This window comes from Calypte anna, chromosome 4, assembly GCF_003957555.1.
Source record: "Calypte anna isolate BGI_N300 chromosome 4, bCalAnn1_v1.p, whole genome shotgun sequence".
Lineage (NCBI taxonomy): Eukaryota > Metazoa > Chordata > Aves > Apodiformes > Trochilidae > Calypte > Calypte anna.
This window is the reverse complement of record NC_044247.1, coordinates 10043651-10115739: the sequence shown is the minus strand read 5'-3', so window position 1 is coordinate 10115739 and position 72089 is coordinate 10043651. Positions and strand designations below refer to the sequence as shown.

At 37.6% G+C, this 72089-nt stretch overlaps 1 protein-coding gene across 1 annotated transcript; it reads left to right on the top strand.

Annotated features, from left to right (window-relative positions):
* Nucleotides 1–25863: 25863 nt before the first annotated feature.
* On the top strand, nucleotides 25864–61650 carry KLHL4 (kelch like family member 4). Its single transcript, XM_008493660.2, has 11 exons — nucleotides 25864–26285; nucleotides 43201–43374; nucleotides 43827–43963; nucleotides 46789–46985; nucleotides 49734–49946; nucleotides 50648–50834; nucleotides 53765–53989; nucleotides 55865–56027; nucleotides 58955–59167; nucleotides 60688–60859; nucleotides 61476–61650. The coding sequence occupies exons 1-11, from the start codon at nucleotides 25864–25866 to the stop codon at nucleotides 61533–61535; spliced, it is 2163 nt and encodes a 720-aa protein (XP_008491882.1). The 3' UTR covers nucleotides 61536–61650.
* Nucleotides 61651–72089: the final 10439 nt, after the last annotated feature.

Here is a 72089-nt window from a genome sequence, read left to right as displayed (position 1 = left end):
TGACATCTGCCTTAAGTTTCTCTTCTCACTCCATACATTGCAGTCTGAAACTACAGAAATATAAGACTTTCTCACTTCTGTTCTTCCACTATTTTTGGTTTGTCTTCTACCAGCCTGCTCTAGAGTTCATGTTTTATTCAAGTCTCTCTTCAACCTAGTGAGCAACGCGATAGCAGGATTTGTGAGAAGATGAGGATGGACGCTGGGGGTGAGGCCAAAGGTTTCTTCTCACAGACACCAGAAAAAGCAGCAACAGAGGAAGCACAGAGCTGGATGCTCCCACAGCTAGATGTGGTTCCTTGCATTTACTAATCCCAACAATTCTCTCTCAGTAAATTTACCTGATCTTTCTTTAAGCTTGTGTTAACTTTTAGCATCCCTAATACCCTTTGGTAGGAGCACTGCAGCCTAATTCCTCCTGACATAAATAACTCACTTCCCTGTTCCTGAATCAGAGCAGCATAAAACATTTAAGAGGGCCAAAAGACTGATCAGAGGGATGGAACACCTCTTCTATGTAGAAATCCCAAGAGTTGGGGTTGTTCAGCCAGGAGATGGCTCCAGGGAAACCTGAATGTGGCATCTCAATACTTACATACAGTTTTTCAGAAAGTTGGGGACAAACCCATGAGGGCACCTGTTGCAGCTGGACAGAGGGTAATGGCTTTAAACTAAAACAGGGTGGATTTAGACTAGTACAGGAAGAATGTTTTTAAAATGAGGGTGGTGACACACTGGAACTGGTTACCCAAAGAGGTAGTAGAAGCCCCACCCCAGGAAATATTTATTCTAAGAAGAAAGTGAATTATGAATTCACTCATTGGCATAATGTTTCCTTCTCTATTTCTTCTCAAATTATGCCTAATTATGTAGAAATTTATAGTCTTATTAAATGTGTTTTTTTTTTAAAGAAATCAAAATAGAAATTTTTACATTGTATCAAATACATAAAGAGGAGCTGTATTCTCAGTTTTTCCTTTGACATTCATGGCAACAGGAATTCAGTTCTAATAGCTGAATTTTAAATAAAAACCTGATAGTCAGAGCTCCTAGCTATACTAAGATAAAACTATTCCAGAGTTTTACTATTCCAATACAAAACCTGCTTCTTCTAGCTCTAGCCAGTATTTGATTGTAGTACCTTTAAGCCAGTTCTCACCCTATTGTGGGTGCAAATGAAACCCAGCTTGCACATGTAATTGAATTAACATGAAATTCTCAAATAAATTATTTTTAGTCTTCAGAAGAGAGCCCTTGCTAGAAATGCAAAGACAGCAAGTTGATTACTTTGAAGTGCACAAAGTTCTCACTCAAAGTGCTTTTTTCTCACCTCTCTGAAACTCAGGATTCTCTATCACACAGAAAGAAGTCTGACACATATCTGCCCAAACCCTACTATAGCACGACAAACCCCATTTATAATCTTTTCATTTTAATTTAAACCTTGTTCCTGAAGAAAAAACTCCCTTTTATCATGCTAGTTTTGCTAAGACTCTGGTGTTTTTTCATAATTTAGTATTGAAACTGAATAGCCTACAGATGCATCATAATGAACAGTAGCTATATCCAAACTATCTCCAGGCTGTCCAACAAGGTGACACTGAAAGACTTTAATTTTAAGTTGCATAAAATTGTCTCTTACTGAGCTCTAAGGTATGAAACAGTTCATGTTTTGACAGCTTATTTAACAAGCTTTGCTAACTTCACAACCAGTTTTATCTTTGGGCATAAAGCAATGTAACTGAAGAAGAAATGGAATGCAACTTCCAGAAGGAAGAAAATGTCAAAAAAATGCACACACTATAAAAAGAAAAAAAAAAAGCAAACTTATTTTGTAAAATAAATCATTTCAAGTTTATGCTTCACTTTTCCTTCTGCAAGAGATCCAACATTCAATGCAAATTGCTGAACACTTGTTATTCTAAGGCACAAACCATGACTGTGTCACAATTTTCCTGTCTAATTAAATAGAAACAGCTTTCTGAGTCATATCCAAAGAGGCACTGCAGACTTGCTAATCCATTCTCACATGCACATGTTGGAAAGGCTTTCACTCTGAAACAGTCTTTCATTTATCCTCACGTGGCTGAACATCTCACAGTTCTGTCTGCTTTTCTCTCTTTTGAGAGAACCCATGTAACCCTTAGTCTGATATTTCATAAAGCCTTGAAGAGTAGCATTAAACTTTCTTTTATGGAAAGTTTCTCATTCTGCATATGACATAAACAGGAGAGTTCAGATTTTGAAAGAAAGACAAAGAAAAAAAAGAAAGAAAAAAACCAAACCCAAAACTAGACCAGACCAAAAACCCCTCATCTACGTATCGGCTAATCCAGAAAGTCCATTCCATTTTGCAAGAGGCAGTATTAGAGAGAATGTTTCTTGAAAGAAGTAGCTGTCGCAATCAGATCAACAGTATGTGAAAGAATAGCAGTAAGATATACAATACTAAGCCACAAAATATTAGACTTAACTATCCAGTCTGGTAATAACTCTTCATGATTAAAAAGCTTTGCTCCAAACTCTTAAAATCTAATTATTCATTTAGCCTGTGTACTGTTTAAAGATTGAAGTTGCCGACAAATTTTAAATACTGCTTTGCACACAATGTCAGGATTTGGGAACAGCTGAGTTGCTTTCTTCATACATTAGAGAGACCAGGACTTTCAAACTGGGTGCACTTTCAGTCAGGCATTCAGTAAGGAAGGCTGGGACTCAAAATATTCCAAACATAACACTTATGTTTGTAGGGACAGTGCTCAGAAACATTTCACTAAAAACCAGACCAGACCAGGGCAAGGTACCTGCTTTTCACACAAAACTAAGTGGTTACAGCACTTCCCCCAAGCTGGGATGCCCCTTTCAGTGCTGTACTGAGTCTGATGTAAAGCTGAGAGAAGGGCAGGACACAATCATCTGTTCTTATCATCCTCTTCAGACTACAAACTGCTCTGGGCTGTGGTAAACATCAGAAAGCTCCCTGAGGAGTGAGGGATGCACATTCCCAGACATCAAACAGACAAAGGAAGAATCCAGGCTTACAGCAGTGATGGTGCTTATCTTGAAGAACAGACAAACCTTTTCTGCACTTCTCTTGTGATTATTTAATAAAATACACATCCTTGGGAAGTGGATAGGAACCTACCTAGCCCTGGAGCCCTATCCACCAAACCAGAGAACTGCATTTCTCAGTCTCTGGCTCAGCATTGATTATTTTCAAGCAGAGAAACTGTCTGAAAGGTATCCGAGACCAAATCTCAGCATGGGGACACAGTGCTTTGTAGGAGAGGAGAAATGAAGAATTCAAACTGATTATCAACTCAAGGCTGTGACTAATCACTTGGAGTCTTACATGATGTATCCAAGAATCTAGCCTAACATGTTAAGCAGCACGAGGAAAGAGGTCATCTGGTAAAACTCTGACATAGCCCTTCATCTTTAGAAAAAGCAATTTTTTTTGCAGCCCAATAATATTTAACAGGAATAGACTTTATCTGAAATCAGGTTGATAACAGTTTCCAAGGAACTACTTCCTTCATAGAAAAATGAGAACAGCAAGAAACAGTCACCTTTCTTCTAAATAACAAAGTGGGATAGAATAGCAGTTAGGTGTTGTGGTTTTTTCTGGTATAATGATGTTTTCATATTGTATAGCTTCAGAAAATTAACTGATAAATATAACTGATCAATCTGCAAAAAACACATGGACCTTTCTCAGCTAATCAATTCCTTCTCCAAAATACAAATAGATTTTCTATTAAACTTAGAATCTATGTATCACACAAAAGGACACAAAAACATCGTAGATTCATGCAAATATCACAGAAATCCCAGAGCAGATTCTGAAGTTTAACTTCAATTTGCATCTATTGTGCACTTTCCCCATGAAAAGCTCAGTTTCACTGATTATAGTAAGAATTACTCACTAAGTACCTTCAGGTATGAGAAACTTGGGAAATAAGTGAGACTATTAAGAAAAACTACAAAGAAATAATGCAGAATCTTTCATATTACTGAGCATCAGTGTTCAAATCCCTCTGCAGCCATTGTCATACATTATGCAAGTGTTATAATGAACTTGTAAACAAATGTTAATTAGGAATTTATTGGAAGCTGTAAGAAGAGGAATTTTTCAGTGAGCTCTGCTCGTGTCCTTTTCCTAGCATAACTCAAAAATAGAAGTCAGATATCTACCAGATCCAAAGTTTTGTCTACAGTTGATTAAGCCTGAGATGTGAAATGCTGCTCTACTGGCTACGTGTTCTCAGCAGTCTGTGTCCACGAATGCTCACTGTCCCCACTATTACCTCTATACCACCATCATGTGAAAGGAAAAAGCATTAGACAGAACTAAAAGAGGCTTTTATTTCCCAGGCTTCTTTGTCTATAGTTTGCTTAAATTAATTAAATAAATAAATTGCAAAAAACCCCAACCAAAACTAATAGCATAGACTACAAATCCCAACAGTCACCATATACATTTCTCTCTCTTGACCACTAAAGTGTAGACTATAAAACACTGAGCTGCAGGATCTGTCACTGATTTGCAGCACACACCAGTCACTCTTTTCTTACTTAGGAAAAGTGGTGTTTCCCTGCTGTGTAACCTGGACAATAGTACTAAGAAAAAAAGCTTTGCTGATAACACTTGCTTATATTTGGGAAAAAAATTCCTAAAAATCTCCCCAAACCAAAGAATAATAACAATAATAACCAAAACCAATGGGCTTCTCCAGAGTGCACAGAGAGCACAAAAAAAAGGCAGATTTCATTATTATTTGTGATTTTAAACCACAGCTGCATATTCCTGAAAATCTTTAAAATACTTCCGTATTTTTTGCTCCTCTGTTTACTTAATGTATATATTCCTGCATGGACACACTTAATTGACTTGAACAGTTCTACTTGGCTTCAGTGATTTTATAATTTGTCAAAAGCACTTCACTAGCTGTTGAGGAGACAGACTTCTTCCTCATACTGCCAAAACAATCCTATGAAATATGGTTTGGTTTAATTGAAGTATAATTAATGCCTTGAATTCTAATTACTTCTGCTGTGATCTGGAGATGAAAATATCCTTCTGCCAGAATAATACGTTTAATATGGAATGGACATACTTAGTATTAATACTCACTCTTTAGCAACTTCAGTAATGAGTTTCTTTGATTGAACAGGCAGCACTTTGGAAAAAAACCCCACAAACCTAAAGCTTTTCTGCCTGTCAGAATATAAATGAAACTTATTCATTTTATATGGCTTGCAAAAATAAAACTGAAATCTGTTTTTTGAATGCTAAAGGCTATCTATTAGATTTTCCTTTTTATCTACTGATGGGAATTGAAAAAAAAATGTCTCACAGTTAACAGGCAAGGAATGTTGAGTGACATGTTGACATAAAAATGTTTTTGTTAAATGTACATGTTTTAACTTTTAATTCCGTTCTGCAAGGATATGAGAAGGGAAAATTCCCAGCTGAATTAAATACAGAGCACTTTCTCTTTAGAGTAGTGATTCCATGACAAGTTATTTGGAAAATATGGTGGAAATATTTATTACATAAATTGCTAAAACTACTCATAAGTTGGCTGTAAGACAACCTCATTGTCAAATACTGTTAACATAAGGTTTACTGCTCCTGACCAGAGTTTAACAGCTTACAAAATACTGGGGCTAGGGGAAAAAATCTTCCAGTTCATTCAGTGTTCACCAGTTTACCATTAGGAAACCATGTCGAAGAAATGGATGATTCTGGAAAGAAACCCCACAAAAAATCTAACGAAAAGGAAAAAATTTCAGTTTGTTTTTGAAGATTCATGGAGTTTGAGAGATGCTCAATCCTTTAATAAAAGATATAATTTTAGCTGGAATACCTTCTTCTATTGTCTAAATTTCATGTCTCAAAATTAATTTTATAAGTGTGAAAATATGGTATTTCTATCACTTAAAATGAGCACAGAGAATATAACACAGTCATCTCTGCACTACATCAATGACATTAAAAAAACCCAACGTGTGCTGCTGTTGCCATCTCCTTCCCTTCTCTCTTCTCATGTCTTTGTTTCTATTTATGCTTCTTGGGACTCTTTCACTTACTCCCAGAGGAGAAAGCTTAAAAATCAGAGCTAAAAAGAATTCAAGCAGCCCCTATAAACATTAATTCCTCCTGGGTTCCAAATGAAATACCAATATATGCAAAAAAATCCTACACATTAAGAAAAACAGAAATACAAACATATGCAGTAACATATGCCTTAAAATGAACAGTAGAGTTATTTTAAATATTGCAGTGTTTTTAATTTTTGAAGACAGGAAAACACCTTAACTAGTATCATTAAAAATCTAGCAAACTAAGTTATCCAGTGTTAAATATTAAGATTTATTACAAGTGCAGCAAGTAGAGATTCTTAGTTTTAAACTCAGATTGTCTTGTGTTTAGTGGTAAATTTTCTTATAGGTACCGAATGAACGCGAGGATTGCAAAAAAATGGAAATATTCCTGGGCATTTGGTTTAAAAGATGAAGTTATTCAAACAATGAAATGCAAATGTTACACCAAGACACTTTCCATCTGCCACAGGGGAAAGTCTTTCTCGGCCTCTCTCTCCTCCTAAACTGCTACTAGACCTGAAAATCTTCCCTGTGTCAGAGGTAGGTTAAACCCCCAGCAATGAAACAGCAAAATTCAGATTTGTTTCTCCAGAGGAGAAAGGAGGAGCAAGGGGATGTATAGTATATAGTGAGGGATGGGAAGAGGCTGAGTTTGAAGCCAAAAGTGGGATGGAGATGGTCCCAGTGCACAGAGATAAGGAATTTACTGCCTTGCACAAGCTCTTGGAGTCACCTAGAAAGCAGCCTGCAGAGCCAATGTCTACAGCAGCCCTTGGTTGCCAGAGCTCTCCTGGACCATCTCTCACACATTTTTGCTGTCCCCAAGCACCCTCAGCCTCTGTGCAGCTGATGGCTTTTCCTGTCCCTAAATCTGCCCATAGAACACCAGAACTCAGGGCTGCTTTCCTGATTACAAGGCAATGAGGAGTGAGCCTGTGGAGGACACCCTTGACACAGGGGGCTTGGTTTGGAAGTTGTTTTGCTCACCCCCAAAGCACAGATCTTGGCTCTTAGTCCATTATTGAGATGTCCTTCAGACTGGACATCTATGGATCTCCCAGATAAACCAGCACATGCTGTGCACTGGGTATAGCTCCAGAGCTACTGAAAAGCCTACAGGATCTTAAACATTAAATACAGAAGGATAAAAGCAGCTGATGTGTTTTATATTACACTTTACAATACATGACTGAATTTATTATGAAAGCTGCTGAACTTGGCAAGCTTGCATTGAGTCCCATGGGACAATAAGTCCATTTATATTTCCATGTATAATTCTAAATGGTAATCCTCACTCCTACACAGGACCTCAGCATTAAGAGGAGACAAGCTGGCTAAGGATTGTTGCTTTAGATCCCCAGTTGCAGGATGGAACAATGAAGATCCATACATCCAGTATCCTAACAAGCACAAAAAAAAACTATGATAGGGCAGCTTGCAGTGAGTGGGCATCTATGTAGTAAACAGCCAATTTTTAAATTCCTTTAAAAAAAAAAAAAAAGTAAAAAAACTTGGAAGATAGGCAGATCAAAGCAATGTGATTTATAACATGCCAGCCCTTGGCTTCTCTTTTGGATGGGTTTAGTGTAAGAAGCCTTACTGGGTCAGCTGGAGATTCCCTTGATAGCTGAATAGAAGCTCTGAATTCCAGCAGGAATGTTGCAGTGTTCCTTGAACCACTGGGACCCTGGATGGGTTGCCAAAGGCAGAGCAGCTTTCAGGCTGTTGGAGCTTTCAGCAGGCTCAAAATCCTGCAGTGACAAAGGTGACTTAATTCCTCTGCTTAACACTGTTTAAGTAGAGCCAAGGTGCAGCTCTGTGCATTAGAAGTACAAAAAATTCCACTTTCATGATCTCTTCAAGACCAAAATTTCAGTAAAAAAAACAAATTAAAGTGCTGCTTTCCCCCTTCCCCCTCCCGATTTTGTGTTTCCTGCAGAATGAAGGATTTAAAATTAAGATGACATTAAACACATCTGCTCTTCAATTCCTCAGAGAAAAGAGTCCAATTTTAATGAGTGCTCACCAGTAGGGTTTTTAGCTTCCAAGTAGAAGTAAATTGAGAATAAAATTCAGGTGGAATTCATTTTTCTAACATGTAAAATATAAAACTGTTTAAAAGGGGGAAATCCAGTGAAATTTCCTATTCCTCCTACCACTGAGGTAACTTGGCATCACAAGTCAATGTTTTGTTTCAATTTATGGTAAACAGCATCTGTAATCAACCAGAAACCCTTCAAGAAATCCACAGGTTTGGTATCTGCTCTGTTTCAAACACACAACATAGCACTTTCCCTGCCTTAAGCAGTAATCTCCTCCTAGATTTGAAAGATAAATTCCCAAAACTACTCCTCCACACGCAGATCACCCACAAAGTTACCTCAAAATATTGAAATTTATATACATAAACCTCTATAATAAAAAGTGCACGTTGTGCAATACAGATAATATATTAATGTATATATAAATTTTAAATATATGTTACTCATATATAAATATTTCAGCTTGCTAAAGCATGAAAGTCAAACTATTTAAAAAAAAGGTAGAATCGTACTAGTAACCTATGTGACTCCTCTTTTAATCTTGTGTCATAGATGAACCATAAAAACCTTAATGTCATAAGAGGGGTGGCATTTTATTAAACCGTGCCATTATTAACTAGATCGAGAGATAAATAACAGAATTTGTGTAATTATGAACAGAAGCTTCTTCATTTTATACCACTGAGTGAAAAAAACCCAAAAACTAACATCCAATTAAAAAAAAAAAAAAAAAAAAAAAAAAAAGTTGCTTTTCATGCTGCCAGCAAGAAAAGAGTATTGAAATCTTTGATGCTCGTGGCAAATTATATGTCATCATTAATTTGAACAAAACTGCCAGTTTTGCATTATTTGACACGGATTTCTGGTTAGGGCTTATTTTCTGTGCACATCTTGACAAGTGTATCACAGTACAAGTATTTCAAAACAAAGAAACAGCTTAGGAAGCAATCACAGAGAGGTGCAGAGCAGTAAGGTATTTGGACTAGCAGCTACACCAAGCACAAGTTTGGAAAGTGGAATGCTAAAAGAGATACAAATATTCCCACAGCAATAACAAACACAAATATAGAAAGTAGTCCTTGAGATTCAGAAACCTGAGGATATGAGCAAAAGTAAAATAATTCTATATTTTGTAGGGTTTTTTTTTTTTTTTTGGTGACCAGCACTGTGAAAAAAAAGTAACAAACAGATTGTATTGAGGGTTGTAGATGATAAAAATTGCCTGGACTGAGGGTGCTTCCCTGAAACCAGCCGGCCAGGTTTAAGGAGTGAATAACTCCCAGTCATCTCCCATCTCACCCCAGCACCCAAAGAGATGGGTGCAGCTCTGAGCCTGCTCTGCTGGGCAAGCTGCAGCTCCTGGAGCCTCAAGAGACCCAGGCAGCAGAGGCTGCTGGAGCCAGAACAGCCCTGGGATCTGGGCTGGTTCTGCTCTCCAGTGGGACTGACTACTTCTGCTCTTATTTCTCAATGCTGAGCAAATCAACCTCTCTGCTTGAGTAATAAGATGGTGCTGGCTTCAGCCATCAAAGGATTTGGGAAGCCAGGCTGTAGTTCAGCTTGTTTGCTCTGAATCCAACCTAAAGGTTTCCTTTTGCTCAGAACTGAAGGTGCTTGGTGTAAGGATGAGTGTGCTGTAAACGGACTCCAGTCTTAACTGCACTTCCTTAAGGACACTTCCCAGCCTCCCCCAGACCACTGCTTCCAAAGGAAGATGTCAATACAGCATCCTAAGCTATTCTAGAATGAAAGTCATCATCATCCATCTAACTTAAGATGACTGTGAACCACCTCCACTCACTAAAAACACCCACAAGTTTAACCAAGATGATGAAAATTCACTATCAAGATAAAAAAATAGTATGTGAGTACACTTTATTATTATTTTTTTTCCCAAATAGCTGTTCATATACTCAAGTCAGTCTATTTTGGGGCCTGCTGAACCGTTCCAAGAAAGACATAATACCCTCTAAGGTTGCCTTCAGCATTCAACTGTGGATGAACTGGCAGGAGGTTCAGTAATACAGTGTTAGAGAATGGGTTGCCATGGCAACACTTCTGCCTTCTGCCAAATTTTGGAGCTCAGGTTTAAAAGCTGATCTCCAACCAAGGTCTCTTCCAAAAATCTCCAAGCTCTTATTAAAAAAATCAAACACAGAACTATATTCCTCTCAAAAAAAAACAACAAACCAAACAAACAAACAACAACAAAAAAACAACAACAAAGAAACCATCCCACATAAAAAAAGACAGTCCCTTGTCTCAGATTATTTAACACTATATTGCCAGAATGAAGTTCCCTGACGTATCAGTATATGAATATTGCAGGCTGATTTTATTGAAGTTTGCTGAAGACATGCATGGCATTTCTTAGGCAAGCTGCAGAGTCCACAAGGCAGTTCTTTAATGATGGCTTTTTCAAGCACCTTTATTCACTGCCCTGTGCAGTCACCTGCAAACTTGAGCACAACTCAAAATAGAAAGTTCCAAATAACTAATTTTTCAGTTTCCTGGAAGTTCTGAAAAAACAGGAGATTTGTATGGAATTTAAAAGTGTGTTAAAATATTCTAGAGCTATCAGCTAGGTTTTATGAAAAGAATGTGAGACAACCTAAACAAAGGTAAAACATTAATGATCTAAATTTACAAGAAAGCATGAATGTTATTCACAAACTGCAGCAGGGGCACAATTCTAGGATTATATTCCAACTATTGAAGCATTTGACTTTGGGTTTCCACCTCCCTGCGTGAAGTTCTCAAACACATGATACATATTTAAACTGCATCATAATGAGAAAAACCCAACCCAACAAACTTCACCTCAAATACCCTAAACAGAGAAAGAATGACAGAAGATAGAGTACATAAGGGGCTTTTTGTGAAGAATGTCAATCTCTTTCCATTTGGTCTTCAGAAAGGGCCCACACTTGGGATCAGCTAAAAATAAAGAGATTCAGTTTAGCAATCACTGGCACTTCAGATAAGAAAGATCTTCAGCATCTTCCAAATCCCTCTCAGTGATGGATATGCCTATGGATTTTTCTCAGACTGTTCACTGTCAGGCAAATGCAATAATCCCTACATCAACTGGCAAGGCATCAGCAGACCAGAATTTGAATACACAAGGTCTGCCTTCCACATCTCTCTTTTTCCTGCTACAAATAAAATGCCTGTGTAGCACCTTTCCACTGTTCAGCAGCCCAGACCAGTCATGTCTTGGTTGCAATAAGTAAAGGAGACAGGTTGTGCTCTGCAAAAAGAGGAGCACAAATCAAAATGAATATGATGACAAGTGTTCAAAAAGTGTGCTCTGCTTCATTCAGAAGGCTTCTCAAAAGCACAAATATAAAGCTTCTGAATCCAGCATTTACTCTTGCCTCTTTTTCAGAACATGATGGTTCTGTATCACGTGTGTTTCTCTGCAGGTAACATCACTGTACCAAAGTTAGGAAAAGGACTACAGATAAGTTCAATTTAGTCACAACACGAATAGTGAAAGCCTACAAAGTGTAAGAAAATTGCTTTTAACAATTTCATGTTGAGGTATATAGAGCTGTCTCCACAAGTTTTAGATCACTGTTTGCTGCAAGAGCAATATAATGGGGACAAAAATCATCAAGCACATCAGGCCCGACTGATTCAGCATAAAAGAGAAATCAAATTGCCTTACAAAATATTTTTAAAGAAGTATCTTGTTGAAATATCTTATTCTAGGTGGTCTACTATAAAACCAGGACTGACTAACAGAATAATTGCTTGGTCTAATCTTTCTGCTCTAAGTGCACACAGTGTTATTGTATGTACTTTCCAAAAGCAAACTAAATCTCCTTCATAAGCTACACTTTTAAACTACTTAAATCCTAAACCTCTCTGCTTCTCTGTTGTGCTCTGCTTTACACAGGGGTCTTATTTGGACTTCTGATAATTCTGTCTGCACATCTGCAAGTGTGTTTGCTGTTAACAGATTATGGCAACACATCTGAGCCTTTAGAGGTAAATTCAAGGATAATGTTACACACATACACACAAAAAGAACTTTTAAAAACTTGTATTATTTCTCCTGCAACGATTTTAAGGAATGATCCTGTCTCTAACACCCTAGTGAAAAGATCATATATACTCATAAATTCCAATGATATGGTGCTTTCCCCAGGTTTCACTGCTTCCTGCAAGTTTTTAAGCACATAGAGATTCAGATCAGAGAAAAAAACACTTATAATATCAAAAAACATATCGTGGAGTTCAGGCAAAAAGGTCCTTACAATGTCATTTAAAAAACCCAAAGTATTTCCAGAAGAGGTATCAGTAGAAATTTTAGCAGTTTTATTCACAGCTTTTCCATCCTATCCTGTAACAGAACTAAAACTGTGGCATTTTAGAAAATACTCACAAGTACTGATGCTATCAGCTGCCAAATTGTCACTGACCTAAAATATAAACTTTCTTTTTTTCAAAATAAATGTACACATAAATTATATACAGTATATTTGTACTGCCTGTTCCCAAAGGGAAACAAATATCTTCTGTGAAGATGCTCTGTTACAACTTTAACAAGCAAGCAGAGTTCTTCAAAAATATGAGCAGAAGATAATAGTTACTTTACTTTCATGGTCTTGATCATAAGACAGTGGAAATAAATCTCAGAATCACCACTTTTATCCTTAAAGTACTTATTTACCAGAATCATTTCCATAGTTGATGAAAACACACAACACTTTTCAGCTCCTGCTCTTTTAGTGAAGAGTGACTTTAAATGAGGGTGTTTTTACAGAAGCAATTCAGGAGACTGTATCAAACTCAAAATGGAATTATTTATATTTGCCAGGCTACTAATGGAACTGTGGGGATTATGTAACATAGTCCAGAAATTCCCCCCTGGATGTGTTCATATTCCTCTGCTAAATTGAGGAGGTGGGAAATGTGCATTCAGCCTAGGGGTAAATAATGTAGGGGGGAAAAAAATCACAACTGGCTTTGAGGAAAATCAGAAAGATAAAGTAAAGAAAAAAAAACTTCCATAAGGTTAAAAAAAAAGATAAAGGAAAGGCTACAGTCATGCGATAGAATGGATTCTTTATGGGAATGACAGGAAAACTTGGCACAAAGAAATAAAAGGATAGTTTCCAGTTAAAGAAAGCTATCCTGTTGATAGGAAATGTAACTTCAGTCTCTTTATAGGAAAAAGGATGCATTATTTCGATTACTTTAAAGCTTGTTAAAGAGAACATAATGTAAGGAGAATTTTGCACTGACCTGGATGAGGTACCTGAGATCTTCCCATTTCAGATTCTCTCATTAAAAATTGAGAATGCTGCTCTGATCCATTCTACACCATTTGATATGGCTTACAGAGTATTTTAAACAGGCTTCAATAAAGAGTCTGATACTTCTTTTTCATTCTTTTTTTTTTCCAAGCAGAAAAATAATTTCTCTGGGCAGAAAAATCATTTCAAATCTGTGTGTAGCAGCCCCCAGGAGGGCCCGTACAGCCTTCCTCCTGTGCCTCCCTCCCACCCACCTGCATGTTCATGGTATCAGGTAGACACAAATGGTCTCCAATGGTTTAAAAAGTCTGAATTCTATCCTCCAAACCCACATCCCTCTTTCTGAGAGACTCAGCTGTAATAAAAGCTCTCCATGGGTGTTATGTGCTAATTCAAAAAACCTGGGCTGAGCTATCAGCTGCAGCTGATGAACATTAATTAAAATCTGTTAAGACCAGACCAGAACTATTGGGTTTGCCTCATTCTCTCTATAATTTTATATTTTGCTGCCATATATCGGTGTCACATGGGAATATTTTCAAGCAGTGCTGCAAACAGTTATAAAAAATGGCACAAAGTAAAGCCTGCCTTAAAATAGCATCAAGTAAAACTCTTAGATCCTACATGCTGAGAATCCAACTTCTGCACTTGTACTAAATATATACTTTTTGTCCTGCTCAAACACAGCCAGGCAATGAGCTTGCAGTTGGGTTTTTTGGGGATTTTACCTCCAGTGACAAAGCCTCCATGGAGCTTCTACTAACATGTTCTGTACTTTGGATTAATTTCCTCTGCAGTTTAGCTCTTAGCCTGGCAAAAAATGCTTTGTTCCTGGAGCTGAACGAGTTCATTGCAGAATGTTTGGTATGAGTGGTTTTGGGAGCCTGGAGAAACATTTTTTCCTTGTGGTGGGGGGAAGGCTGTTGCACACCTACTGCAAAGGGCAAAATCCTCACAGGGCTGCTGCCTTTCTATCACGTTTGGGCTCCTGAGAGTGAATGCTCTTGATGGTTGAGAGCCTGAAACCCTTTCTGAATAATTCTCCTCACAGGAGGCCATGCTGAAAAGTCACAGCTTCTCTTCAGGGTTGCTGCCCAGCTGGGCCTTCCCTGCTGCCCTGCTTTGTGTGCTGAATATTGCAGTTATTTCAGGAAAAGAAAAAAAATATCAAAGTTGTCCTTTCCTCTCTCCCCTCCAGCTTTCTCTCTCAGTCTCCTGTCCCAGGCTCCTCAGTGATCTCCCCTTTCCCTGGCTCCATGTTGGCTCCGTAGGGCCCTTCCCGCCGCCATGTCGGGATTCAGGCTGGGCCGCAGGGCTGCCCTGGGCCCAGCCAGGGTTCTGGAGCTGCTTCCACTCTCTCAAACTGACTGAAACCATGCAAAAAAAACATGCAAAAACCCAAGCATGGCCTCTGCCAGGCTGTGGTCCCCAGCCCTGTTGCCTCTGTCCCATCTGGAGGGGTCTGGGAAGACCCTGAGGGTGAGGAGGGGACAGGAGAAGCAGCTCCTGACCAACAGGGATGTGGGAATAAAGCTGAAAGGGCAAAACTTGGGAGTCCTCTGAAAGAGTCAGCCTGACAAGCAACCTCTGGGCTGAACAAGTTGGATCCAGTGTAAATAATTTTAGCAAGGGGGAACCAGAAAGTATCAGGAAGCTGGAATTTTTCCTGAAGGATATGAGCCTGAAGGTGAGGTGTTTTCATAGAATCATAGAATCATAGAATAGGCTGGGTTGGAAGGGACCTCAGAGGTCATCGAGTCCAACCCTTGATCAACTACCGCCACAGTCACTAGACAATGGCACTGAGTTTTGACTTGATGGTGCCTGTACTGAAGGAGAAGGAAAAAACTGTCCAGATAGTTAAAATGTTGTTAATTCAGAATGTGTGCCATGTACACAAAGCCATCAAATGAACTAATTCAATTGCTTAGAGAGTCATAGAATAAACTTGGTTTGAAAAGACCCTTAATCTCATCAAGTCAACCATAATCCAAAGATCTGTGCCAAAAGGAAATTATTATAATTTTAAATACCTAAAATAGGACTAGATAAGAAAATGTGTGATTGCCATCTATACAAAGTACTTTAATATATTTAAGTCTGGAATCTTTGTGCAGTTGTAAAGAACATCAGAGAATCTACCATCACACAACATGGGAGAAGTAAATGGCAAGAAGCATCATTTATTTAAATAGCCAACTGTCTGAAATAAACTACTTAGCAAGATATTTGGGGGAAAACCTCATTGCTTTCTCAAGCAAGGAATGTTAAGTAAAAGAATTCTACTCTTCAGAGATAGGCAAAAAAGAAAACTAATTTTGCAGGTTAGTGCAGAAAGAAAATAATTCATGTCATGGTATTAGAAAATAGGCAGATTAATCACCAACTTTTCATTAAATCTTCTGGTACTCTACCAGCTGTGAAAAGAATGTGATTTAAGATCCTAATATATAAACAATGTGAATCACACAACAGATTTTTAGAGTTTCTGTAGTTGGGTTTTTTTGTGCTGCTTTGCAAGAGGACTTTGTGTCCTAGTGATACAGCAGTGCCTTTTCTGTGGCATGTACTTGTTATTATGTGAGAGGTCTGCAAGCCAGAATGATTAGACTGTGACAGGCAGAAGAACAATGAGCTGTGTTCCAGCATACAGAAAGCAATTTCAGATGGGAAAAAAAATCCCTAAATGGATCAGCAAGGAGTTATTAGGTAAGGACAGGCTTTTACCACTGGTTTCTCCCATAACTTTTCATTATCATAAAAGATAAAATTATGAATAAAGCATTAAAAAAATAACCAACCACTAACAATGAATGAGAGGCAAATCACACATCAAAGCCTTTTCTGTATGTTTCAATGGTTAACTGAATCTTGTATTTTACAGCAGTGGAACTTGGCATGTATATTTTTTCCTATGAAAATATAGGAAAATAATTGATTCCACATTAATGCCACCAAAATTAAAGACTTTGTTCTTTAAAGTCAAGGTTATTTTACATTAAAATGTTGATAAATGTTGACAGCATCTAGTATTCCTAAATACTGTTCACTCTTTCAACAGAGTGTAAAACCATCAGCTACTCACTAACAAGAGGTATTAGTTTAATTTAGGGAACTCAGTAAGTCAAAAAAGGCAAAAACAGTCACTCCAGCTGTATCAAGCACCTTAAAAGATGTTGAAAAGCAAACTGAAAATACCTCATGAAGCCTGATGGTAAAGTTGAGACCTCAAAAGAATTTGATGTAAACAGCCTTTTAATTTGACATAATCAAGCAAGAGCACCTCACTTGTTTGTAGCATATGCTAAACCATATTAGTTTGATATTAGCAATTTATTTCATCAAAAGAATGCTTGCTAGGCTTAATTCCTTCTCGAACAGCTCTCAGGTAGTGTATTTGCAATACGATTTAATTGATCACAATATTGCTGTCTTTGCTATCTCAACTATTTCCACAGTTAATGTATTCTGCAAGTATTTTTTTTTTTTTAATGAAAGAGAAAAGGGCTATTTTCCATTGCCATATCACACCAGTACACATTTACCCATCAGCAATGGGTACTTCTGTTCTGTACTTATTTCTAGTTTGTCACTGGACCTTTCAGGACATGATGCTACCTGACATTATCACAGAAATACCAGAAAGTCCTGCTGACCAGTAGAGAACTGTAGAGCTCCTTGTCATCCAGACATGCAGGACAGAACTGAGCTGGAAACTTAAAATGCAATTTTTGTCTTAAGGGCTGTTTGTCTACAGCTTTTAACATAGGAACTCTGGTTTCAAACAAGCCCCACCATAATTTGAGTTCAAGATTAAGACTAGATAGAATAAGACTACTGATGACATTTTGAAGAAAAAATGAAACAAGAGATGCTTTTCTCCACACACCCACATCCTAGTTTCTATCTGGATTTTTCAAGCACTTTATGCGAAATAATCAGATTTAATATGTTGAGTTCTGTTCTTCTGTTTCTTTTTCAGCAGGCTGCATTTCTGACTTCCTTTGGGAATCTGTCATTAATAGGCTTTGCCTCAGAATATTGTGTTATATTCTGTAATCTCTGCTTTCTGGAGGTTTCATGTTATTCCTCTCTCCCTGAAATTCACTGTCACTTGCAAATCTGCTCAATATGTTGTTTAGTACCTTTGTATTATTAACAAACATATGCATTGATAAAACCTACTATATTTTACTATTAGTTCTCCCATTTTCATCACACGATGCAGTACTTACAAGCAGTACATTTATAATTTTCCCACAGAAAACACAAAAATATTTACTAAAAATTTCTAACACACCAAAATGCAGCTGCTGAGCATGTCTACTCCAAAAATTGCAAACATAACAGAACCAAAGTTTTTGCATGAGAAGGATAAAGGATAAAATACATTTTTATGGTTTTATATTCTGTGCTAGCATCAGAGTAAAAAGTGCAGCCTCAAGGCATTTTTGCAGCTGACAACAGCTAGAGCCTGAATTGTCTGAATGACAATAATATTGTGATGGGGATCCGTGTGGCTTTTTGTCAAAGTTAAAATTGACTGACTGTGTGGTTTTACTGGTGACATGACCAAAAGGGTGGTGTTAGGATGATGGGAGATAGTTTGCTGACAAGAATATTGGTCTGCAGCACTTTTTCAGCTCAGCTTTGACTCTCATGTTTATAATTATATGATTTCAGAAGCATTCTGTCCTTTGCATTCTTATGGCATCACAAGAAAGAGCTTGAACAACTGGAAAAATTGGTAGGAAAACTGGTGACAACTGGGAGGGAAAGCGAAGGTGGAAAAAATATTATTGTGCTATAGAAACCCAACAGTAACAGCTTCAGACTTACTTGCCTTACTTATAAAAAAAAAAATCATGCTTTCTTGTTTTAATCTAATAGTTAACCAGCTGGTATCCCAGAATACCAGTTTCCACACTTGTAAATACAACAGGCAAGCCTGTGTGAACTTGGCTGCATCTCTGTGGTGGAATCAATATGTGTACTGGAAGTTAGATGGATCAATAAGGAGAAAAGCTTGAAGGAACTGCCTCAAACCTCTCAACCACCTCGTCCAGGGCAGGTCATTTTTTCATGAATAATCAAAATAGTCTGTAACCTCTGATGTCAATAATTCAGAGGTGATACATGACCACATGCTCTAACGATTTCTTATTGACATATATAGAGCTTTTCACGGGCCTCAGAAGACATTTGTGGGATAAAAATCTAAATGCATCCAAGAATCATTATATTGTACAGTGCACAGAAATAAAACTGCCTCAAGGGCCTCCCTCTGTTGAAATTAAAAGCAGCATTTATTACTTTCTAAGAGACAATGAACAAGACTCAAAACTTACCAGAGAAGACTGACCTTGGCCATAAGTCCTTATTCCACCAAGGCTTTGAGATGGCTTGTGATACAGACCCATATTGACAAATGTCAAATCTAAAGAGTAGGTTGTGTTGAGGGCATGCCAGATCCTTTCCATACTCTTGAATACCCTATGATAATAATTGGTGGAAAAATAAGGGGTGTTAGTATCAGTGAATAAGCACAAATTTCAAGTATTTTCTATATGAACATAACTATCATGATCCTTTTACAGTCAGGAATATGTATCATCATATGCTAAGAATCAATGCTTGTTCTGATAACAGTTGTTACATGTGATAAATGCAAGTTACATCTATCTTTCTACTGCTTACTAGGTAAGTAGGAGTCACCTTTTGCTCAGCACCCATTACGCCACATGCAGAACACAGCCAAGTTTGTACAGCTCTGCCCCAACAGCACGAGAAAAATATTGATAAATTGAAGTGAGTTCAGCAGAGGGTCACCCCCATGGTTACAGGCCCCTTTACTTCCCAAAGAGCTAAGGCTGAGGGAACAGGAATTGTTCAGCCTGGGCAGTTTTAGCAGCCTAAGGACTCTTCACAGAGCAAGGCAGGAGAAGGAAAGATATCAGACTGTGGGTATAAAGGAAACCAAGGGGTGTTCAGAGCAGTTATAAGAGAAACCTTTTCACTATTAGTACAGTCAAGCATTGGAACAGGTTTCCTAGAACTGTTTTAACATCTCCATCCTAAAGGTTTTACAAGACAAAAGCTGATAAAACCTGTAGTAACCTGCTTCTATTTCTATCTGTAAACTGGAAACACCTTTGTAAACTGGAAACACTATAATCAAAATGGAGAATGTAATCTCCCAGTAAAATGGAATCAAAACATACAAAAGTTTGTATTTCACAGTATATAGCTAAATTTCCAATTGCTTGGTTAGTATATATGTGTTTGGTTTTTGGTTTTTTTTTTTTTTTTTTTTTTTGAGAAACAACATTTTACATGATCAGTAATGAAGACAAACTATATTTAGATCATAGCTGTCTCCCTAGTGTTCAAGGTTATTGCAATATGGGACTAACAAGTGCATTCATGCATGCATCTTGCTAATGACCTGTTCTGTTCTATTTTCTTGCAATAGAAAGGTTTGTTTTACTTCAAACTCTATAGAAAGTACTCTTGATGAAAAGAATTAAGGGGCAATGTGAGAAGAATGAAAATCATTTGTTCTGTAGAACTTGAACTAGTAGATACCTAAGAATATGCAAACAAACATCCAAAAAATAAAAACCAGACCCAAAACAAAACCAAGCCTGACAGAACCTCCCTGACAGGTACATTAGGATTCAAGTCTGCACTTATTTCTAGGAGAGATGTTTGTGTGCTACTTTGAGTTATGAATGGAAAAGGGATGTTTTCTGCATTTCTAAAACACAAGGCATTTTCCCAATTACTTTGCAGTTTCCTGAAAACAATACCTAAATATTATATCAGTTCTGCTGAAAACAAACACTTGCTATCCTCTTACACTAAAAAATGTGTTGTGTTGTGTTGTGTTGTGTTGTGTTGTGTTGTGTTGTGTTGTGTTGTGTGGAGAGCTTTGTTATGTCAGCAGATTTCTTTGATGGAGTGTTTTTAACTACTAATTAGAAGGAATTATTGCTTGTCAAGATTTTATTTTTTTTTTTTTAAATTTAGGAGCTTAGGATACAGTAACATTGGTTTTCATCTATGTAAGTTTATATTGACTGTCTATGAAGTGACAGATTTCTTAGTATCTTGTTAATCTTAAAGCCATAAATGGTGTATGTCATGCTTATATCTGAGTTTCCCCTTGATAAGTAACAGCATGTATGTGATAACATCTTCTTATACTGTGTTCTCAGCAGGTAAATGACCATACTGGCAAGAGGAAACTGACTGTAAAAATAAATTTCCCCTTGTGTGTTCTCTTTCTCCTTTGAAACCCAGTTTCAGATTTTTCTATTACAACTACAGTAATTCCTATTACAGATTTTTCTATTACAACTAATAACAGGCATCCTGGCACTAACTCTTTGTCACCTATCTTCAGTATTCAAATCTGTTGGCAATTTTCTGTTCTCAGTCATCTGCCTCAGTTCCTGATAGCAAATTTTATTATATTTTGATAGTATATTTTGGTGGGCTGAAAAGACCTGTTAGCTTGGACAACTGATTATTTTTGTACACAAGAGAAAACCAAGCGGGATAAAAGGGTAAATTCCACACTCTCAGTAAATACAGAGTTTAAAAATAATGTTTTTCTACGTCTTTCATTTTGCAATATTGTATTCTGGTCCTTGATTTTACTAGCAGGTAATGAAATACTTAATGTAACAACTGGCTTTTCTTGGGCACAACACTTAAAAAAATCAAATATATCTAATTTTACAAAATATTATGAAAATCAATGTGAAATAGATTCATACTTATTTGCATCTATGACATTTTTTTCCCAGTCTTCTCAATCTTGTTTTTCACCTGTGAGAGGAGTTTCTTTTCAAGTCACATGTTTGAGTTTACTTTTGCTGCACTAATGTCATCACTTTCAAGTCCTTGTTCATGAGAGACCTTCCCAGCTGGCTGCAAAGTGGGTATTTCCTACTTCTTATTTCACTCTTATATTCTGGTTTCAATTTGAGGATGACAGTGTCCTTCCTGTTTAGCAAGTTCTTCACCAGATTTACTTACACCAAGCTTATTTCTCACATTCTTTTGCGTGGATCTTGTAAAAATGCTGTGATTTCTTCCAATTTTGGCACCCAGCTTTGTAGGTGGGTTGCAATCTGTAGTACAGTTTCCAGTTATTTGAGGAAGCAACCGTGTTTAAATGTACCAACACTTTCCTTTAAGTGGATCTTCTCTACTGTCTCCTTTAATAGAAAGTGTCTAAACTGCTTGTATCCAATTGATTTGCATTCTCTGGGATTCAAAGTTTTCTTTTAAAAGACAGTTGAACTTTCCTGCAGATTTTAAATACAGCTTTTTGTTTTTGTCATGTTCCTTTCCATTTGACTTTGACTTCTGCTAATGCTGGTGCTGTGCAGATGTTTCCTGGAATATCTCTTTTACAAAGGATGGACTAATGGGAGTTCTCTTGAAACACTATTTTGAAAACAGGGTAATAAAAATACCCAACTTCTTGTTCTCTTTATCTGGCCTCGTGTGCAGTGCCAGTACACAGCCTGAGTACACAATCTGTGATGACCTTGCAGAAGGCAGACTTTGGGTAGGGAGAGGACAGCTTTTAGTTATCAACAGCCTGGACATCTGTAGATCTTGTGGTGATTATTTCCCCACATGCAAGCACTGTAGTGTATACAGTACTGATATGAGCTTTTCATTCATTTAGCTTTCTAAAAAAACATAGTGTCAGAATAGGCATCAAATGTTTTGAAAAAAATGAGAAAACTTTCTTACTGTTCTGTGCTTAGCTACATTTCTGATTGTCTCACTCAGCATAAGTGGAGTTCTCCTGTTTGGGTCAGCGAGACTGTCATTGAAGACCTCTGGTTCAAAGTTATCCTTTATATAATAAAAAAATCCTTTTTTTCTGGTCTGCCTCCCATCCATCACAGACCAACTTCATTAGCTCTTGCTTGTAACCTAATCATTGCAATACTTCTGGCTTCAGAGCCTGCAGATGGTATCTTTCTTGAATTCTTCTAGAAGAAAGCGAGATGTTTCCTTTTTAATATTCTTTCCTAGATTGTAGAAACAGAGTTTTCTAATAGGCATTTCAGACATGCACTGGACTACCAGATAAGGGCAAAGAGAAAAAGATTAAGAAATCCTTTGCTATGGGTCTTTTGAAAGGCAAATAAATATTACATAACTGCTTTTTACACTTAAATATTACATAGCTGCATTTACACTTAAAACTTTGATAAACACCTAACTGGGCACTTACTATTAATATATATCTTTCAAATTATTTAGAATTTCAACATGTTAGAAATAAAATCTTTAAAATGCTGCCCAATTTCCTGCTAGATCCCAATCTCTCTTCAACTTTAGTGCAATCTTTTAAACCTGCTGAAGATTTTCCTCAGAAGTTCATAGCCCTGGCATCAAAGCTTTTCAGAGAGCAAGGACTTCTTCCCCAGGCCACCTGTGAGCTTGAGATGAGATGAACACTGAGAAACCCTTCACAAGTGCAGGCTGCACTGCTTACCTGTTTTGCTACCAAAATAGAGTTGAGATTTCTAGAAATGTCTCTCTTCATAACTGACAGCCACATCAGATACTCCACCTGCCTGACCTTCTTGGTGGCCCTGGTTATGTTTGCCATAGTCCTTAGAAAATCCTATTTTTTGAAGATTTCCAACTGTGAGGGGAAGAGATAATGCTGTTATGATGGATACTTATGTGAGACCAAACACATTCATTTGGACATAGCAATAACAGAAAAATCTTACATCTTTTCACATTTAGAACTTTGAACCCAGCCAAAGATGCACCTAAAGATACATCAGAGATTTACAGAGAACTCAGCCAAAAGCAAACACTCACACTATTCATTTTTAAGGGAACTTATTTTTTGTCACCAGAAAGTAGATGTAAATCATTAAAAGCATGTATGTAGTATTAATATTGTGCATCTTTAGGCCACATACCTGCTTCTAATCATTTCAGGCCTGAAGTTTTGGATTTCCAAATTAGTTATACTGTCCTAATGTCCAATAATGCAGCACACTGAAATTCTATCCAGAATAGTAACAAGCTGTGTGAAAACTAATCTACTTATGCTCTACCTGAGATATATGCTGTGCTGACTCAAAACTTGCTTTTTGAGTAAGACAGCCTCTTCAGCAAATGTCCAGCCTTACTATTTTAATTTTACCTAGAAATGCTTTATATCTGCCAAAACATGTCCTGAGTTAGTAGGAGACTAATTCAGAAAGAGAAGTACTGCTTGTACATTCCCAATAATTCAAGGAATATGCTTCTGATCATATCTTAGAGTAACAGATGACTTCTGCAAAACGGATTGAAGGAAAATAAACCCAACAGAAGCTTTGTGACATGGTGTAAAAATATGGATTAAATGTATCTGAGCTGTTGCCAAGAGGAACTGACAGAGCTGCTGAGATAGCTCAATGACCTGATTAAGGTAGGAGCGAGAAACCACGTTCTCTGTCCACCTCTACAAGATTTTATCACAAATAATTTTATTAGCTTGGTACACAGAGATTCCTTCCTTAAAATAGATCTCAGATTGCCATGTAGGCAATGTTGAAATATATACATAGCTACCACTAAATCTGATTACTTTTATCAAACTGAAAAGAACATCTGTAGGTGTGTAGGCTGAAATTGAAAAGTTAAGAAACATTAAATATTATATGGCTGCAATGCAAAAAAAACACCTGTAACATTTGTGCCTCCAGAAACTTTCAGCTTGTTACAAGAGGTCATCATTAAAGTCTGAAAACATCTTACACTGGCTTCTGAACATACAATAATCTCTCCTAGTCCATGACAAGCATTTTCATTTTCCATTTCATTCCCTGTTAATAATTTAAAATTCCTGAACTTTGTAAGCAACTTCTTTATTGGCATATATTCTCAACAAGCTTACCTGGAGATCCCCAATTAAACTCACAAACAGACCATAATATATCTTCTTAATATAACTTCTTAGAGTTGAACAAGTTTTCTAGTTTCTGTTGATTCCTGTAACACATAAAATAAAAATATATGTTCCTTTAAGAATATTTGGCAGCCTGATAATCTAATACAGAAATTCTTCTTCCATTTCATTCAGAAGTAGATGTTACAGAACAGTTTGCTTCACTGGAGTATTGTTAAATAGAATATTACATTTGTAGGGGAGCTGCAATGGTTTGTTACAGCTGTTACAGCTTTTTTTGTTGTTGTTGTTGTTGTATCTGCACAATGCTATATTTGTATAGATCATCAGTAGTAAACTGTGGAGAGTATAACAGAAGAAAAACAAGCCAGTTTTGTTCCCTTTGCATCTGAAAAAAATCTGTATATATTATACAACACACACAGGAACAGTTCTCTCAGCCCTGTCTATTAAAGAATGGATGGACATGAATATATCTCAGTTGTTAAATTTCCCAAAACCACGCTGCAGTCTACACTGTCAAAAGAAAAGTGTCTTCTGGAAAAAAAACAAAAAACAAAACAAAACAAAAAAACCCCTCAAGCACATTCTTTTCACTGTTCATGAGAAATTATGAGCAGGATGGCAAAGGGTGTTTACACAGGCACTTAGCCAGGAAACGGGGTGTTTTCCACAGATACAGTCAGTTAGGGAGCACATCTCTGATTTTCATAAGCTCCCTCCCTCTGCTCTCGTCCCTCTGTCATTATACCCAGAAACCTCTCTCTAGGTGAGAAAATAAACCCAGGGCTGCACAATGCAGCCAAACGCTGCCTCTTTCCTCTAGGTAAGTGCTACCACACTGAGGCCATTTGTAGGAATTTTTCTCGGCAAGATAAACAAATGCAAGCCCCTTAAGGAAACACGTGAACTGCAGGACAGTTTCACCCTGAATCGTGACCAAAAATCCGTGTGAGGAGGCTGTAAAAGGATTCTCTGCAAAGCTTCTGTGAAACACAGCTTGGCTTCTCAGCATCCTTGATGGAAAACCTCGTGAGATAGAAAGTCTTGTCACTTTATTTCTATGTGTTTGCCTGCATCTTAAGTTGCAGCTCAGGATCCCTTAGGATCATGTGAGGCTGGGTTATATAGGAGAGAGCTGTGCTATAGTGCCGGGAGGGTGTAAGCCTGGCAGCTGGGTAGTGTTATGGTTGCTGCTTTCCTGTGCTAAGCTGATTTACTTGTTTAAGGTCTGACCTCATCATCCTGTCAGTATGGATTCCCACCTATACAGTTAGCAGCAGCTTAGCATCGGCTTGAAGAGCTTGCAGTCTATTAATCAGAAGAGAGAGGGAGAGAGCTGCCGGTATTTGTTCTTTTGTTGGCTTTTCTTAAGAAGAGGAGTTGAAACACAAAAGATAACAAAGAATCCATTTCCTTTCTAAAAGAATAGGCTGTTGTCGGTTTTTGGTGGGTTTTTTTTCTTGGTGGTTTTTTGTTTTTTTTTTCCCCCCCCCCGCAAAAAATGTCAGTATCGGGAAAGAAAGAGTTTGATGTGAAGCAGATCCTGAGGCTCCGCTGGAGGTGGTTCAGTCACCCCTCACAAGGCTCCACAGGCACGGGGAGCTGCCACCAGCAGGAAGGATATGAGCACAGAGGGACACCGGTCCAGAACAGGTTGAAGAACCACTCTCGGGACAGAAATGGGTTGAAGAAAAACAGCAGTCCTGTCCACCACAACATACTGGCACCTGTGCCAGGTCCAACCCCAGGGCATCACCGATCCATTCAAACCTGGCATCAACAAAACCTCATAGAACAGCTCCGAGCAAATGAGGAGATTCCCAAAAGGAGCACGGAGGAAAACTGTGTCAAAGAAGATTCAGTTAAAACCACGCAGGAGTTGCAGATGATCACAGAAGAAAATTCAGATGAATCTGCAGAGAGGTAGGAGTTTTAAGGTCTGCACTTAGAAAGCCATACTTCAATCCAAGTTATTCCCTAAAAGGACCTTTGTTTTTAACCAGTTCCTTACTGCATTAGCCTCACTTTATATATGTGCACACCCACACTCAAATGAACAGCAACATCAGAATGATGAACACTGTCAGGAAATTCTGATCTTTGCTTAAGCTACATCATTTCACAACTATTCCATAAAAATTAATTCTGCCAGTTTCTCAAATTTCCTCTGTGACAGTTTACAGCTTGTTTACTTTTTTTGGTCTCAATTTATTATGTTTAAGTGCAATGAAAAAATGAGCTTTCTGAAATCCTGTCCTCATCCCCACTTTGTCAATGGGTGCAACTTTGACAAATGGGAACAGCTGGAGGTGCAGTCTGTGTAGCTGCCATAGGTCTGTCAGATTTCTTATTGCTTTTTGTTCACTGCTTTCTTGACCAATGTAATTAACCTTGAACTAAGTGGAAAGGCAGTGTCATTACCTCCTTTTTTAAAGGTTTATTTGAACTCACAATACTTTTGCAGTTTGTTTGGTATACTGAGGGACAAACACTTCATGCAAGGTCATGTGAAAAAACATTACAGCTATGAGACCTTAAAGGTGTAAGCACAAAGAATGAGCTTTTTCTAAGATGTTAAAACAGAGAAATAAATATTAATACAGTCTATTTATGATTTTTGTTATGATTTATTTCAAAATTGATGTCAGTATCATTAGCTTATACAGCAACAATTTTACTCCATCTTTGCCCCACTTTGGACTCAAAATATGCATTTATAAGGTGTTTATTTGCACCATTTGATAAGATTGCCATCAGTCCTTGGGAATCATTTAGGTTTCTAACATTGTATTTAAATACAAATGTGTCTTACTTGAAGTTACAGATTCAGTAAAAACCAAGCTGACAGTTTGTGTATTTTTAGCAGTTATTATTTTTCAAGTTGTACATCTGGTATAGGGGACATCTGCAGACTGAACAGAAAAAACCCATGCATTCCAAAATGTCATTTTGAAACCAGCACTTGTAGTCAGTGTATTCTACATAAAATCATTACAGAGTAAAATCAGTGAAGTAGTTTCTGTCTGTTACTGGTGTACTACTTTGCAATGTGTAAGAAGTATACTCTTAAAATAACCAGTTTTGAATCAGAGTAAAAATTAGCCTTAACACCTTAGCAAGAAATTCAATTTAATTTGAAGAAAACCAAGGAACACTACAAAATCAAAATAAGATCCTATATTAGGTGAAGAAGAAGGTGAAAAAATCATAAATTCTGTTTAGAAGATAAAAGTCCCCTGACTTCTAAAGTAAGATTTGACATTTTCTCCAGCTATATAGAAACTGTCTGCTAAGACTTCAATGAGTTTTGTGCCCTCATATTCATACAAAGTTAAGTTCTTCCCCTGAGCTGTTTAAATCTGCAGCTTTCAGAGAAGTTTGGGGGAAGTATGTATCTTATAAAGTATCCTTATATTCAAAGAAGTGTATTTTCTGTAAAGTTACCAGTAAAAGCTTCTTATGCATGTTGTAGGTTAAAACCTATCTTAGCATTCACCTTAGAGAGGGGATGTGTAAGAAATTGTTTAGAAAGGGATCCATGACTCTGATTTTCTTTGTAATTAAAATTTTCCTTCAAGAAAATAAATTACTTCATAAAAGACACCTCAACATAGCTCAAATTTCTTAAATATGTAATCATTAAGTAAATCATCATTCTCTTCCCCTATAGCATTCAGGACAGACCAAACACACATACACATGCTGATTGATTGGGTAGAAATTAAATACTGAGAAATAGAGAAGTAGCCTTATATCTATATATCTAATCTATATCTATGTCATCTATATCTATATCATCTATTATCTATATCATCTCTATGTATCTACATATAGTTGCTACATCTACCCATTTTAAGGTGGACTGGAGCGTGACACTATTACATGTGACTCAGACACTGAGAAATAGCAGAAAAGGATATAAAATCAGGCCAACACCTCAATCTTGAACAGGCCACGAAAGCAATTTCTAGTAACAGCTTATTGCTTCCCACCAGAAAGCTTTGGAAACATGAAAACAATATTATCAATGTCTTCAGAAAAACATGGGCTGTCTTTCTCTGGAAAGCTCAGGACTTAATGCTTTCAGCGCCACAGAAATAGCACCCTAGGGTTTAATGGAATAAGGTTTGTCCATCAAGGAGAAAAGAGAAAAAAGAAAGTTCCAAGCAATAGTTTCAATATATTACCATCAATACACTCGTTTCTGCTTTCTTCAATCTTACTTGGTACTCCTCTCAGCATGCCTGGGGGCTGTCTTCTCCAGTGTTGCTAAGGGAAGATAACTCAAAAGGTACCAAAGTCTGCTAGAAGCATCAGAAATAGCAGAGCTTGACCTATGGTAAGGTCCTTATGGAAGCTGCATCTAAAGTTATGAAAAAAGCTGAACTGTGGAAGATACACATTTCACTGAGCTAGTCTTATGCTCACCAGTCTACTCCTTGAATGAGGATTGGGACCTTTTCACAGGTGAAAAACAGAGAAACTAGCTAAAATCTGAATAGATACCAAGTATTTGCCTTTATTTATACACTGTACTTCCCATGGTAAAATATTATGGTATTACTGGGATGGTCAGATAGGTAAATCCACAGATTATGGCCATGCAAATGAAGAGCAAAAACCTTCAAAGATCTTAGGTTTGGCTTAAAGCAAATAAGTTAAGTTAGCTCTGAAACAATGCACAGTAAAGAAACCGAATTGTTTCTGGATCTGAAGGTGTGGTTGTGGATTTTTGTGCACTTGAAGTTAAAGATCATCTCTGATCTCCTCTGACTGTCTGGAACCTGTTGAAGTTCATGCTTCTCTGTCAGACAGACTTTGAAGCAGTTCCATGTCTTTCAGAGAAAGTAATCTGGCAGAGGGCCAGAGAAATCAGCAAACACTTGGAGGACCTGCTTAGTAGATTTTGTTTGGTGGTTGACAAAATGATAAACCACAGATCCCTCCTAATGAGAAGAATCCATAGGACTGAAATACCTTCCTTACTTCCTTTGATAGTTTTTGGTCTCAAAAATATGACTGCACTGACCTTTCAGTGCTTCTGAAGATGGTATCTGCTGGTAAAGCTCACGTGTAGCTCTGCTAGTAGTTGCCCACAGGCAATCAGATTCCACTGATGAATGCAACAACCCTTCCTCATTTTCATTCCTCATTGGATGACAGGCTCTAGTTTTGCTAAAGTCATGTTTTCTATTTTCATAATACACTTTTAATTAATTTTAACAGAATCTTTTCATGTCCTGATCCAAGTAGTAAGTACTGATGTACATAGAAGCAGATATTCAGGAGGAGTATCCTCTTAACTAAGGCAATGCATTTTATGTAGTGACTGTTAATGATGTTCATATTAAGACATGAAAACTCATCTAATTGTCTTTTTTTTTTTTCCCCTTACTGTCTTGGACATAGATACACATACACACACACACACATATAACATGGCTATTCTGGAAATTATCCTCTATATGAGGGTTTTTCCTGGAGTTCTCTTATTCTTTCCAGAAGGAGATAATATCATTGGCTCTCATTCCAGTATGAAAATAAAGGTACCACAAGGAAAAAAAATACTCCTTTAATTGTTGCAGTGTCCCAGGAGACACTGAACAGGTGGAAATGAATAAATCAGTGTGCAGTGCCTGACCCCAATTTCTTGCCCACACGATGCCATTATTTTTTGTTAGCTGGTGTGGCACAGACCAAGGACACACACTGTCATTTTCCTTCTGCTGAGCAGTTTTTGGGGAAAGTCACTACATGACCCTCTGAAACTTGTAACAGACATTGACTGAAATGGTATCTGCTTGATTTTTCAATACAAAAGACCATTTCCAAAAAGAAAATCTGATAATTTTCACAGTGAAAGTGAAACATATGAATTCTGTTATCAAACTATTGGTCAGACTGAGGGGAGGTTTTGCATTAGGGGTACAGTTCTGGATATTCAAATAAGCAGAGTCCTACCACTGATCGCTGACAGTGACTGATAATGAATGCCAACACACCAAGTAGATGGAAGGACTGCAGGGTGTCCTTTGCAGAGATGATAAAGTGCTGCATTCAGAGTAGTAATCATGACACTATTTTCCCCCCATGAGTAAGAATTCAGTTTCATGAATCATTTCTGATGCCCAAGGCATGAATTTAGACAGTATTATTCCTAGTTCCACGTAACTGCTCCAATTTTATTTTCACTGAACTTCCAGTGTTTTAAAAAAAATCCCTTAATTTGGACAAACAACAGGTTTACAAACACAATAAAGCATACTGGACATCTAGTCAGGTGGCATGGCAATCTTATGACAAAGCTGGATCAACTATGTTTAGGTGCTTCAAATCAGGTAGTACAATTTAAGCTCATTATTTCCTTGATCTTTCCCCCAGGGACATAGATAGCATCCTGTTCCTTTTCTCACACTATTATGCTTTACAGCATTTTTTCAGATACTTGAAAATAACTCCAAGTCTGAGGAGCTACAGTTCTTGCAATCTGTTTTCAGAAGTCCTGTGCTAAACAGCTCTGCTCATTTTCATCAATGATCAAGTCAGTGTCCTGACTTCCTCCAGCAGGTCTGTCTGTGGCTGCAGTACTGTGATTTGGACATGTTCTGGCTAAATCCTGGCAATTCTAGTGTAGAAGGATTACTGACATGACACTGACTAAAAATCTGTTTGAATATCCTGCTCAGTGGTTTTTCTATCAACAACATGGTGGTGTTGCTCATGCCTGGCTTGTGATTGATGTGAGCCTCCTCACCCTGTACCAAAGACCTGTTCCCTATCCATCTGTACATTTTTGCAGTTCTTTGTTCATAAATATAATACTTTACAAAAATAAACTCCATCTTACATTTATCAGCTATCTCCAGTTTGCTGAGCTTATAATCCTATTTAATTTCTCCAATTTACTGATTTAATATTCCATTCTGATCCTGTGCCCCAACGTACTTGCAGCTCTTTCCAGACTGGCATGAACTTCAGTCGTAGTTAAGTTCCTATCAAACCCTACTCTTTATTTTCTCCTCCCTTCAAGAAATTTCAAAAAATTATTAAAACTCAGTGGAAAGTCCCTTAGGAACCCAGTTTGATTTAGCTTTCTACTTATCAGGGAACCACTGATAACTACTTTCAAAATATGAATTTGAACCAGTTTGGCACATAATCCCTAGTGGTTTACTCCAAAAAGGATGCCAGAATCTATCTAATATATCTATCTAATGAGAGTGTCAAAGAATATTCTCATATCCAAGATGAAAATGACAATAACTGGTTTTTTCTGTTCTCCATAATGCCTACTACAACATACTAATACACTTGAGTTGATTTTGATATGTTCTTCTTCCTAACTTTGTGATGACTGTTAGTCTTCTATGTGCTTTGAAATAATAATTATATTGCTTCTACACTGCAGAAAGTAAGAAGTAAGTAAGAGCATGGGAAAGAAAATATATTTGTCTTGTGGAGAATTTTACAGGTTCTTTAATACTTGGAACAATTGAATTTTACTTCAGTGGTGTAGTTAAAAAATTATTTTATGCCAGTATGCTATGGATAACCAAAATGCTTTCTTGCTACCTCAGGGAGAAGCAAAAACTAATTGTCCTTTAAAGATGACCTTTAACTAATGGTCAAAATATGAATTTGAAACTGGGGGCATTTGAAATGGGTTCTTTAAGACATTGTAGCTGATGTCCTCTCAGAAGTGATGCTTGAAGAGCTCATGTGGCCTTTCGGTGGTGCAGCAGTTGGTGATGAACACTCCCTTGGCATCCCTGAGATGCTGCATCTGCTACTGCCAGGAAGAGCTGTAATTCTACTTATGAACAAAGGCACATGGAACACTAAGTGACATTAAACTGAATTTAAATAGCATTTTACTGAAATCCACTCACAACCAGTTGAAAAAAGATAGGTGAGAATCATCAAGAGAATTTTCCTTTGATACCTGCTGCTTGCTAAGGGTAGCAAACTTGTGAAGTTGTAGTAAGTGGCATCCGATGTGGAATTAAAATCTAGGGGCAGCTTTACCTTTTTCCCAGAAGCTGATAATTCCCAATGAGAGACAGGAGTTCTTAGGCAGTGTGTGAATATAATGAACTGTGACCAAAGAAGTTATTCTGACCAAACAAAAGCTGTTGCCTCATACAAGAATTCTCAGTACAGAAATGAGAATCAATATTGATGAGAATCAAAGGCATCCTCTGCAGATTTTATTCCTGCTTTCTCCTTCTATTATGACATCTTGCAAGGAATTTGAAAAGGCAAAAAGTATGTGAATTTAAAGTGGGTTGAAACAGTGACTAAAAAATACAGGAAGAATTAGGTTTGTATTTTGAAATTAATTTTATAGTTAGCCTGTGAAAGGAGTGAATATTTATTAAAAATATTTTTGTCATAGATACATAAATATCATAGGATAATTTAAGCTGAAAAAGACCTCTGGATATCACAAAGCATAACCTCATCTTCCCAACCCCCATCAAGAAGTATATAATGAGGAATAATATGATTTACTAAAAACACACAATATTTCAAGGCTTACCTAGGACATGCATAGCTTTCAAAGATGACTTTTTATAGGCAAAGGAAAAAAAAATAATAATAATTTAAGAAACTAGGACAATTTTATTAATTTCAAAACAATTTCTTTATGATTCAATTATCTTCTCATTTCCATTTCATACAGCTTGCTCTCAGCAAAGACAGCTGTTAAATTACTTTTTAAAGAGTTATTACTGCTCCTAGAATCCCTTCTTAATGTCTCCAGAAAAAGTTAAGGAGATGATTAAACATACATGACCACTGCAAAGTGGTTTTTACAGGCACACTGATCTTGTAAAATCAACAGGAATCTTAAAGCTGTTGAAATATTCTTAGAAAAAAGGGGAGAGAGTTTGCTTGATTTGAAAGTTGTAGCTAGATAGCATTTGGAAAGAAATTAATAATTTAGATTTAAATGAAAATAAAATATTTTCACTGTTGCTTTGTGAGTGAATTGTTTACTTTGAACTGTTTGAAAGGCTGTAATGACAAACATTACTGAAATCTTTCGCATTTAAAGAAATAAAGGGATTTGTTTGTTTTAGTCAAACAGCCAAGTTAGCCCAGTATAAACTAATTTGGTTTTTCTCCTTTCATTCTACTGGAGTAAAATAATGATGCTATATTTCGAGAATTACTGTATCAGGGGATAAGATAAAAAATAGGGCTTGTGCATGGCTTACTTCTAGGTATGCAGGATAAATGGATACAGAAATGAAGCTCAAGTACTGTTGGGATTCCCAGAAAGTGCTTATGGCAAGTATAGGAAATAAATTTTAAAAATAGCCTCTAAAGCAAAGCTGTAACAAAATTTCTTCCTCTGTGAAATCAGAGCCCACCTCAGAGACTCCATCACCATGTCAGCTGCCATAAGAACTCCCTACACAGTTCTGACAAATCTCCTTGACCACCCTCCCCCTTTCCCACACAAATGTTTAAAAGCCAAAACTCAATTCAAGGCTAATTAAAATAGATAGAACAAGACCTCAGAGCCTGCCTCTTTCCAACAACTCTGCCCTTCCAACTAGCACAAAACATCTTTAACTTCATTCTTAGTAACCATTCCGCACTATAAGTCAGGATATTTTACTAAAAGTCTTTCTGCTGCTCAGAGGTAATAAGAAGGATAACTAAAAATATTGAAAGGAACACCCTACCTTGTTACCCTTGCTTCTTTTGAGGTTGAAACATATGACACAGTGTATAAATGACAACAGTTTTAAAATGTGACAGTGTATGCTCATGCTGTCTTCTGTGGTTGCCTGAGGCTGCCTTATTTAGAAGTACATGGCTAAATGTTCATTATTTTCTCAACTAAAACCCACTTAGGCTAAAAAACCATATTTACTGGTCAGGAAAGCAATGCCTGATACCTGAATCTTTCTTCAGTTTTGTTATATGTAGTTTGAAAACCTTTGGAGAAGAATCTAGGCATCTTACCTGTACATTTCATTTCATCAAACACGAGCTCTCTCAGCAAGCTTCTAACTTCCTTAATGGTCTGACTTTATGAATTAGGATCTGAAAATCAATATCCATGGATTAGGCCTCAGGTTTATTTCTTGCTTCTTAAATAAACTTAGAGAAATCACTTGGTATCACAATAAATTCATGTTAAGGGTAACACTTGACACTTTAAGAACTGATTGCTGTTTTCAAAGATCAGAATTTGCCTGCAAACTGCTCCTAAAATGCAAAGTGGAGTGCAGGTACATTATAATTGATGAATTATACTATGAAGTTGCACAGTTTCTCATGATAATACTACCACAAAATCAAGGTCTATTGCTTTAAGTTTTCTGTTGCAATAAACAGTAGAGACCACCAGCAAACAGAGGGAAAACATTTGATAAACTGTCCCCATTTGCTCTGCTTCAGTTTACCTGACAAATTAGAAGTCAAGAGGAAGGGAGGGCACTCTTGCAAGAAATGAGCTTTTTCAAAGCTTATTCATTTTAACAAAAGTTGAGAAAATGAGGAATCTTTTTGAACTGGGCATACACACCTTGATTTAAATGGAAATTGTGAGCAAACCACTAAGAAATCCTAGGGGTTGGAGAAAAGCTATTTTAAGCTATTACATATGGTTTGCGTTGCTAGGGAAACCTCTTTTACAGTGTTCATTTAGCACAGATGCTCAGGAAAGCTCTGTGACTCCATGTCAAACCATTGCAGAATGCTTCAGGATGTGAAGAAATAGAGATGCACATATACACACAGGCAGAACAAAATATCTCTGTCATTTTCTCTTAGTTATGTCCTCTGTCTTTGGGGGAAGTCAGTTCTATCCATTGCTGCCATGACCACAGTGATAAACCAAAAGCTTTGAAATTAAACCCCTGTCTTTCCAGATTGAGGACATTTGTTCAAACATTACCTTCTGGTTTGATCCATTGAGGTTCACGCTTTAGATATTGATCTATTTAGAGCAAAATATCTGTCTTTGCCACGTGCATTCCTGGGCCACCCTTTTGACCCTAGGGCTGAATCAGGTGAGAAGGTATTTTAGAACAAGCCCATAGAATTTTACATTACTGGGGAAATGTCACATAAAGTGAAGTGAAATTTGAAGTGGTGCCTTTAGCTGATGTGGGGAATATGACATTTTCCCATTTAAGTGAAGCATGGGTCTTGTTATTGCTTTGTTAGAATCTAAACAGGTAAAAGTAGAAAAGATAAAGAAGCAGAAAATTGAAGTGGTCATGACAAGCACAAGAGCAGAGTCTGAGTATAAAAAAAGAAGTGAGAAGCAGGTATTGTGGTAGTGGTTTGACTTTCCATAAATCAAGAGGTCTTAAAACTCTCACAGCAGCATCCTTATCTGATTAGCTGCAAGGATCAAAATAGCAGGGCAAAGAGAATTGCTCCTGAGCCACTCACTCTCTGGCTTTTCAAATTTTGTTCACTGGAGACAGCACAACCTCACCTTCATTTTTTCCCTTATGTCTCCAAGCTCCCTTTGATCCACTTTTGCTAACAGCAGTGAAAGGGGATGGCACAAAGCAGGTATTCTTTCCCAAAAATCTCTCTCCCATCTTTCTGAAAGGTGCTTAATTAAGAAGCAAAGACTTGATTTATTTCATCCAGCAATAGCCATGCTTGGATTTAAAAATAAATTGTTTGCCATTCACATGTTTGGGGATTTTTTGTGTGTCCTCTAAATGAAAATGCTACAAGCTCATGTCCAACATTTAGTCAATACTTTTCATTTTGTACATTCTCACAGCCTGCAACAGTGCTACACCATGCCTTCTGCTCACATCATTTTTTGTTCTTTAGGAAGAAGCTATTAACATATCTAACAATACTATCACTAGCTACAAGAAAGGTGAGCAAGAAGCAGTCAGCTTCACTGAATTCCTGCTACATGAATTTTAATTTTCCCCCGAAATAATCATGTGATATCAACTCTGGATGAAAAATCCTGTATTGCAATGATGACTGCAGAATGCTTCTTATATTGCTAGAGTCTGTGTTAATCAAGAGAGTGAAGTATTCCTCAGAATTTAAATTCTATCACATCCTGCATGATCAATTTCAATGTGCACTGGCTTAGTATTGATTTTCTTGTTTTTCTTAGGAATGCCATGCAGACAGGACAGCTGATTAATTCTAAACTAATTTTTAGCTGTTACGTGGAATCTCAAAAAAAATACTTTAAAACTTTCTCTGTGATTAATAGTAAGATGAGAGTTTCAATACACCTGGAAACAGAGTAAAAAAGTGACTTGAGCACTGTTTATGATTTGAGAAAAAAGGCACATGTGTATTTGAGATAAGTAATCCCCATAGCCTTTGTCATTACCTGAACAAAGGTTAATTTTGAGATGTTGATATGTCTTTTTACCTGAAATGTTTCATTTAGTTACTATTCTCTTTTACATACTGTAAATGAATACACTGATAATTCTCCTGGAGGATAATGTTCCTGAATGGTGCTTTTTTTATCATTTTTTAAATGATTTGTCTGAGACTCTCACATCCCAGTCATCATTCTAATGAAGCACTCATGGCTGTCCAGGCAGTGTGCTCTCCAGGCTGATTAGGTATTGCTAGAGCTCCAATTTTTCAGCAAGTATCTCATAGTATGGAAATAAATGTTCTTCAGTCAAGTCATTATAATGTTTATAGTAACATTTCATATTCAGATTACTCTGAATCAGGAGCAGCAGCAGCATTTAAATTGAAAACTGCTACCAGGTTACAAATGTTAGCACTGCCAGGTTAGGGGAATCCAGTGTTCTGCCAGAAGCTTGGCTCATTTTTCCTCTTTGGATTCTACTCCCAGTGGAGCTCTGCTCCTGCCCTGAGTCCTGAGAAAGCTCTGTGCGATGTGGCATGCAAAGACACAAGGCCAATGGGCCATGCTGCATGGCATTGCCCAGCCCATCATTCTGATGTGAGAGCAGCAGAGCCCAGCTGACTCTTCTTTTTAATAATTCATCTGCAAATGGGTCTGCAATAAATTACTGAGCAATTTTCAAAACCAAGCCCCAAATCTCAGGAGCAAAATACCAGAGAGTGACTTTTGAATAGGCATTTATACCTGTTATAACAGTAAATTTTTAAATCCTTGTCTTCATCAGATATATATAAATTATTTTCATAGATCAACAAACCCCCACAACTGGACCACATCTTACTGTGCTGTTACATAGTGATAAATTACAGACACTACTTTCTGTGTACAAAGGAATTTCCCAGTTCTTAATTATATGTGTAAAGCAAACTGCAAGCATAAAACTCTGCTTTAGACGCCAGATGCCAATAAAGGAATGCATGAAGCTTTCAAATAAATGTCTTTCTAGTAGCCAAAGGTCAACAGCTGAGGGAGCACAGGTCTAGTAAGAACAATCTGCACTACAGGGAGCTTGGGAAATAAATTTATGATTAACCTCTTCTGTTAAAATAAAACAAATACACAATTTCCAAAGGCAAACAGCATACTGGGGAGAGTGTTTAGATCTACTCCTCTCTGCTACATGAAATCCTGATGTGGCCACATCTGACACCAGCACAAAACACAGAGTGCTCAGGGGCTGCAGTGTTCAGGGGAATCACCATCCTGAATACATGCTTTCTGTTCATAGGAGAGTTCAAAATATTCTAACCCAAGTTCATCTTGATATTAATCATAATGGCACTCATCTGAATATTAGCATGTGTGGGAGGAAAAACAGAACTCACAACAGCTATAGTACTTTCAGTGATATGCTGCAGCTCCTGTCTTTAATGATCTGAACACTTGCAATCCCAAGCACAAAAAAAGTTATTTTAACTAAAGCCAACTGAGGAAATTTTCAGGTTCACACTAATAGTAGCAATAATAAAATTACTAAAACCAGTTTCAGGAGCTCCAGGTTCTAAAGGAATTGTCAGTATGAACTTTCAATTTAGATAGAAGCCAGCTGTCTCCATTAGCCTAAATTTTTACAGAAATACATTGCACTTAATTATTTCTTCACTTGCTGAATTATTTTCTGTCATTGTTACTACCTCAGCACTCATCAAGGCATAATAAAGTTTGGCATCAAACTTTTTTGCATCACTCTTTTGAATCTAAGTTTCTTTACCCACACCCTAAAACCTTCAACATGATCTTTAGCTGTTATATTTACTAAGAATGAAAAATCAAGGAGACACTTGCAGAGCAAATTCAGAAGCAGAGCCCAGGCCTGATGATATCAGCAAGCAATTTGTACAGGTGTACTAACTTTATATTGGCTCTGTTCAGAGATGGCTTCTTAATTCTCAGCCAACTGATGTGGTTCCTCTCTCACAGACACTACATGATTTCACATCAGAAAACAGCATCTCAGCCTCTAACCACACCATCTTGCCCAAAAGAGAGGAGGTCAGAGCTCCAAGAGCTGCCTAGGAAAGTCTGCCTCTGGGGGGGCTGACTGCACTTTTCTTCAATAAGCAGAAATAAATGAGAGGTGCGGGGGGGAAAAAGTGATGAATTGCATTGTAAAGCCTGCTGCACACACAGCCTGAACTGATGAAGCTGCAGTTCTGTCTCCTGCCTTGTCACCACTAAAGCTCATCCAGTGCACCAGAGCTGAAGTCACTCTGGTGTTTTCAGCTCTGATCAAGTCCTTAGGAAATCTGATGTCTCTACCTGGGATCCAGTTTGCTGCAGATGCCTGGGATGGTTTATAATGCAGAGGGAAGGTGGTCCAAAAGAGACATCTGTGACACTGCTAACTCAGCTGTGACTTGCTTAAATTAAATTGCCAAATATTATAAGAGGTTCATTAGGCACATTCAACAAATATCCAAAGGGAAGTGGTCACCATAAAAAAAATCGAAGCATAGCCTTATTAAGAATAAAAAAATTAAAATACTGCATTTCATCACCTGGTTTTCATTCAATATTATGCCCCTAAGCGTCCTTATAATCAGATTTTCTTTCTGGTTTTTGGCCATAGGCAGACATAATGAGGACCTTTAAGAATATACTGAATTTTTAAAAGGATATGGCAAATAACTGGCATTTATGTTTTATCACATTCTAACTAAATAATGAGGAAAGTTGAATTGATTCTATATATACTTTATATACTGATTTCTATACTGATTAATGAAGAGTGCTTTGCTGATTGAAGACAGAAAGTAATTTAAACATAATTTAGGAATATAAAGTAGTATAGGCCTGGATGGAACCACAAGCCTCACTACATCCATTCTGACCAAAGATGGAAGTTTTACCTCCCTAATACCAGTTTTGAGCCACAGCTTGTTGGGGTCCAGTATAATCCAGTTGCTATTTCTTAGCCTGTGTTTTGTTGGGGTAATTATTCCTATGCAAGTGTGAGCAAGTCTTTGAAAAGTAAAAATTTGCTTAAAATTCAAGACAAGAGCAAAGATGGTTCTCTAAATTTTAATTGTTACAAAAATGTTTGTGACTTTCTATCATATATCAGTGTAACAATTAAACCTTATTTCTGGCTTGTGCTTGTCTGCAATAAAAAATATGGAGCAGCATCAGAAGCAGAATTTGGGTAGAATGCATGCAGAACATTGTCTGCCTTTGAAAATGAATCCCTGTCACATCTTCAATATTTATACAAATTGTTCAGAACTCTTATATTTATTACACTTGAAAAAACGCAGTTCTATCCTGATTTTGAAAATGTCATGTGAAATAGTGTCAGGAGTCACGGAAAAGTCAAGATGATTTGTGACAACTGATGTTTTTCTCTCACTGAGCTTTGTTACAGTGTCAGAAAAAACAACAAAAAAATCTGTTATGACATGATTCATTCTGAACTGCAGTGCTGGGTGGGATTTGTCTCCTTCTTAACATCTAGATGCTTAATGCTTTTTGATAATTTCAGTTTCTATTGTCTGTTTCCAAATTTCCTGATGCTTCTTTTTAAAAATTACACCCTGTTTTCCTTATCCTTCCTCAGTCGTTACAGGAAAACTCTGAAATCATTTGGTTCTCTGCCTAAGATGAATTTCATAGAGCTCAGCTACTTTGGAATCACTTCAATGCAGCTTCATCTCTGCTCTCTCTAGGCTAATCTGTGTTCTTAAGCCATTATTACTAATGCTGATGGTGTAAATGCAACTCAGCATCTTTGTGGGTACTACTAAAAAGGTGACATTGAACAATTTGGGTTTCTGATTCTTCAGAGCACTTCACTGATGATTTTCCCTCCTGATTGAGAGGCAAACTAATTCCATGGTAGGATAAGGCTGATGCACTTTTGGAAACGTTTATTACTCAGTATTCAGATTTTGTTTGCCCAAACTTGTCCAGTTTTATAGAAAACCTGTTTCTCCATCTTCTACCTGCTTCCTTTCTGAGTAGGTTCAGACGAGCCCTGAGTTCTCTGTCTGTGTTCTCTCTGCACAAACCACACAGAACACGGTGTGACAGGCAGACCCATTCCTACCAGCACATCTGCAGCCACCCCGCCCAGCTTTCTGCAGTCCACAGCATCCCCCAGGATAATTCAACACAGAGGCATCAGCCTCAAGGATTTTTTTACTGCCTTCTGTTTTCATGGTACTTTAATTCTGCTCATCTTTAGTTCACTGCTCCCCATAGTCTATTCTGAAAGTCAATATTTTAGTCCTCCACGGTGATAGTCACACACTAATGAAAAATATAAATAGTTATCTTTGAATTTAATTTTTTTCCCTTCCAAAATCTTTGACAGCATTTTGAATCAGCTGCTGAAGGCAAGCCAGCAATTACAGAAGTAATTTTAACAAAGTTAATGGAGCAGGGTTTTTTGCTTCCAGTATTTTTCAGTCTCTGAAGACCTTTGTATTTGAAATAATTAATTATGTTAGTGGTATTTCTGCTGTAGGTAAAGGTCACTTTAAAAAATACAATAATTAAGGTCCCCAGTCTTTAAGTCCCTTTGTAAATATTTGCAGCATGAAATGATTGCTCCACCTACAAATAGATACATACTATGGGAAATTATTTCAAGGAACTGGGCATTTGCATTAGGGATGGTTGAGTATTAATTCAGTTGATTTCTGCAAGCATATCAAGGATAAGTGCAATGTAATACATACTAAGAGACAACACTTAGAGTGGATATAGTGGATATGGAAAATGGTATTTTTGAAAATAATTTTCTGATTACTGCTAACGAAAGCTTAAGAGGTAAGTAGCAAAACATGAATGTTACAGAGTATGGATTTGTCACCAAGTAACTCATGCAAAGCTAATGAGCATATAATCCTATTTTGCAGTGTCTTCATTTTCAATGAAACATTGCAGGAAAACAAATAAAGAAGTATAGTCATTAAACTCACCAAGACAAATTAATTTTTATAAGCTGTAAACTACAAAGGATACACATTGTAGGTGAACTTGATTTGCCCCCTTTCTTTTTTTTTAAAGAAAAAAACCCCACAAAAGTGCATTGGAATAAAGAGCTAGAGGCTTTACTGCCCTGCTTTGGTTATCTCATTGTGTTTGCAAGTAGCTGCATAATCTGAGATTGCCCAGATTGGAAGGTGAGCACATACCCTGCACCATGCACACTGCCGGGGAGGATTTCAGATGCCTGAGGGCTGCTGTGTCTCAGGTGAGGCATACACCCCCCAGGGCTGCCACAGCTCAGGCACACCCAAAATTGAATAAAATAATGTCTGGGCAGCCCCTGAGTGATCCTACCTGCCCAGGGAGGCTGGCAGGGCCAGGGCTGAGGTTCTACCCTGAACTCAGGTGCATCTGAGAGGCAGCAAACACCTGGGGACCTGCAGGGTTTGGACATACCAGTGCTCAGAAGATGTTAGGTTCCAAATGAGATGTGGGACATCTGTAAATGAAGTAGAAAAATCTAGAAAACTTCATACTGTTAGATTTTTTCAGATAGAACAAAAGAAGTATGTCTGGAAAACCCCAGACACCCAATAGCTGTACCAACTGTGATTTTGTTCTGTCCCATTCTGAAAATCACTGACATCCAGTATGGCAGTATTTTAGAGCTATGTGACATACAAGTAAATCAACAGATGCATTACTATTTTACCAAAACCAGATTAATATAAAAATAATATTTTTCTAAGAAAATATCACAAAGATGTTTCTCTCTGCAACATAATATTAAAAGGATATAAGGAAAAATCTGCTAAAAAATCCACTGCAATAAAGAGAAATTGTGTATGTAGTTTTTAAGGGTACTTATAAGCAGAGTATTCTGGAGTAGGAAGAATATACCTATAATGTATAATTCCGTGAAAAGACAGAGAAATAATAATATAATAATAATTTGTCTTTACTATTTGCATTCAGATTCTAAAGGCTACATAATGTACTGATTTCATCAGCTTTTGGCTGGGTAATTTGTCTAGAATTACATGGTCCTTGTCAAATTGTCTTCTGATTCATTCCCATTTAGTAATGTAGCCTAATGTACAAATTATGAAGAGAACCAGCAATAAAACCTAAAGACATTTAATATCCAAACTTTCATACCCAAAGATAGTTTAGCTATTAGTATCCCAGGGAGAGAAGTTCAGGTTTGGTGTGTTCTGTTTGTCAATGAGGAGGCTGAATTTCCATGTCAGTGCTGTGCAAACAGTGGCTCAGAGACACAAAACTGATGAGAAGCAGAAAACTCAGTAGCACCTAGAACAGTTGATAGTAAAATACAGTTTATGTGCAGGCTTAAAAATTAAAATTTGCAGCTACCAAACAGAAAATAAAAATGGAAGAAGACATCAGAAGAGAGAATCATTAGAGCTGTATAATTTTAAACATTTCTGTGATGCCATTTGAACAAGGTTGATAATGAGGCATTCATCACATGGCCTCTTGCCCTTGCAGGCTGTCAAGGACCAGCAGCTCCCTGCTTGGAATGAACACCAATGGCTCAGATGAATTTTTCCAGTCTACAAACCATGCAGAGCAAACTTTCCGCAAGATGGAAAATTATCTGCAGCAGAAGCAGCTCTGTGATGTTCTCCTCATAGCTGGTGACCAAAAGATTCCAGCTCACAGGTACATTTCCCAGTATTCTTTAAGTGGCTTCAAAACCTTAAATTTCCAAATTCCTAATTTATGCCTAAGCAGTTTAGGTAGGAATGAACACTTACTATAATTAGGACATCAGGTAACAATGGAATAAAATGAAGTGATCAGTGTTTCATATTCAGTATTTCAAACAGAATGAAATTCAAACAGGAATGATTGTTATCATCCATCTTCCATTCTTGCTGCTGTAAACCTACAGTGAGATCAGTGACAAAAGTCTGCCTAAACAAGTCCTATGGGAGAAAATCAGATTACTAATTTCCTTTTTAACTATTGCTCACTCTGTAAGCTTTGAATCCTATGCTAAAGCCAACATTTCTCTTGCACACACAATTTATTACATAGTAATACTGAACTTCATGCTTGCTATTGAGATGATGAAGTCATTTGCAGTCCTCCCAGTATGCTTTGATTTCCAGGTTGGTTCTCAGTGCAGCATCTGACTATTTTGCTGCAATGTTCACTAACGATGTGCGGGAGGCAAAACAAGAGGAGATCAAGATGGAGGGAGTGGACCCTGATGCACTGAAAGCCTTGGTGCACTATGCCTACACAGGTAATTCTGCCTCCATTTCCCACAGCACTGGTGTAAAGGAAGCTAAAAGCTATTCAATGCACACATTTGAGCATCTTCCATTTCACACTTGGACGTAAATACGGGCATAAATCCTGCATAAGTGATGTTAACCTCTACCTAGAGAGGATGAATAAATACTGATTTATATAACAACGTATTCTAGAAGGTATGCAACAAACTTGGCAGATAAATTGGTCTTGGATATTTGTCTCTAATTTGATACAAATTATTTTAGGAATTCTAATGAGAGAACAACATATTTTGCCTGTTGCCCACTTCATGTGGTGACACAGAAGGTGTAATATGAACCCCCCTGTCCTGATGAGAGGCTCCTCAATTGTTTGCCTCAGTCGAGGAGAAAGTGAGACATGAGAAAGTGCCACAACATTGTGAAAAAAATTTTCTTGTGTTCTCAAAACTTAGAGATTTTATCTTAATGAAATTAAATATCTTAATACCAGAATGCTCTCTCTATAGATATATATTTCCCTATCTTTTCTCCCATTTTCAACATTTATCTCTGCATTTCTGAATCTGAAATGGTTGAGCCAAACAGCCAAAAAGACTAAGCCAGAGAGGTGTGAAATCCCTTTCATCTGCTGTATCGTGACCAGGGGAAATGCTGTAGAACAACACTGCTTTGTTAGTGTCTATGACAGCTGGAAACATCCAGATCCTTCAAACCTATACAGATTCTGCAAATCTGCACTTTCTGGCAAGCCCCTGAGTGCAGATGGCAGCTACACCAGCCAGAAAGGTGAAAGGGAAACTCTTTTTGCACTTCTAAACTGTGCAGGTCTGTGTCAAAAAAATACCCAAGTCTCAAGAAAGGAAAAAATCCTTCCTCAGGAAGTAACAACACTGAACAGAACAGACCAGAACAACAGTTTTTGCATTTACAAATATTTGCATGGAAACTTATCCATCTCCTCAGCTGACAGCTGCGACCAAGAACATGCACTAAAACTTTGTCCCCTGGTGTCCCACACAGGACATCCCTTGTCTGCTTTTGAATGAAATAAAAATTCAGTTCTGTGATGGGGAGACTGGCAGATGTATCGCAGGGAGCTACTGCCATTGTTAGAGTACCTTGAAAGAGCTTAAAATACTATTTTCTTAAAAGATCAAAGACCCCATTATAGTCACCATATTGGCATTAGCATAAATGTTAAAAATAGGAGACTTCACTTTCCAGGTCACTTCCTAGGTTTTAATAAATACTTCATTTAATAAATACTTCATAAATCCACACTATTACATGAAGAAAAGGTGAAGCAATCTGCAAGCCAGATCAGGAAGTTTCTCTCTACAAAACAGCCCCTGTCTGTGGGTACAACCAGGGGGATAAATCTGGAGATCCAGAGGGTACAGTGCAGAACATGGATAACTCGGTGTTACTGTGGCACTGCATTAGTATGAGGGAGCAGAACAGAACAAGCACAAAGAAGCTGAGTGCTGGGCTGCTTCTTATCTGCCTGGATCTCAAAATCATCCCACTTGATCAAACGTCACTTCTTCCAGTTTGTTTAATGCGAACCCATGGGAAAAAAAAAAAATAAATGACTGCAAAACAAATGCCAGGCTATAAAATACTGGAAGTTTGCTTCTAAAATCAGGATGCTCTTTTTGCTTTGAGGCTTTACATAGCAATCTTTATTTACAAGAAAGAGTACCAATCACACACTCATGCAGGAGCTTTTCTGAGTTGTATATTAAAAACTCAAACATTGCCCCATCCTGCACCCTGCCAGCCCTTCCTCGTTTCTTGCAGAACTGGAAGGTATTATTTAAGTTTCAAAGCAAGAGACATCAGGAAGAGCTGGACTTGTGCTAAGGTAAGACTTCTGAAGACAGCCATGGAAAACTGAATTTTCATAGATTTTTTTCATGTGATAATAACCCACCCTCTAAAGTGAGACTCTTCCCTAGGTACTGAGATATAAATGTGACTTTCAGAGATGGGAGCTGTAACTTTCAGAATTGTTTATCTATTCTACTGATATAAATCAGAAGTGCACTTTGGACAAGAAACCTTTTACTCTGATGATTTGTTACTGTAATCTCTCGATCCCACCCTTCCAGATGTGTTAAGTGGAGATGGTGTGTAACAGGAGAAGCTGGCAAAGAAATCAATGCTTCTGAGACAATTGGAGGTTGTAGTGATAAATGGGAAATGAAGTCAGGAAAAAACCCTGCAGTTCTTTTTTCAGGACAGGATTTCAGTGTGTATTAACTAAAGAACTGATCCATCCACTGAGAGACAAGAAAAGAAAACCTGATTAAATTAACACCTTCCAGTCTATCTGTGAACATACAGAATTCTCATTTCATGTAATAATCTTATTAAACATTTAAATACACAAGTAGATGATGGAATAAATGAAGTTTCCTGCACATATTGATGGTATTTCCTAGCTTTTGATACTGAAGTTCTTTTGTGATATATATAAATATATATAACATTTTAGGAAAGGTTTTTCTCCGATAACACCATTCTTTTAATTTTACTTTTTTTCAGACAAAATCAGATCTAATATTGTGATATGGATCTAATATAGATCTAACATTAAAGCCCAAACAAAAATGTTCCAGTCACTCTAATCAAAATCCACCAAAATCCTTTAAGTTTGTTAAAATATAATTTTAAAAATCCTTCAGCCCAATTTGTGAATCACAGGACATTTCTTTTCAAAGCTTTTCAGAGAAGGACGGAAAACTGGGGAGCGGGAAGCTTTTATGGAAATAAAAATGGAAACTAAAATGACTGAAAACTTTTTTTCCCCCCTTATATGCAAACTGCACAGGTATTCTAGAGTTAAAAGAAGACACTATAGAAAGTTTGCTAGCTGCAGCTTGTCTTCTCCAGCTCTCCCAGGTTATTGAAGTATGTTGCAACTTCCTCATGAAGCAGCTCCATCCTTCCAACTGCCTGGGGATTCGCTCTTTTGGAGATGCTCAGGGCTGCACAGAGCTCCTGAAGGTGGCCCACACCTACACCATGGTAAGGAGAACAATCTGACTGCTTTGCAATTCCAGTGTCACCAGCAAGTGTGAATTCTCCACTGGAAAACATCTCTGGCCTTGCTGCTCTCTCCAAAGCTGAGGGCTCTGGTCCCTGGGAGCTGGCAGGGTCTGCACAGTCTCTGACATGGGGACATCTCTGCCCAGCTCAAGGGCAAATGGGAAATTTAATTCTGTGACTGTTATAGGAGTACAAGTCTCCTCCTTTGAAAGGAGAAGGCAAAAGAATGCTTAGAAAAAAATCTGCAAGTCTGTTGATTCCCATTTCAGTGTTTTGCCTTGTAGGACAAACTCACTGAACTTAAATTTGCAGTATGATTTGTATGTTTTTCCCAGAAAAAAAATAAATAATAAAAAAAAAAAAAAAAAAAAAAGGGTCTTAACATGGCAACCTTCAAGAGGTAAACAGAAATGGCCCATGTCTATGCTTTTGATTGAACACAAAGAAAATTCTAAAGCTGATTTTAAGGTGAGATACAAATAAGATGAGCCAAAATTATGTCTGAATAAGATTTGGACTGCTAAAAAGAAGCACATCCCTGAGAGGAGCATAATCCTCCTCTGGCTCAAATCAAGAAATGAATATTCAGAGCATGGCAAACAGAGAAGCAAGATAGCTTGCTGTGAAACCAAATCAAGGGATAAATATTCAGAGCAACAAGATGTGCTATAGCAACTTTACACACAAAGGAATAGCAACTGCTACAGCTAAACAGATATAAAAAGAACTTCTTATTAGGGGACACATGGCAGCTTTATGCTTGAAATATTAGTGTAGTTTTGTGAAAACCAGTTTAGAGGCTTCATAATGCTGAGAGATGAAATAAATGAGCATGGCATGTGGGGATTGAGGGCACTGCTTGTGCTCCCTCCTGCCATGCTAATGAATGGTTTGTTTAGCAGCAATCTCGATTGCTTCTATATTTTTAAAGTTTAAAAAAGGACATTTAAGATAGAGGCTCAGTCAGCCCCTGTGTAATAGTGTTGCCCTCACTGCTCCACACAGCTTGATGCTCAGCCTAAATCAGGAACTTCCATGGCTCCTCCTTCCCCTTACCACCCCCAGAACTTGGGCAACAACTTCAAGCATTTAAAATTCACGGTCCAGATTGCTGCAAAACTGAAATAAAATCATATGGTTACACATATGATTTTATGACGTCAGGCAACGAGAGCCTTTTTTTGGTCAGATTTTTTTTAACCATTTGAATCCTCCAGTCCTGCCAGGAGTTAGACTTTCACTGCATTTAGAAAATGTGTGTGACAGAAATGAGAGTTGGGTCCTAAGAACAGAGTGTACAAATTCCCTGTGATCCTTCGCATTAGACAGCCTCTTACATGATGTCTTTATACTGCATCTTCCTGAAAACAACTGGGAGCATTTCCAGGTCTAGAATCACCTCCTGCATCCTCTGTGTAACACAGACTGAGAATGCTGCCACAAAAGAGCAGCTTGCATGTCACAAGAGCACCTATCAAGTCTGCAGCTACTAACAAATTTAAGGCAGAAGAGGATGCATCAATCTGAAACAAGAATCTTGGATAAAATTTTATTTTAGATCCTTGAACTGATTTTTAAATTAACTTTTGGAGAAAAAGAGATCATAACAATCCATACACACACAAAAGTGTAGTGGGAGTGGATAATAAAACATTCTGTTCTGCTTAATACCAACCTCAGCCACCTGAAAATGGGTACTTCAGGGGAAAGCCTCTGAAGTTGTGCTGTAAATAGAGACTATTCAAATGCCCCGGTAGTATTTAACAATTTTCAGGAGATAATCAGCTATAAACATCACATCCATTCAGTAAAACCAGACACAATGGAGACCTTCCCCTTCAAACACTTCAGCCATTGAAGCAAAGGATTAACAGTTTCCTGCCGGGTATCTTTTTGTTCAGATAGAGCAAGTTCAGATAAACATCTTGTGCTATATTTATAAGTAAATGGGGACTGGCCTTCCTGTTCCCATTCTCTGAAAGTCACAAAACACCGAAGCAGGATATGCATAGCAGAGCAAAGTTAACATCTCCTTAACCACTGATACTTCTATATTTACATCTTCAGCACTCTCAAAAAGACACAGAAACTAAGAAGCTACTGAAAACAAATAATACAAATAGCAGTTACCAAAATTTCTTCATCTGCCCTGTTTCAATCCGGTTCCCAAATAATAGATATTATTTACGTAATGGAAATTGACATTTTAAATACAGACATGAATTCCCTAAATGTAGTTCTTTGAGAGTAACAAAAACTTCATCTCTCTCTCTCAAAAAAAAATTTTTTTTCTTTTTCTTTGGAATTAGCAGAAGGAAGGTGTCAGTAGTTTGGCTAATGCTTTTGAAACTGATTGTTAGAGAAGTTACGCAGTTTATTTGAGTGTCCACTTGGCAATCTTTAATACACATTATTGTCTTTCCATTAAGATCAGATTGATGGACAAAACTGACAGTGGCAAATCCCTCAGGTAGGATATGCTGACAAGAAGCCTGGCAAGCACATGGTAGTGTGAAAATGAGCATTATTCTCCAGTCCTGCAAGGGTAAGGCAGCAGAGAGCAAGCAAAGTCTCCCTTAAATAGTAGCAGGAGATTCGGTGACCTTTAAAAGATCCATTGCACTTCCTTATATCACAGAACAGGAATAAAATATGTGCAAAGTGTTCTTGCAAGGTGTGAAAATCATCAATGCATTGAAAATTTTTTTTTCCTTTTTTTCTTTTTAGGAACACTTCATAGAAGTCATAAAAAATCAGGAATTTCTTTTGCTCCCTGCTAATGAAATTGCAAAGCTCTTGTCTAGTGATGACATCAATGTTCCAGATGAAGAAGCCATATTCCAGGCTTTGATGCTCTGGGTGAGGCACGATTTGCAGAACCGGCAACGGGACCTCGGGATGCTGCTCTCTTACATTAGGCTGCCCCTGCTCCCACCCCAGGTATCAAAGTGAGGGGCTACAGGGACCTCTGCCACCTGAAATGCTTGCCTCAAGCATCATTCATACCAAGAATTCTGTGGAAAGGTTCTAGTTTGGGCTGGGCTTTGTTTAGGTGGGTTTTTTGCCTTTTTTAAAATTTATTGTATAGTAGATATGCTTATTGTTTGTAAACGCAGAAGAAAGGAACTAATCCACGCTGCTACTGGAATCTATCCATCTCATCAGAAAAGCTTATAGGACTATCAAGACTACAGCTTTATGGATCTCCATGAGTGAAGCTGCAAATATTCAAACTCTGGATTAAGTATCAAAATACTACAGAAATGTAGTTTTAATTATATGCCTTATATAAGATTCCCTAATACTCACAGAGATGTCCAGTACTATACATTACTTTTGCTTATACTCAACTCAAAAGGAATTTCACATTAAAAGGGTGCAGCACTACATTTGCAATATTAACCTTATCTAAAGATTAAAAGAAAGTTTTTGGAAACAAATTAAGCAAAGATATGCTACTTTAAGACTTTTCTTCCTGATCTTTATACTGTTTTGCTGGCATTAAAGAAGAGTTCCCAGCAAAATTCAGGGGAGACCTGAACTGAAAATGAGTGTTTGTAAGCTACAAATACTTTTACTACTAATGTTCATACAATTTCAATGATTTAGATAACTTAAGACCCTCCCTTTCCATCTCTTAGTTACTGGCTGATCTAGAAAATAGCCCAATGTTTGCAGACGACCTGGAGTGTCAGAAACTCCTGATGGAGGCTATGAAGTACCATCTTCTGCCAGAAAGAAGGTCCATGATGCAGAGTCCTAGAACCAAGCCAAGAAAATCTACAGTGGGGGCACTTTATGCTGTGGGAGGTATGGATGCCACTAAAGGTAAGTGCAGATATGAATTTAATTGTATTAAGTAATTATATTACAGACACACAGAGAACCTATGATGATTGTTTAAAGCTTTCTGGAAGGAAAACAGCAAGTTAGGGATGAAAAAGAGGAGAAGAAATAATCACAGAACACAATCCTATGTGTTAGATGATCATTCTTCTTGCAAGAATTGGGTGCTTCTCAATGACACACATCTTGAAGTGGAGACTAAAAAAGTTTGATTCACGTGGTGACTTAAAAATTAACTTGCATATTGTTTGACTTTATGGATCAGAAGAACAAATTAATACTAAAATATTTCAAGAGTCTTTTAGCGTTCTTTTAGAACCTTATGCTCCATTTTCTGACAAAACATGAGAAGGCTGGAAAAAACTCTAAAAAGGAGGAAAATAAAACCAAAAAACATTCCTGGACTAGTCAGGACTCCTAGCTGTAGCTTATCAATCCTTGCTATGCAATTTCAGATGGTGAGATTTGCACTTTTTCATCAGCACAAGACTATGTGCAGCTTTTTCTTTTTCAGGACTTCATACACAAGTTGTTTTTTCAGGTTTTTAGTTGAAAGTTAAATCTTACAAATACATTCCAGTTTTTATTATTGATTTTTCACAACTGCTATCAGCTTGCAGCTTTACACAGGACACTATTCTATTTAGCAGGCAGTATATTAAATAATTTTCTACAAGAACCTTAACTTCAAACACTTCAAACTCAAAGCTTGGAACCAAAGAACTATAATTAAGTTTAAAGTCTAACAACTTGCTGAACAGTATGACTTTCAGCTGTTTGAGTTCACTTTTAATAGAATGGCACAGAAGTTAATCCATTTCATGGTTTGCAAAAAGTTGCTGATGACTGATTTCTCCTGTATGAGAGATCTTGCAGTGCTACCTCAGTGTCTCTCTGCAATCCAATCACCCCCATCACAACATGAACAAGCTCATTCCTAGGACAGTTTAGCAAACCAAAGCAATTAGCATAGGTCCATCAGTAATAATGATTATGAATCATATAAAGCACCCAAGAAGTCAAACTCATCTTTAAAACAACTGCGACCAAAATAAGAATAAAATGTTCTACTAGGTTTCTCTCAGTAAAGGTTATGCAAAGCAAGGGCTACTTCAGTCATCATCTGCCCTTCCTGTTGGTGCCTCATTTACTTCTTACCTTGGAACAAAGCCAACAATTTGAACATTTGCCTTTTGATGGTTAAGAAGAGCAGCACTTCCTCTCCTCCCTGCTGTCCTCTGACTCACAAACTGAGCCTGTGCTGGATTCTAAGAGAAAGGAAACAGCACTAACAAGACTATGATGCACTGGAAGAAAGCTCTTGAGAAGGGAGTAACTGCTGCCTCTGGCAAGAATACATATTCTGTGATAAAACCAGCTCTTAGGGAACACCAGGTTTGGCTTTGTGCTTATCTCAGGTGGTACATGAAGTCACATCTCAAGTAGGAACGATCAAAAGAAGATCAAAGAGCCACTTCAGGGTTGGTATTTTGAAAAATTTGAATATGCCTAAACCACATTAACTTTCAAAACCTACCCTCCAGCCTGTGTAAAAGTGACAGCCTGCAGGGTGTGTATGAACACACTGTGCACCTTCATGCATTTTTTGGTTAGTATGCAAGATACTTCTTTTGAAGCCGAGAACTTTGGGGCCCTCACATATTAGCATAGAATAAATGAGAAGGAATCAAAGCAAAGCAGAGCAAGCAGAGCAATAAGATGAAAAGAACAGTCACAGAAATGTTGCTCAGAATGGAAGAAGATAGGATAGAGGAAGAAGTAGAATTTCTTTCTTCTGTTGCAGATGAGTCTGGTAGTTTCTTTTCCAGTCAATGCATCTGGAAAAGCATGCAGAGAAGAGATACCATGAGATAAGCTCTTATTTCCCTAAATTTATTCAGTACAGAAAGTGATCTCTAGCAGAGGCTACCTATGAAAACATCTCTAAACCAAATGCTACCTTTCTTTTTTGCTTTATTTTTTGGCTGTTTAAAATCATTCCTGACCCACTAAGTGCCTATTGACATTCTCAAAGTCTAGGAAGAGGCAGGAAATCAGCTCTGTTTTTCTCATCTGGTTGAGCTGAAGCTGAGCCCCAGGGTGCACTGCAAGTGAAACTGCCAATTGCTCCTCAGCCTTGGTTGTTTCTCAGCCATCTCCCCAGCATGCTAAAACAGCTCTCAAAGGAGCAATTCCAGCTGCTGAGTGACTGACAGGAGCCAGCACCCATGAAGTGCCACTTCTCAATGGCAGAGAGCTAGGGACTTATGAACAGTTGGAGTAAAAGCATTACTGGAAGTTCAGTGACCTGAAAAAATTGAAAATACAGCTTATATATTACAGCAGACAGGCACTTACTGCAAGGCAGCTGCAAAGGTGAACCTCAGGGAAGCTGCCTTGGGGAAACAAGTGTGTGTTCACACAACACTCAGTCTTCTGCCTTTCTCCAGCATAGAAAGAAAAATATCCAAGCTGTTCACAAAGATGCACGTTCAAGTTTTAACTCAGGCAGACACATGGATATGTTTTCAGATGTTGGTGTCACTAATGGTTTAAGCACAAACCTGGTTTGAGTAAGTACAGTTTGAGGTACCACATTCATATTCATTTAAATGAGTAACAGATTTAACTTCTCTCCAAAATTTGTAGTATTAAAAATATTGCTGGCATTTAATTCTGCATCTTCTTGCCCCCAGCTTATTCTCAAAAATGTAACATTCCTATATGCATGCAAGCAATGCAGTTTCTCACTAAAGCACATGTCAGAACTGAAGTTCTCAGGAAGCCACATCAGAAGTCCACACAGAGAATTTCAGTGTTTTACAATTAATAATGCTTTAGGTTGTAGCAACTATTGCCTGCTGGGTCCTGATCACTCCATGACACTCTCCTTGTACTTACACTGTGGACAGGTACCACTACAATTGAAAAATATGACCTCAGGACTAACAGTTGGGAGCAAATTGGTACCATGAATGGTCGACGACTCCAATTTGGGGTTGCAGTGATTGACAACAAGCTCTACATTGTGGGAGGACGAGATGGGCTGAAAACTTCCAATATTGTTGAATGCTTCAACCCTATCACCAAAGTTTGGACTATAATGCCTCCTATGTCAACACACAGACATGGCCTAGGTAAGAGGTGGTTTTTTTCTGTGTAAATACCTCAGCTCATACACAAAGTCATCTATATTGACACAAAAACTGCTTCCACAACTTTCTAAGCATTTAATGACCTGCAGCATTAGTTGTAGAAGATAGTTTTCCAAGATGGAGTTGCTTATTTCCATAATTTGATGACAGTGATGTTTATTAGTATTCACCTAACTTGCACTGATGCTTCAGAGTTAATGGTACTTGTAGAAAATTCCAAAATATAAGCAACAGTTAAAATAATCAGCTCTTCATGTGATGTAGTGGGGTCAAGAGATCTGTTTGCAATACAGTAACAAGCTGATTTCCAGGTTTGTTTGTTTTTTTTTAAATTATAACTTAAGCCCACAGATGCCAAACACCTCTGAAACTCAGATGAGATAATTACTCACACTGAAGAAAACATTGCAGTAAGGAAATAAGTACAACCTTGCTGATTTTAATGTTGCAATTACAAGAAGATTTAGAGGGCTCTGCCATTGCTTAGTATCTGTGGGTCTTTATTGCACAATAATCCTTAATATTATTCACTGTGAATAATATGAATATGAAATCTAGAATTTATTTCTGGAGCTATAAAAAAAGAAGTTTATAGTTAAGGAGACTGTAAGGGAGGGAATATGATCATATCTCAGTGATTTTTATAGCATAGTTCTTATGAAAAAGCTGACTTCTCTTAAGTTTACAGGCACAAAGGTTGCTTGAAATCACTGGAAAGTTCAAATTATACCATTTTTATTTTTTTTTAATGAATAACAAAAAGTTTGATCCAGGCTTATTTGGAAAACCTTTGTGGCCTCCTATATCACCTTCTCCACTGCTTGGTGGAGAAAGTATAATGTAGGATTCTTAACAGCTGGTCTGTCAGATTTAAAGAGGCAAATACTAGTAGGCAGCAAAGGGAAGGAAAACAAAACAGATTAAATAATTCTTATTGAAGTCTTCATAATTATCAGCTGCAGGGGCATAACTGTGCCCAACAAGTAGGTCAGTGGTAAATCTGTGTGCCCAAAGTTAGGCTTCTGTCTGTTCATCAGCCTGTTTGGCAGAGCTGCCTTACACTTAGAGCCCCTATTAGCTTCAGTGTGATTTTGTGGAGAGTTAGCACTTTTGAAAAAATCAGGCCATGTATATTTAGGCCTGAAAAGACAGATTTAGAAAACTTCTAAGCCGCCAGATTCAAACATTTTGCCTTTACAACTGAAGCAAAGAGCTGCAGCAGCTCCCCAGAGGGGAGGCACCAGAGCCCTGCTTTGGAGAAGGGCAATGACAAAGGCTACATCCACACAGAACTTTGCAGAGCCAGCCAAGATCAGTCTCCTGTACCTCCAGAACAACACCAGCAGCCAGATCTTATCCAGACGTGTGTTCCCCTTACAGGCACTAAAATGTCCTGGTACTTTAGTACCACCTGAGGCTTCCTGCTGGTGGGATTACAGAGCTTCAGGTGGCTCACAAGAAGGGGAAGTGGTTGATTCAGGCATATTTTTCATTGCCTGACTCAACCTTTGCCTTTCTTTTAAAGAATTGTATTGTTTCTCATGAGAGGCTGAAATTTGTTTCAGAATAAGGTCAACGGAATTGGAAGAGATAAATATTCAAGAAGAGAAACATCAGAAGTAAAGCAGCTTTCCTCTAATCTTTTGGCAAAAGATAATACTTGTTCAGAAAAACACTGGATGTGAAGTACTTTGTTTATCTTTGTTTATGCTGCCAAATGACAAGGCAGCTTTTAGCTAGTTTAATACCAGCTGCAATTGCTTATCTGCATACAGGGAATTATAGCAGGGAGTGAAGATATTATTGGTCACTGAAATTATTAGATACTGTAATTTCTCCCGAATTCTTTCTTCTAAGGTGTAGCAATGCTTGAAGGGCCAATGTATGCTGTTGGTGGCCATGATGGATGGAGTTACCTGAACACTGTAGAAAGATGGGACCCACAAGCACGGCAGTGGAACTACGTTGCCAGCATGTCAACCCCTAGAAGCACTGTAGGGGTTGCAGCCTTAAACAGCAAGTATGTCAACAGGAAAAACTCTCTTTGGTTTTTCATTTGTTTCCTTCCTTGGAAACACAGTTTCTTAACTTTTCTTTTCCACCTGAGAGTAATTAATCACCCCGAGAAAACAAAGAGAAAATAGAAAGCACAAAAATGAGAAAGGAAAGGTTTTCCTCTGGGTGGGAAATGGTTTTCCAACTTGGAGTCGTGTTTCTAAATTGTTTCAGCCCTTTTAAATTATAGCAATTGGAAAACAGTATTACACACATAACAACATTTTACCTAGAATAGAAGTTAGGGGGATGTAGGATCAGCTCTGTTAAAAAGATATTCCAAGTTAATGTTCACATTTTGGAATCACTGTGTCTAAGCAAGCAAGATTTGAAAGAACCTGGACAGAAATGAAGTAATTCCTCTGATGTTTTACACCACCTCCTGTATACACCTACATCTTATCCTACCCAGAATTACTCTGCCCTTCTTCTGTTTCCTAAATACACTGAGATAATGTGTTCTATGTACACTGGTTTTCCCAACAAGGTTTTTAAAACTTAACTAAACATCCTCTGAAGACACTAAAGCCACTCAAGCACTTGTACATGGGAACAAACACATGCATGAACCCACTGTGTAACTTGTAGTTACACCTTGTTGTATGCTCCTATTTGAAAGTAATTGTATTTCAGCAGCAGGAAGAAGAAATTGTAAATTAATGCCTATCAGAAACAGAATTCTCTTGTCCTTAAGCAACATCCTCTGGTGGTGCTGGAGACACAAAAGCCTTTTAAAGGGCCCTAGGTTATGCTGGAGAGCACAGCTTGAGCCAACCTTTCTTCTTATTTCAATCTCTGGAAAGCTCTTAGCAATGACACTTTGTAGGGGCCAGGAATATTACTCTTGCAGGTAGACAACTTTTCTCCTGGAAATTTATCACTGGCTTCCATGCTCACTTCTTAAATTCCAGAGAAAGAGAAGGATTAACAGTACAGAAATAAAGATGTCAGCAAACAGACATTTATTTGCAAATGCAGAACTTTATCACATGCAAGTCAGTGTTTTCCTTTCAAACATGACATGATTTTCATCTTTAACTTATAAACCCAAGAGGGGCAGAACTGCCTATTTAAGTCCCTGTTGTACCTCAGAGGAAATGTTCTCAGCATAAACTTCACCAGAAACTCCTGTTGGTACCTTCCACAATGATATGCAGGAAACCCCTTTGTCAAAGAGGAAATCCAGCCTGATCCTGACTCTGTTCTCAATCACTACTGATACAAGCTGTCTGCAGCCTGGCTTAAATCACATCTGTTAGTCTAGTGATGTAATTTCTGGCACACCAGGCGAAGCTGAGATCAAATGTCCATCATTCAGTGCTAGTACTGCAGTCTAACCAAACAGAATGCTTCTCCTTTTCCTTTTCCCCTAGGTCACACCTTGCTTTTTTCTATTCAGCATCACTAGAAAAGACTTTTAAGCTTCTGTGGAGCAACATGTGTTGACCAACAAATGGTCTATTGAAAACATCAGTCAATAATAGATTTCTTTCAATTCCTTAGCTAGTGGCAAACACTGCCACATTTCTAGACAGGTTACAGAAAACAAAGCCTCCCGACCAATTTGTTTGGATATTCAACAACTTCCTCACTGGTGAAAGCTGTGTAAACAAGGAGTCTGTATCTAATGGCATGATGGGAAAAGAAAACAAATCAAATCCTCAGGTTTTTTGTTAGTCTTCCATTCACAAACATTCATATTTTTTTTATTATTCTAACACCAGTCAAGTATTTTCTGGTCAAATTATACATCAGAGAAATCTAAAAAAATTTCCAGTCACTGGAGGAAAACAGGCACTTCTCAAGCAAAATTCAACTGCTCTGTTTTAGGTGACTTACTCTGGACAATCCCACATGTTCCCTAGGTCTCTAATTACTTGCACTAAGTACATTCCATTCCATGGCAATAAATAGTAGCCAGGATTTGAAAGGGACCCAAACAATCAGCACACATCCAAACCCATCTGCTCCTCATCCAGCATTCACAGCATCCCAGCCTAGCAGCATCCCAGTCGGGGATGGACAAGAATTTCAGGCATTGTACAATTCATTGACAAAAAGCTACAGACCCCCCATGCTCCTTGATGTGGTTTTCTACCACTTATCCTTGCATTTTGTCCCAGCATCAGCTGGCTTCAATCTCTTGATTGAAGAGGCCCTTGCTGAGGGCCTTTACACTCAACAGACAAGGTGCCATACCTGGGTGGTAGCTTCTGCCCCCCAAGTTTGCTTAAATATGAACAGTGAGGAAAATATATTTATTTTTGACACGTTTTTGATATATAATGATATTATGAAAGCTCTTTTACATGTTAGTGGCCTTCTTATACCTGAAGAGAGCCTAAAAGGAAGCTGCAGAGGGGCTCTTTATAAGAGTGTGTAGCATTAGGACAAGAACTAATGGCTTTAAGCTGCAAGAGGAAAGATTTTACTCAGACACTGCAATGAAATTCTTCACTATGAAGGTGGTGAGACACTGGCAGAGGGTGCCCAGGAAAATTGTGAATGCCCCATCCCTGGAAGCATTGAAGACCAGGTTGGATGGGGCTTGGAGCAACCTGGTCTAGTGGATAGTGTCCCTGCATATGCAGAGGGGTTATAACTGGATGATCTTTAAGGTACCTTCCACACCTTCTATAGTTCTCAGTTAAAGCTCATATACATTTTTGAAGCTTAATTTTCAAATGTGACTGCTTGAAAAATTACACTGCACAAGGAGAACAGAACTTCCTTAACACAGCATGCAAAACCTTTCCTGCAAAGAAAGCTGAAGAGCAAAGCTGTCAGATAGCAAATAATGGGCAGAATCATAAATTTAAACCAAAGAAAATTCCTATTAAATGATAAACTAAAGACTAACATTTTTTTTCCTTCTTGTGCAAATTATCCCAGGTTGTATGCTGTGGGGGGACGAGATGGGAGCTCCTGCTTAAAATCAATGGAATGTTTTGATCCACACACAAACAAGTGGAGTGTCTGTGCTTCCATGTCCAAGAGAAGAGGTGGTGTTGGTGTTGCAACATACAATGGGTTTTTATATGCTGTGGGAGGTCACGATGCCCCTGCTTCAAACCACTGCTCTAGGCTGTCTGACTGTGTGGAGAGGTAAGGAACTTATTTTGGTTTACATTCTGGGAAGGAAATATAAAATAACTTATAGCAGCAAGGAAAAGATCTCTTCACAATTAGAGTGTTGTGCTTGTAAAATGTATTATGAGTTTTAAAAAATAATAGTGTGAGCACAATAACCAATTTCCAATGTATTTGTGATAATTATACCTCCTCCAAGCCAGGTAAAGACAGCTTAACAAGCAAGATAAATTCAACATGTGAGCTTTCTGCTTTTTAAGTGCCAAACCCCAGGTTTGGGCTACTTGTGTCAAATATTGTAGGGACTAAGTACTTTTCAGTTGTCTTCCTCCAATAATTTGGCTAACATTGACCAAAAGGTTTAGAATGTGATAAGTATCCTATTGAAACAGTCAGTAGTTACTGCACATGGTCTTTCTGATGGAGGAGACTGATAGAAAGAGCCTTGTTCCCGTAAGAAATGATGTTGGTGAAGGAAAATGAGCTAAAACTATGCTAGGGGGATGATTTAGCAAGCAAAAAAACCTAAGAAACCATGTACTAAAGCAAGCTATTTCAACTTGAATTCACACTTTAAACAGCACATTAATACACTGGCTTAATGGAAGCACACACCTGTAAGCAGTGAAATCTTGCTTTTTTAAAGTGAAAACACTGTTTATCTGATCCTTATTTAACCCCCATTTTTGTATTCTTCATTGATGAATACATTGCTTAGGAAAATGCAAATTCTGGACATGGATTTTTCAGAATCAGGGTATTGTGAGTCAAATGTTGCTTAGCCACATGGGGCACCACCCAGGAGGACAAGAGAACACTTGAGCCCTGGGTGAGAAAAGAACATAATGAGTGGGGTCAACCCCTCTGGGTGCTTGATGGGCTGTGGGTACTCAGTGACACTCAAGTCATTTGGGGACAAGAAAAGAAACCTCCCTGTGGTGAACAACAATGACTTAAGTTTTGTTCTCAGTGACATGGTAGAAGTACCTGGAATTCACTTGCTGAATTCACTAGCTGGAAGTATCTTGGAATTCACTTGAACTTATGACTGAGTACATAACAGAAATAAAATCAGCACCCATGTATAATACTGCCACGCATTTTGTGGTACAAATTTTATCAACTACACAAATTGAACTTTTTTTACAGGGAAATTTTCTGAGAACATGAGTTCTGTCTGACACAAAACCAAAAATCTTTATGAAGAAAGAAAAAAGAATACATTGAAACTAACTTTGCTGAGTCAACTGATGGCTGTGCTATCATTCCCTCAGGCCTCATTAATCCTCAAAGTGTAGTGATTGTTTAATCTGAGAGAAATGGACTGTTATCAAATGAGAAAACATGGGCATTTTTCATGGGCTTGAAGACCCCTCTAGTGGCTAAACTAAATATTCAGTCGTGTTACTTGTCTATACTGCTTCACAGTCTAAACTGAACTACAATACAGGAGAAAATCTGCAAATATCAGTAATTTAAATTGGAAGTGTGTTTTTACAATGGCTTTTTCTAATTTCGATCATTAAACATCCTAGGTATGACCCTAAAACAGATGCTTGGACAACAGTTGCCCCCTTGAGTGTACCTCGAGATGCTGTTGGGATTTGTCCTCTGGGGGACAGACTCTATGCTGTTGGGGGCTATGATGGCCACACCTACCTGGATACTGTGGAGTCCTATGATGCTCAAAATAATGAGTGGACAGAGGTAATAAGAAGAATTAACGAATAAATAAGAGGAATTCTTTCTGAATAATGGGCAAACCAAAAATCATTACAGTGCAAAATCATCACTAGGATGCAGTAATGCTGTAGCTGGGCTTGTATAAAATACTGTTTGCTTGTCCTGTGAAATAACTAGAGATTTTTTCAGCCCAAAAGGGCAGAGGCAGTACACAGCAAGCGAAACAGGTTGCACAAATCATTGGGTTGGGTCTGGCCTGCTCTGGTCAACAATGTCCTCTGCTCCCATAGCTCTCATCATCACCATTGAGGCTAAAAGGAAATATTTGGTAGTTTGGTTTTTGTAGCTACACACTCTACGTTTTTGGAACATGAGATATGAAGGTCTTTTCTGAGAGTTAAGAGCAACACCACCAGCCTGCATTCCTCTACCTCTCAGCAAGTGCTCAAGTATTTTCCCCAAAAGCCAAAACTGTGTTTTCAGTGCCCCAGTTAGATACCATTTTTTTACCAGTCTATTACTTTGCTTTCCTTTAACCTGCAAGTAATTTCTTCTACCCCTATCTCTATCAGTCTACTAAAAATAATTTCTCCTTATTTTTCCTTTTTTTTCTTTTTATTTTTCCCCCCCCCATTTTTAGGAAGTTCCTGTCAATATTGGAAGGGCTGGAGCTTGTGTTGTTGTTGTGAAGTTGCCCTGATGATTATAAATAATGTGAAACTAAACCGAGAGGAGTTCCATGAAGACTGAGTCAGGAAGAGAAGAAACATTTCCAGAAAGCAGTACAGGCTCCACACACATCTTAGCAGCTCTCCATTTGATCTCTGAGCCATTATACTAATAGAGCACAAAAGTATCTTCCTGCACTACAAAAATCTGAGAACTTTGCATAAGTGAATGATTTGATTATGCCTAATGCATAAAAATTCAATAATACATCTAAATGGATGAAGTGTGTTACAAACTGTATCTGCTATTTATAAAATGCAGTAGTAAAGTGATAAATGGGTGTATAAGATTTCCTTTTATTTTTTTTTTTCTTTTCTGTGTTGGCAGTAATACTAATGTTTATGAAAAGAGCTTTTTATTTTTAAGTAAAGGAAATGAGTAAGAGAGAAACCTTCAGCAGAGAACTGCACAGAAGGAAATATTTGCCCATAAACATCACTGGCAACCAAATATTCTCTGCCGAAGTAACTTCATTTCTAGATCCAGAAATTAAATTACTAAATCACCTTTAAAATCAAGGCAGAGAAGCATAGCATTTGGTTGCTATTTATACTGTGACAGAATACCCAGTTTTAGCATGACATGAACTGAACAGTTCAAGTCCTGAAAGAGTGGGGCTAAGGTACCCCTATATTGTTATGTGCCAACAGAAAGAAAGCTCTTTTGTCACAACACAATGCTAGGATCATTTCCAATCACTTTCCCAGTGCAAAGATATCTGATATTTTAACGTTGATGAGTGTATCAGGTTATTCATGTCTCTGCCCACTAACCAGCTGTCAGTATGTGTTAAACTAACTTGACTATTCCTGGGATAATCAGCATGCATTAAATTTTAAACCAATCATATAACAACATGCCTTGGATATAACTTACAGAAGGAAATTTTTATATCATATTGATATGACAGTCCTTGACCTCAGCTGAAGATCACCAGCTTTCTCTCATGTAAAGTAGGAATATGGTAAGAAAAAGCACCACATGCACTGTGTAACTTTATATCCCAGTGATGTAAGCATGGTTTATGTTTTATTTGAAAGTAAGGGAATGCTAAGAAGCAAGAACACACAGGAAATGAATCACCTGAAAACAGGACATAATATTCAATGTGCATGATCATTTTTTTCTGTGCCAATTTCTAATGGACATTTTGATTAGTTATGCATTAATTTCATTTTTTAATAATTTCAAATGCTGAAAATGTATTTTAGAAAAAAAAGAATGTATGTAAGATATCCTACGCTGTAAAGTATAATATTTGGACAGTATCTTCTTTAGTGTTATGTTGTTGTTTTGTTAGTATGAGAAAAATTCAGGACAGAGATGACAGTTCTCAATGTGAAGAATAACTTTCCTTATAGAATACTGTGTTTCCAGAATTCAGCAATATGCTATTTTTAAAAATTTATAGTATTAATCCTATTGAGTGCTTCTAAAGATGAAATCTCAAGCATATTTATAAAAGGAAAAAAAACCACTTTAAAAAATCAATTATGTTTATTATAGCATGCATTCAAATAAACTTTACTTTCTCTGCTAAGGAAGTTTAGACTGTATTTTAACGACTTCGTGGGGTTTATTTTTTACAGAAAGCACAGTAAGTTTTAAGGAGATATCTTTTGGGGCCTTTACATGAGGCTGCTCTACAACAGATTTATCAGTGTACAACTACCTTCACTTATTTAAGAATTTCTAGATAAACACACCCATGGGCCAGGAAGCAAACTTGATTTCATTACTATTTTCATTTGCTATCTTTTTTTTTGTGCAAGGGTAAACAAAACCAAAACCAAACAATGCCAAAAGACCTCCCAGCAACCCAAAACCATGCAGAGACCAAAAAATGGGGAATAAACCCTAAAGAAGCTAGTAGGTCATGGGCAAGAGAATACACACCAGCAAAGGAAGGAATTTTTATATTCCACCAAACCCATAATCTGGAGCCCACACAAGGGGTCAAACCCTGCAGAGTAAGAAACTTCTGAATGTGAAGGGAGTTGTCAATTTTCTCTCTCTCTCCCCTGTCCTATAGGGAACCTCTGACCTCCTACATGGAACAGCTTTTTGCACCAAGTATTAACTTTAAAACATTAATAGTAGGAACTGTTTTTTTCCTATTCATAGTCATCCCTGCTTTGCTCATGTGCACTCTTTTATATAATTATGGACTTGTGTGGATCAGATGGAGAGGGTCTCTCCTGCTCATCATTCAGGCTCTATGGCAGGCTTTTCTTATGTTCTGCTATAAGAGCACAACACTGGATTTTTTCTTTTATTTTACTTGTAGAGTAGTGAAAAATCATGTGAATGGACACTGGTGACACACAAAGGGGAACTGGACACCTAACAGGAAGACAGAAGAAAAGCAAAGTGGGGAGAACGTGGAGATGTTTGGACATTATTAAGTGAGAGAAAATGCTAGAGATTGTTCTCTGATAAGGTCTCATACTCCACATTTGCTCCACTTCTTCAAGCACAAGTAGGTGCAATTGTTATGCTGCATCTTGGTTTATTAGGTACCCTGAGAGCTGCAGGCACAGTAAAGTGTGAGAGGAGCCATCCTGTTTTACCTTTGACCTTCTGCTGCTCTGTGCTTTTTGTCATGACTCTCACTGGCAGAATCATTATTATATGCCCTGTTTGGTTTTTAACCCAAATAATTGTGCTTTCTTTCCAAGCCCTGGCCCCTAAGCCATTTTTTTTAATCTTCAGACTGGGTGATATTATATTTTATCTAATATAATGTATGGAAAGCAGGGATGCCACTTACCCCATGAAATCAATTTGGGAAAGACTGAAGGTTCAGCTTCACCACAACTGTGCCTCTATCTACCAGCAGGAGATACTTAGGCAAAGAGTTTAAGAAACAACAAACCCAGAAAAATCCCCTCCATGCTTTGGCCATGGTACTTCCAGCAAGATGACTGCATTACTGGAGCATTCATCCTCATAACACCTTGACAAGGCAGGAAAGCAGTACTGGAGCTATTTACTGCTGTCACAGAAAAAAGAAATTATTTCCCTGATGCCATGGTAGGAAGAAAAAAAAAAAAAAAAAAAAAAAAAAGGAAGGAGTTAGGTCCAATTATTTCAATGCCCAGGCTAGTTAATAGTTTAGTCTGTTCCGAGCAGGACCTCCAGCAAGACAACAAAATTCATAGGAACTGGAAGCTTGTTTTGAGCTACCTGCTCAACTCACCTATGCTACCACCTTCTCTTTTTTGTCTGCTTTCTTCACTGAGGAACTTACAGAAGCAGCTTTTCTGAAGTGATCAGATGGATTAGAAGTGAAAATCTTTTAATGTGAAAGGAGGCAACTGGTTGTTCATGCCTAGAAAGACCAAGCAGGGTAATTCCCTCGAAAGGCATCACTGAAAATGTGATGAGGCTTTTTCTACATGTGTATTTCTGTACATAGTTATCACATCATGTAATTTTTTTGCTTCCCACCTGACTCTATATGAATTCAAAGATGGGTTTAGTGACACTACATACCTGGGCTTCAGTATCTGACTCCTCAAAAGCAAAATCCTGCACTGAAATCAGCTCATTTTCTCTGACTTTGGACATAATCAAGATTTCATGCTAAATAAACTGCAATTAACTTATTTGTGCCTTTCAGACCGAGTCCTTCCCATGGGAAAATTTCGTTTTATTGATTAGAATTAATGCCTGGAGAGATTAAACTGGACTTCTGTAACAATCACCACTGACATAGTATTTCTATTCAGGTGTAGGCTAAGAGTATCTACAGCTGTTATTGAGGGCTCCTCTCTTGCTCCTCATCTCCTTTTGCAAGGAAAGGGGAGGAATTTTATCCTAACACAAATCCTTTTACTGCCCACTTCCCCTTAGAAAGATCAAAGTTTGCTTTTTCACAGTAAAACCGTATTCTTCTTATCTCTGAAATCTCTGCTGTTTGTCAGTGAACTCCTCAGACAGGGAAGACATGAACCTAAAACACAGAACCATTTCCTAACAATCTCACAAACTGGATCCAAGTTTCCACATAATCCAGGGCTTGGAAAGTCTGGTATTGAATCCTGAGGCTGAACGTTTTGCAATGCAGGGCTTGCTCAGGAGATGGTGCTGTGGGACAATTTTTAGGGAAACCTGGCTCTTGGTTAAGGGAACGGGAAGGCATCTCGTAGTAATAGTTATCTTCCCAATACAAATAATTTCTTCTCTATATCACAGAGTCAAGATCCTACTACATTTTTTAGGGAAGCTGTCATCCATTCCTCCACTTTCACCCCCTGCACAAACACACACTCTGCTCACCTCTGAAGAGGAACTCTGGACACAAAGTTAGAGCACAACTCCTGCCAAAATTCCCAGGGCAACAGTTGGTACTGCTGGACCTGTGCCTGTCCTGTGGTTTGGGCACAATGACAAAAATTGCTCGGTTTTTTTGTTTGCTTGCTCCAGTTGCAAAGGCTCAACATGAAAGGCCAATGACACAGGGTTGGACTGGCAAAGAGAAGCCTGTCTGTACCTCCCAGCTGGCCCATTAGCCCACCCCAAGTAGCCAGCTAGCCCACACCAAGACACATTTAAGATGCAATCCCTGAGAGGGTTTCTCCAATAGCCCTGTCCAGTCCCACCTCCCTGGGAAGCTACTGAGCAGGAACTTGATTTCATATACACAAATTATTTCTCCCCATCACCTAGAAATAATGCACAACTCAAAGGTACTGCTTCTGGGATTTTTGAGGTACAACTTTAAAGAAACCATGCTGCTTATGAATTATTATTTCAAAAAGTACAGTTTACAATCAGTTTACAATCAGCTTTATACTGTTCTTAAGACACTTCCTAAGAAGCACTAAAAAAAAAAACAACAAAACAAAACACAACCCTCCCCACAACAACCAACCTAAAAAAAAAATCAACCAAAACCCATCACTTTCTGTGGAATGTGAAGCAAGACACCACTAGAAATCTACCCTTTACTCTGATATACTTTAATCCAAGGGATAACTGTTCAGTACAGACTGAATTGCCCTGTCAACTCAAGGCAAGTCTGATCTCAGAGATTTTAGGCTATGCTTTAAATAAGTGAAAACACCAGAAATGTGTTAATGGTCCGTTATGAACCACCAGTATTGAAAAGTTTGCTTTTGCTTTTTAGGGCACCACAATTCTCTCTTCCCCTTGACAGTGCCTCTAGAATTGAGCACAAGCAATAGGAGCTGCAAAGAGATTAGAAAATCCAAATTGATTTGATGCCTTCAGTCTCCAAGTGGTCTGTTTTAAAGCTAGAGGCAGTGCTTGAATGCAGCTGTTTTTACATTTACAGTCTCTCTCACTCCCCTTCTCCTCATCCCCAACCAGGAGCTTTCTTTCAATTTCTTCCCTAATTCTGCAGCATCACTGCCCCAGAGAATGGGTCCTACTCATCACCTACCCTTCTATTCTCCCAGTCCTTAAAAACAAATATCCTGCCCCCAAATCCCCCAGACCTCTACAGGCCAGTAGCCCAGCTTTCCTGCCCTGGAGCTTTTCCTTCTAAAGACTGAGCTCAGTAGTTAGGTGGCAGTGCTTCCATGTACAATCAAGCAAGATGAAATAATGCCAGTTGTCAAGAGAGCAGTCCAAGTAGGAGCAGTTTTAATTTCAAGCATTCAAATGTATGTTAATCTTTCTGAAAATAAAGATAAAATCAGCACTTCTAGATGGAAAATACAGCCTATGTGTACAGCTACAGAACAACTGATGGTAATTGAAAAACCACATTCTGCCCAAGACATTTCTGATAAGAATTGATTATCAAAGACCTCATTAGTTTCTTTCACTCTACACTGTTTGTATTGAACAACAGTAAATAAAAAGTCTTGTGATGATTGTGTCTTTACAACTTAAAGTATTACACTGATAAAAAACCCCACCACATGTGCTTGTCAGATTCACAATTGGGAAAAACTGTTCGCCATATAAAGAAAAATTCATTTTAATCACACTCAGTAATCAGATCCTTTTGTGAAAAGAGGGGCCTGCAGCTGCTAGATGGAATCAAACTCATTTTAAAAATAAATAAAAAAAAAAATCACTGTGGCATATTTTTTCCAAGCAACATTGTACACACTTCATTAACAATATTCTATTAAAATGAGAAAGAGTGGAGAGAATAGGTCAGGAGCCAAAACAGGCTCTAAAGAGCAGGAGAAAAACCAAAAAGGAAACTGTAGGGAATGCATTACAATAACTTCGAGGAACTTTTCAACCCCCATTTCATCTTTTAAATACACTAAAGTACAATGTAAAATCTCATTTGATGATTTACTACACTGAAGTAAAAGGAACACAAAGCAAAGCAGAAGGATAGAAGCTGTAAGAGTATCAAGAGTATTCAGTACAGCCTTTGCCTTCTTTCTTCCTGCCAACTCAATAATTTTGTCAGATCAGAAAGCAATGTATTTGGAATCTGTTTCACTCTGCATTTAGGATTTTACAGACAAAAATTGTACCTGTATTTCTATTTCAATTATCTGGTATGGTGACATAATGGAGTTAAAATTCATGGTGATTAAATGCCCAGAAGTTTTTATTTCACTTAGCAGCACATGATTTTAGGCTCTCAAGTGACTTTTGGTTAAAAAACATCATAATCCAAAACATGATAAATTTTTTCTTTCATTTTAAACATTAGCCTTTGCCTATGTGCATTTCACTTTACATACACTTTATTTGCCTGTTAGCTCCTTTTATTTGCTCTCTTTTGTTCACAGTCAAGGTTTTTTTTTCCTCCCTTTACCAAGCTGTCATCATAAAATCCTCAGAACTCTCTCAGGACTGATGAGTTTGTTCAGCCCCAAAGAGAGAGATAGAATCCAAGTTCTGCTACCTGTGCTGGCATCTTGTCATAAATGTACTCTAGCTAGAGACCAAAGTCAACTTTTGCTACAGTTATTTCAAGAATATTGTTTGGAAACAGAATCAATAATTGTCACTATCTTGAAAGGTTTATAAGCTTTATAATATATGTATATAATTTTAAAAAATTATTAGTTAAAACAAAATCTTCCCAGGGAAATGTCTTCATGCAGCCTGAACACTTGTTTTTCCTCATAGTAATTACTGAGACAGCCAACTTTTTCCATGCAGTACATATTCATATAATAATCTCAAAATGGTTGGTAAAATGCCTTTAAACAGACATACAAGAGTAGAATTTGTTATGAGCCTCACAATATCTGACATTTAGCCCTGACCAATGGAACAGGCATTAAAGAAAGATGAAGAAGTTAACTGGGAATCAAACTGTTGTCTATTTGTTCCTCAATGTACTGCAGTTCCATGCTTCATTCTCAAACCCTCATTTGACAGGGTTTGAGGACAGACCCTTGTAAGAGTATAAACATGGGATTTTATGGATTTGTGCTTGGATTTGGATTGGTAATTACAAGTAACAAGCTGCTGACTTGAGTATGCAACTGTCTTCTCTTTTTTACACCAGAGGCTTACAGAGGAAACTTCTGAGTACATCAGAATAAAGTACAACACAAAAACCATCAAAAAACCAAAACACCCAACCCAAGCAGAGCCCAGTAAAATACTTCATTCAAAAATCTTTCCCTGTTATTTCCCAGGTGCACATTTTGGAGATGCAACATCAGCTACATGAAATACTGCACTTGAGCACAATGACTGAGGAGCAGCACAATGCTGGAGATGAAATGCCTCCACATGGAAATAGAAAACAACTGCTTAAGAGTACACAGAAGCACTTTTCTTATAGAATCCATATTTCTCAAATCAGGGCTTAAAGGGTCACTGCAAGAATACAAAATTGATTTGTAACTTAAAATACACCTTTTGTGTAAACATCAGTTAACATTTGCCTTTTACCTCTGTTAAAATTCATTTGCTCTTCTACTTTCAGCTGTTGTTAACTAAAAGAGATTCAAGCTCTACAATTCATAGAGAAAGAAATCTCTATTACATAAATCATACCAAGTCTTATCCTTTGTGGTAAATGGAATTTATTCTCTAAGTTTCCTGACCAACAATAAGTACAGATGCACTTCATGAAACAATTTTTATATGTTTTGCAGGCTACTGCCAGAGCACCTCTAAACACTGCAGTAGTCAAATAAGAAATTTCTTTATTCAGTTTGTTTATTTCTCAGGTTTTCAAAATGTAAGGCACTAAGAAGCTAAAGTTGTTATTACTCCAATTGGAACTGATTAAAGACCAAACTCTGCTCGAATGTCTAAATAGAGATGTGGCTCATGTTTCCAGGTTTGAGAGACCAGCAGACTGGAGTGTTAATTATAACCAATCCTGTTCTTGTGAAGAAAGTCACCCACCTATTTCTGTACAGATGTGATGGTAAGAACAGGGGAAAGCTGCTTGGTGTCTCTGGTTGTAAACCTGAGTCACGAGGACTGAGGTCTTGTGTTGCCCTTTGTAGGGTGCAGGTTAATTCTTGGTCTAATTCCTGTTATTACACAAGGAAAACATGGAAATTTAGAATCTTACTGAAATTTCTCAACAACTTGGAAAAACTTGAGCTACTTAATAGTTTCATATCAGTGCTTTTGCACTGAAACAAGCAGCACTCAACCAGCACAGAAATTTCTATCTGACCCAAAGCCAGAGACTAAACACTAAAAAACAAATAATAAGGAAAACCACCTTTCTTTAAAATGTTCATGTGCATACAGTGCCCAAACTGGTTGTATTTGGGGGCATTTCCTAGAGTTTGCCTCACAGAACTTGAGCCTTTCAGCCCCTGGCCAGCCTTTCTTCCCACACTGAGAAACTAAGTCAACAAAATTACTCTTCCACTTGCAGTGTTAGAAGAGCTGCTCTGCTTAATAGACCCCAGTACCAGTAATGATATTGTTGAAATAATGATGTGTATGTCACATGAGTCTGATTGAAAGAAAAAGGGAGGAACCAATAAAATAAAATTAATGAACTGAAACAAATGCACTCAAAGTGATAAATTAGCTGTATAATGTATATAGATACTTATACATATTATAGTGTATATCAGAGATTACATGGCTCTGCTCTCATTTCCTCCTCCTCTATTGAATTTTAAACATTCTGTTAAGTTAAACATATCATGTCACAAGTTCCCTATGGATATGGAAGAGAAACATATATATATTTTTGACTCGTGAAAAATCGATAATTAGATCCTATGGTTTAGTTTACTTGGTTTTTTGAAGCTATTTTCTTTGTATTCTGGTTAAGACAATTTATTTAATATCAGGAATTTCTCTCTCTCTGCAGCTTTGATAGGAAATGAGTAGACATTACCAGAGGTTAAGAGAAGTACATTATTTCTCACAGTCATCAGCTTTTTTACCAATACAAAGAGCTGAAAAAGAATGGTGAGAATAAAACCTGTTTAAAAAAACTGTGTGAACTCCTAAACTAAGATTGGAAGCCTCTGAAACTGTGAGTGCCAGAGCCACACAGAAGTGAAACTCAGTTTCCCACTGGGAGAACTAACAAGCATCAAACAAGAACCAGTAAGCAAACAAATTATTTGAGAAGGATAAGAAACACCAAAATATGACATGGCTTTTGATTTCTCATCTTTTATTAGCCAGTGCCAGACTAAGCAATCATTCAAGCTAAGATAATGAACTCTATGATTAATCCATTCACTAAAAGCAAGAAAACACTCAGCTTACACTGTAACCTTTCTGAATGAACCACCTTGGGTTTTGCTTGAATTTCCATCTTAGGAAAAGTTTGAATTGCATTAAGCATGAAACCTTTAAAACTCTCTACAACTTGAAATTCCTGGTATTTTATCAACAGTCTTGTAATTCAGTACAGACAAATTTTATTTTTAAGTCTCCTGCAGGTGATACCTCAGAAAGTCACACAGTCTAGCCAGTATAACTAAAATGGCACTCCAAGCTATTTTTATAAAAGAAATCAATTTTAAACTATAGTATTGAATTACAATATGAGTAACTTCATTTTGACTTGAAAAAAAAAATACCACAAACAGCAGACTGTTTGGCTGAGACTGTAAAGCTAGAGAGAAGAAAAAACTGTATTTGAACAGAAGAGAAACCGAGGTTTGGATTATACAGAAAATTCAAAATAGGTCTGAAGCAGTGTTTCACATTAAGGAAACAAAGCTACACCATATACCTGACTGCAGATCCATTAGTTTTATGCTTTTTTAAAGTTTAAAAGCTTGTTATGTGTCTCAATAGTAACAGATTTAACAGCAGGAAATTATATTCCTGGAAAAAAATACAGCACTTGGAAAAGGGTGTAAGTACTGTCTGTGTATGGTAATTTTACAGTGCACTGATTTCTTTGGGGAAGGGAAGGGCTGAGTATTTCCTCAAAATGCTAATGAGGAAAGGGATTTGGTTGGAAAGATAACTCATATTAAAACTTGATATGGTAATTAGGAGACTGAAATGCATAAGAATTAATGAACAGTGGTTTCTTCTACTGCATATTTATTTATTTGGACAGACTTCCAGTCACTGGATAATGATGATGTAATGGTCTAAATACAAACTGTCATGAAAACTTTGTCAT

Bases quoted from the DNA above. Each gene is read 5' to 3' on its own strand.
- KLHL4 (XM_008493660.2), top strand. From the start codon at position 25,864: ATGTCAGTATCGGGAAAGAAAGAGTTTGATGTGAAGCAGATCCTGAGG. The intron at 43,964-46,788 runs GTAATTCTGCCT...CAAACTGCACAG, and splicing joins GGTGCACTATGCCTACACAG to GTATTCTAGAGTTAAAAGAA. The intron at 56,028-58,954 runs GTATGTCAACAG...AAATTATCCCAG, and splicing joins GTTGCAGCCTTAAACAGCAA to GTTGTATGCTGTGGGGGGAC.